The following is a 72,089-nucleotide window of genomic DNA, read 5'->3' on the forward strand; positions in this document are numbered from 1 at the left end:
AGGAATTACAGGAATTTCTAACTGTTTGGTACAGATTTATCAAAACCCCAGAGTTTTAAAAACATGAAAAATATTTATCATAGGAAAAGGAGGAATCAAAGACGTTTCAAAAGGCAAATTTTGAATTAAAGTTTTTTGCCAAGACAGTTTTTATTGGTACACTTAGATAAGCAATGGCATAACTATATATGAAAATGTAACACGTTCCTTTACATAAAGGAATAATAAAATATCTAGCCTGACTTCAACAAAGCAACCTTTTTCTAGTAAAGGCATCTACTAGCAGCAGTCTGGAGAAGTTATATCAAAATTCATCACTGATATTGCCAGTTTGGAAGCCTCCTTTCTCTACTCTCTCAGTGACAGTGCATCTGCATTGGTCTCCATCTTTTTCTTCATTCTCCCAAGGATATAATCGCCTTCTGGTGAAATGCCTATGTACAACACTGCCTACAGGCAAATCATCACCTACACTATTCTACAGAATTCTAAAAAGGTGGCATTTGGTTCCAGGGCCTGCACTTCTGTCCTGGGGTATGACTCCCCTTCAATAAAAGCTCCTTCCAGAAACATCAGTAGAACTGCATATCATTGTCCTGTCCCACTCAGGGGGCTAGAGGAAGGTGATCTTCTTAAATTCTCTGTGCAGTAATCCAGAATAACAACAGTTATTCCAGAGGCTCGTTTAAATTGCAACTTTACTTGCAATGAGGCATAATTGTAAGAAACAAAACAACTCGGCAAAATAGTTCTCCCGAACAAAACAAAAACAACTTTGGTGTTTGCTCAAAATAATTCCTATATATATACGTACAGTGCCTGAAAGTAAAAGGAGAGAGAGAGATCAATTGATCACCAGTCCAGGTTCCAGCATTGGTCCAGCCAACAGGGGGAAGGAGTGTGTGTCCCTGGTTCCTAAAACCGCTGTTCTGTGTATTTTGTTGTTGTTGTTGTTCATGTGTTTCTTCATCTATTCCGTATCACTTCTCTCCCCCTTTTACATTCACTGTACCAGTGTGACCCACCTCACTACTTAGTTTCATGTTTCCCCCTTTCCCAGGTGATGTGTAGCACGATGTGGGTGGAGGGAGAAGTGCTAATCTTCGTTAACATGTGCAGGGGCCATTCATCAGGTACAATGGTCCTGAGAACAAAACAAGTTGGCAGAACCGACCCATCTCCACAGGGCTTCCTCCTCCAGCCCCGCCCTTCCCACAAGAGATAAGCAAATGTCAGCCTTACCAGTTCATTGAGCATAAGGCCTACATTATCCAGACTCCACAACTTCCACCCCGTGATACAGTTTTTGTTTTCTGGGTACTTTGCAAGTATTTGAGACATTTTAAGGGGAAGGTCTTTGCCCCTCCCTTTCCCTTATCTTCTTCCCTCAGGCCACTTTTGTTTCAGGGAGTTACAAGCCTGCTCCTGCAATCATGTAATTCAAATGGAGTGAATTTAGTAACAGGTGCCCTCAGCTTTGAAAACAGGTGCCTCATAAATAGCATCCAGACGTTAGAAACCCGAGGACTCCTGAGGATTTTATGAAGAATAAAATGAAGCAACATTAATACATGGTTTGGAGGAGTCTAGTGCCAAAAAAAAAAAAAAAAAAAAAAAAAAAGGCAGATATTAAAAGCAAGCATCAAAAAGAAATAACAGTTGTTTTGAATAGTTGCTACAGTGTTAGGCATTGGGGAGCTGTAAAACTTCCTCAGCCATTCTTGTTGCTATCATTTTCCTACATTGTCACTAATACCCAAGCTACTGTAGTAATTTAATTTCATTTTATTGCACTGCTTTTCCAGCCCTTCTAATGAGACAAACATTTCTGACAGTGTTGAAACTTAAGGTGACAATAATTTGCAAGACAGACTAGACACAGAGTATGAACTGCACAAGCTACAAAGAAAAACGAGGGGGGGGGAGTATATTTTGCATTCCTTGGAGTCAAACCAGAGAAGAAGGACCCCAACTCTTACCGCTGAGAGGTATTTGAGATAGTAGGGAGCTGGCTCAGCACATGACTATCCATAAAGTTTGGCTCCAAGACAAAACTGGTTTTCTGATTATATTAAACAAGAGGATGGCTCCCTTTGTGCTCAGGAGGATGACCAATTTGAATCTCATGAGTGACCTTTTACAGAAGATGTAGAAAATGCCTACTTTGTGCAAGGAGGGTGTGCCATGAAAAGCTAGTTTATTTAGTAGTGTTATGTGCAGAAGCAACGCAGCTGTAGAAGTACAGAACTTTGCCAGGGCTGCTTTCCTTTCTAGAAGAGCTCCACACAGTATTGGCACACCTCCTTTGCCTGTTTTTAAAAGAAAAGAGAACTTATTTCCCATTCCTTTTTCTACCCCACTTCACCTTTGCTCCGAAATATTACCTAATTTCCTATTGTTTACTACAATACTTCCACTAATATTACTTTTTATCTTATTATATTTTACTAAATCATACTATTACCTCCTACTTCTCACTTTCATGCACTAAACCATCCTTGACTCCCTTGTTTGCCATTTGTTTTGTCAGCATATAATGTTTGTTGGTAACACCACATCCTTTGAGAGCATTTTAGGAAAGTAACAAGCAGCAGGTTATTTTTGGTAAAGCACATTTTGTCATGCCAAGGAAGAACAGGTTACATCACAAGGACAAATGCTTCATGATTTCCAGGGGATGCCACTCTGTTTAGAAGCTGTAACTGCAGGTGCGAGAGAGCTCATGGCATCACACTAATGTCCACAGCAGGATAGCAGAGTGCCTGTAGTGAATGATTATACAGTGAGAAACTTTGACGACTTAGGCTTGCGCCGAGAAAAGTAGTTGTGCTGAAGTCATGGAATAAAGTACAAAACAATACATCCTCCTACTCAATTGTTCTGTCTGGGTAGTTTTTAAGTATTCTGAACCCCAGGTCAGAATCTCTTATTTCCAACTGAGCTCTATTGTGTTAGATCAGTGGATAATTTGGACCTTTCTCTTTTGCACAGGGAAGGTTTATATTAAATTTAACACCTAATATCACTCTCAGTTACACAGTAATAAATCTGAAGTTACTCTACTCTTTTGAGCTCAAATTACCGAGCGCAAATCCAATAGTTTTATCCCAGTTTTGCACTAAGATAACAGAAAATAAGCTGTGCTTCTGGACATTAAGACCAGAAGTAACATACAGTAAAAGGATTAATCTTGGAAATAAATTATTAGGATTGTACAAATGCAAGAAATAAAAATCTCCATAGGCAAGGAGAGAGGAGTTAAGACACTCTGCCTGGAATTACAATCTATTTTCTTCTCCTGGTAGACGTTGTCCTGGACCTGATATGTCAGCTGCTATCTCTGATATATGTCTCCTGCCTCCCCATATGTTTCATGTATATGTTTGCATATCACTCTGCAGTCAGCCAGCAGCTTAAAAATGTCACACTGATAGCTCGCTTGATGACACTCCCTACCCTCTGTGCTCATGACTTAATTCGTAGGTTTCAAGTCTACTTATATACGCTTAAAGGCAGAACCAAGGAGGTGGTTTACAGTGAATTTCTTGAGCAGTCCTACAACAGTGAATGCTGGAGTGAGATAATATAGAGGTTTTATTGGCTTGTGGCCTGTAAGGACAGAAGAGACATCACGATCATGTCATTGGATACTCTATTCTTTACAGGCCATAGATTTTCATTGGCTGATTCACAGATTAATATCTTCAAGGCCTCTCAGGCCACAGAGTGATATTGAACTAATAACTTCTGTTTGACTCATAAATCTTCCAGCAAGGTGTCTGTAAGATTTCAAGAAATAGAAAAATTCATACTTTTTCTCAGTACTTTGTTTCAAATCTTGATTGTTAAAAAAATGTGGGTTTTTTTTCCCATTTGCATTGTTACAGAGTAAATGCACGATTGCTAACTCTCATTAAACTTTACTAGATTCAAAACCCTTTTAGTACCTGATTTTTCCTTCCCATGGAGATACTTGTGAGCAACAATCATATTACCTCTTGATCTTTCTGATAAGCTAAACAGATGTATTTCTGCAAGAAGGCCTTGACCTTGTATGAATCATAAACCAAATATACTTAAAGATATCTGTCTTCCATGCTTTCAAAATGGAAAAGAAAAAGCTCCTCCATGATGATGCCTCTTGTTTTCCAAAATGTTGACAAGATCACAGAAATTAGCTCAAGCCACCACAGCTTCCAGAAGAGGTGATGTCAGTCGTTGGTTGTTCATCTCAGACTTTTTACAAAGATCTGCAGCTGATGAGATTACTTTAGAAGTGAAAGGACACATTTAGTTTCAAGCAGTTAAATAGCCTTCCCAGGGAATTCAGTCTATGTAAGGGGGCAAAAGTCCCTCTATAGTCAACGGAGGAAAACTAAATGACACCAAAAGGCAAGTTAGCATGCCTAAGAGAGGTACTCCTCCTTCTCTGCTTCAATAGGTAACCTCTGTTTCATCATGGGGTGGTCAGACCCTCTCACACTGAGTGGGTTCCTACATATAAACAGTGGGGCACAGGGGAAGTGCAAATGTGAACCCAAATAACCCTGTATAGCAAATATTCTGCATTCACAATGACAAACGCACTATTCAAACCAGACACCTGATAGTGAAAAAGCAGGAAGAACCTCAATTATTTAGTGGCTAGGATGTCTATTCAGAAACCCGGAGTGCTCCTAGGGGCTTTTCACTCTGAGAGCATAAAATTAGTGATCTCACTTCTCCACAATGAGCTCTAACCACAGCGTTACGCCATGAGCCCAAAGGAAGAGAACTTGGCAGAGCCAAGAGGTAGAAAACCATCAGGAGTTATCAATGTTTATCTGCGTCAAAGACATTAGTTAAGAGTAAAGTGGACACGCAGTGAATTCTTATTGTGCTTGTGTATATTTTACAAGGATAGACTATGTTGGTATAATTTGTAGTCTGACAGATTTGTCTGCACTTTTACTTTCAGAATGTAAAAGACATAGATCTATACCTGATTTATGTTAAATTAATGTGACTTCTAAATAGATACAAGCCCTTCATATCTCAATATAATAGGCATATTTCTCTTTCTAGATAATATTTGCAGTGCAGGATGTTTTAAATCACTTTTTTCCCAATGATCAAGAACCTCAACATTTCTGAACTTTTCTGTCAGTACATTGTAGGTGATCTTCTGTTCCTCTAAGGATTCCCAATATTTTTAGCTCTTTGCCAGCAAACTGTAATTTTGCAGTATCAGCTCATTACAGAGTGTGGAGAATTGCTAGAAAGATTCAGTCTTCCTTCTGCTATTAGGATAAATCCATAAATAGAACTATTAAATGTCCCCAAACACCTTCCAAAACTTGAAAGACACTGACCTGACACTGTTAAAAAGCTGACTATAAGCATTTTTTGGGTGTGTCTGTGGAATTAATGTCTAGGTATTGCTTATAGCCATTCAATTTGCCATTGCATTGACTACTAATCAATGTTGACTTTAGTGGACAATACAAAAATGCTAACTGATATGATAACAACAGATTCAGGTTGCTCATATACATGCACAGCTAATTTGTTATGAGCTAACTGGATGCAGCTGTTAACATATTCTCTGTCTGGGCTGGACAGACAGCAAGGCAGTTGCGCTGGATCACCAGTGATTTAGGAGAAGTTAGATAGTTAGATTAACAGGTAAGGGCAGCAAAGGAAGTATATGGTAACACAAGAGAAAAACAACTTTATTTGGTAGACATGTTCCTGATTTTTTCGTGTGAATTACACATTTTTAATACCTTAGGAGGACAAAATACCATCATAACCACTGTGAACCACAATGACTTTATACATAGGTGATATCTGGATACTCTATTCAGTGAGATCAGACACCAGCAACACACTATTATTTTATTTTTCATTTTATATTTTATCTGAGATACTCTAAGCTAGATAATTTGCATGGGAATTGGGTCCAAATCCTCTAGATATATTAAGGTCCCTTTCTCTCCTTAGTTTCTCCACCTGCAAAAAGTACACAGGAATATTTGTACAGATATCAAATGTGTGATCTTTCAGCCCACAGATTAATTATTTTAGGATATTACATACATCAAAATACCAAAACTTTGAAGGTACTACAGAAAAAAAAGTATTGTTTAATGGTAGCTCGTGAAATTCAGTTTTTTAGAGGTTATTCCCAGTTCTAAACTTGAAAGAAGATGGTCTTAAAGCAATTATATAATAAAGAGAGGGATAACTTATTAATTATTTGCAATTACTTCTCTTTAACAGAAGTTAACTACTTCATTTGAAAAAAAAAATCACTTTTTTATCAGAACTTGTATATATTCATCTCATTATCAAAAACCATATCTAAATATTTGCTAACACAGTACTAATACAATGTTGCTGAGTAAATTTCTGAATGCGTTAAAGATGAGAGCAACCATTCTCAGTGACGCCGATATTAACAAGGACTACAGTGGCTATAAACCAGTAGATGTTTTCAAAGAAATATCAGGATTTGAATTAAAGTTCAAAAAATTAACCAACAGTAAAAGAAATAAAATAAGTTAAAGTTTATTTGGCTGTAATTAATGTATTTGTCAAGCAATTAAAGCACTTGTCAAGCAATCAAAGCTTTTATGGCATCATGTATAATATGCAACAATGCCACTTTATTTAAATTTATTTAAACTAAAAGCAGGTGTATTGGGTTTGTGTGGCAAGGTTTTGTTAGTGGGTGGGTCTACAGGGGTGGCTTCTGTGAGAACCTGCTAGAAGCTTCCCCTATGTCTGGTGGAGTCAATGCCAGCCAAGATGGATCCACTGCTGGCCAAAGCTGAGCCCATCATCAATGGTGGTAGCGCCTCTGGGATAACATATTTAAGAAAGGGGAAAAAGATACTGCACGAGATCAATTGCAGCCAGAGAGGGGAGTGAGAATATGTGAGAGAAACAACTCTGCAGGTATCAAGGTCAGTGAAGAAGGAGGGGGAGGAGGTGCTCCAGGCACCAGAACAGAGATTCCCCTGCAGCCCGTGGTGAAGACCGTGGTGAGACAGGCTGTCCCTTCACAGCCCATGGAGGTCCACGGTGGAGTAGCTATCCACCTGCAGCCTGTGGAGGACCACACTCTGGAGCAGGTGGATGCCTGAAGGAGGCTGTGACCCCATAGGAAACCCACACTGGAGCAGGTTTGCTGGCAGGACTTGTGAACCCATGGGGGACCCATGCTGAAGCAGTCTGTTCCTGAAGGACTGCACCCCATGGAAAGGAACCACACTGGAGCAGTTCATGAAGAACTCTAGACAATGGGAAGGATTCCTGTTGGAAAAATTTGTGGAGAACTGTCTCCCATGGGAGGGACACCACACTGGAGCAGGAGAAGAGTGTGATGAGTCCTCCCCCTGAGGAGGAAGGAGCAGCAGAAAAAACATGTGGTGAACTGACTGCAACCCCCATTCCCCATCCCCCTGTACTGCTGAGAGGAAGGATGTAGAGAACTCAGGAGCAAAGTTAAGCCCTGGAGGAAGGGAGGGGTGGGGAGAAGGAGTTTTAAGATTCGGTTTTATTTTCTCATTAGCCTACAGTGAGTGATCTCTCCTTGTCCTTATCTCAACCCATAAGCCTTTTGTTATATTTTCTCTCTCCTGTGCAGCTGAGGAGGGGAGTGATAGAGCAGCTTTGGTGGGCACCTGACATCCAGCCAGGATCAACCCACCACAGCAGGACATTTCAGAAGATAGCTGACAATTATTTTTTGAAGTTAAAAAAAGAAAGAAAACAACAGAAGATGATGATAGGTGAAATTTCAAATTATGGAATATTGACACAGAGTGTTAATTAACAGAGTGTTTATTCATGCTACATGGTGCATATAATCAGCTACACCTACTAAATGAGGATTTGATTGCCCACTATTCCAAAGCATACCAGCACTTTTACATGGTAAAGGCAGGGATTCTGTTCATTTGTATTTGCTAAGCACAGGAGGGATGGCCTCTGTGAGAAGCATGAAATGGCATCAGAATAGAAGTAGTGAATTTAAATATTCCTAGAAATGCTGCAACATCTTTCATGTCTGGATCTCAGCAAAGAAGAGTGTTGGGTTTTTTTCTTAAGAGGGAGACAAAAATTATTGGACGTGATGTAGTTCATCACGCCTAATTTTAGCCACAGAATGAATCACCTTCTAGAAACCTCTCTCTCCTCCTCTGACTCTGGAGGGAATGTAAAAGGCTAGAATAGATTATGTGACTAATATCTCAGTCATTGAAGTTGCATAAAACAACACTAAACCCTTATCTTTAAAAAGTTTCTTCAATAGACTGCCTCACTGTAGAGTATGAGTATAATTAGGAAATTTAATTTGAGTGATGTGGTAGTGGAAGTGTCCATATATGAATATTTATAGGAAGCCTTCAGTAATCAGGAAAATCTTTAAGCATGCTTTCAGCTTGGAAAGAAACCTAAGCATGTGCTTAAAGATAAGAGCATGCTTTGTGATTTCTTAAATCAAGGTAGCCAAAAGGGCATTCTTCAGTGCTTTCCTAATACGGGTTTGAGCTCCCACAAATCAGCAGTGTAGCTACCAGTGCTATTCAGAATTGCTCCAGCTCTTATTTCAGTGTTTGAAAAAACCTCACAATTTTTTGTCAGAAATTTTTTAACTAAGATCTTTCCCACAACTTTCTGATTGAAATCAATTTCATTTCTGAACTCTACCTGTCACATTCTTTCGACCTGACTTCACAAGCCAAAATTCATATTAATCTACCTGGTAGAGAAAAGATACGTTTAGATTATTCAGGTATCTGTCCCGTAGTTATCTTTATTGTCCTGACTTATAACTTCACAGGCAGCTCTTCTATGTAATGAGGAAGAAAACTATTTCCAAATAAAACATTGCAGATTTTGTGGTGAAATACATATACATCAGTAGAGTTTGCTTGCAGCTTACTACTAGGAAGGAGTAAACTCTACATACTCTCTTTCAGCATGTCCAACAGGAACACAGGGACAATAAAAAGTAGATCTGTGGGAGTGTTGCAGAATCGACAGCTGAAATTTTCAACCACATTCATACATGTCATTTAAATAAGCTCCAAGGAAGTCTGTGACGTTGTATCCAGAGTGAACCATTTGGACTCTGAATTAAAACAAAACAAAAGTCATTGTATAATTTAGTCAGCAAATGCATTCATTGTGTGTCCGAGTGCCTGATTAGTTGTGAGTGGGTCTGGTAAGCTGTTGCAGTTGGGCTTGTTGCCATTCCAGCATGTGCAGTTTGAGAGTTTTTTGCTTTGTTTTGGTTTTTGCAGCTGTATATTCTTCTCCTGCTGAACATCAAAAATTTTGAAGTAGTGCCAATCAGATACAGCTGAATTGCCTTTGCTGCAGTAAAAATATGATCAGCGTGCAATTTATTATTAGAATAGACCATTCTAAATTTTTATTCCCATCACAGCAGACAGCTATATCCATTTTTGTATAAAATCTTACTTAGCACAAATAAAAGGAACAGAAGATTGGCTGGTTTTAAGACCATATCCTATTTTAGCCGGACTCACTAGGGAGTGGACCTCAAGGATAGCCACATCCAGTGCATTTAGTCACACTTGGGGAATTCTTCCTCTCCCACTCCCTGTATAAATCTTGTAAAAAAAAATATTATCAGTGGCTTAGGAACCTCACTTCAGTGAGATGAATATTTTACTATTTGAGAGAACTACAAACTACCCATTAAGCAGAGGTGGGTGAATTTCCTTTAAATTTAAAAGGAAAAAAAGGCACCCACATCTCACTAAAGAGAGATGCTAATGCTTGGTTTTGGCTTTGAGAATCCTCCCTGGAGCTCTGGTTTTACAGTCACTTTCTCATCTGCTTAATTCCTGTGAATAGTCTTTTGAAAGCGATAGGAGGAACTGTCTGCAGGATATTAGTAAATGCAGTCACATGATGGCACTGGGAAGACATGTGTTCATATGGCAGGGACCAAAAAACATGTTTTTTTCCTTAAAGTACAACACTGAACAGATAAGGAAAAATTGTTTCAACTGTAGCTGTAAGTTTACACCAGGATTTTAGCCAGGGCTCACTGGATCCTATGCCTATTGATTTAGAAAATGTTTAGAATAAGATTTAAAACAGAACAAAACGAAACAAACAAACAAAAAGAAAAAAACCCAACAAATTACCAACCAAAAAAACCCCAAAACCAGCACTACCAGCATAAAAGTATTCATTGCTTTGGGAGCTCCCAAACTTCCAACTTTGTGGTCTTAAGGGATGCCCTGCCTGCAGGACATGGTAACCACTTGACCCTTCGGGAATGGTCTCCAAGAGCCTAAGGATTTGCAAACACCACAGCCAGGAATCAGAGGAGAACACACCCTGAGGGAGCATGAGAGGACCCAGATCTGTGTTAACTGCTTGTAAGCCCTTTATTCCCGCTGCAGTGCAATTATTGGTGCGATTCTAATGAACTCCATTAGGATTGCTGACTGCATCTTCTAGTTATTTAACTAATCACTTAACAAAGGAAGCTACTTGACTGAGTCAGTAAACACAAATATCTTCCGATTGCTCAGACAAGTTGCTGAATGAAAGAAAAAGCTATGCGAGTTTAAGGTTGTTTTAAAATAAAAAACATCTATGATCACATGACTCACAAGAAAAATGAAATTCAAGTCTCCCTTGGGCTAGGAATTCTGTGGAGTTATTTTTAAAGCAGTGATAGGTGCGGTGCTAAGCAACAGGGTCTCAAGGTCATCATGCATGTCCTCATGGTGTTGTAGTTTCATTCAGTGTAACTATGCCTTTATCACACGCCAGGCTTGTGCTCAGATAGAGGGTTAAAACACTAAACTCTGCACTGAAGTATCTCTGATTTTATAATTGATCCAAGGCTATGGAAGGCAGTCTGATAACTAAAGTGAAGGCTGTTAGAACATCAATACAATGAGGAAGATATCTTGCACAGTTATTATAAACTGTGCTTGTAAAAATTACCAGGACAGTATTAATTTGGTAGGATAAGTACCTTTGAGAAGATTTAGCCCACAATCCTGCATTGAGACTGCCAGTTGTGGACTGACCAGAGGGAGGGGAGGGGAGAGGAGAGGAGAGGAGAGGAGAGGAGAGGAGAGGAGAGGAGAGGAGAGGAGAGGAGAGGAGAGGAGAGGAGAGGAGAGGAGAGGAGAGGAGAGGAGAGGAGAGGAGAGGAGAGGAGAGGAGAGGAGAGGGGAGGAAGAGAGCAAGAGTTTTTACTTTTGCACTTATCAAAGAAAGTAATCTTAATCTGATGCCTTTTTCTCCAGAGAGGATAGTACGTGCAGCCAAAAATGAAAGCAAATACCTCAGTGTTATTATATTTTGGGAAATATCATCTGCCAATCTAACTGTGTCTGCTTGGCTCCGTGTTGCTGCAACATAGGAAGCAGACTCAGGAATGGATTTAAAGCACACACACTTACCCAGCACCTTTGTTGGACATACCCCAGCTACTGCTTCGGTCAAAGTATTCATACTATGATTAGAAAGATCTCAACTTTGGATGTGTCCCATACATACCTGATCCATCCAGACTAGAAAGGGTAAAAAAGAGGCTGAAGCCCTTGCTAAAGTATAAGTGAGCTTAGGATCCAACCTCCCAGATTGCTCAGGCTGAGACAAGCCTATTGTTCATGTTACACAAGGACAGTCCGGGTGATGGGCAAGCTACCTTTTAGAGGATTTTGACCTGCACTTAACTAGCAGTGAAAGCATGATTTAACACGTGTGTAACAAAACACATCAGGCTCCACAGGCACCAGGACTCTTGATTTTCAATTTTCCAGACATTTTGGGGTTATGCAGTGACCTAGAAAAAGCCAACTTACTGAAATTATGCTGCAGATAATAGGGTTCTAACTATGTAAACAAGAATGACAGTTTTCAATCAAAATGAAGGTCTAACTACACCAGACCCCCTAGGAATGATGACTTTCCGTATTTAATTCTGGTTTAAAGTTCAGCATGATTAACTTTATCTTTTAGTTCTTTTGTTATGAGAAATCCACCCACTACCAAAACCTTGACACACAAACCCAATACACCTGTTTTTAGTTTAGATAAATTTAAATAGAGTGGCGTTATTGCATGTACTAAAGCCTACTCTCAGATTTCTTGAACTCAGCAAGACTGGATAGTACAATTCACCCCCTCCAAGTCTACTCAGCTTGTTACCACTGTCCCAAACATGCGCTATCAAACAGCATGACAACATCCCGTTGGCTATTCTAGAATATGAGCAGATGATGTGTTTTTCAGTGGTGTTGCATATTAGATTGAAGAGGAGGCAGGAATCAGTGGCTCCAAGGCATTCTGTCAGATCTTTGGACATGACATTATAGATAGTCACAGAGAATCTGCAACACTGTCCACTGAGCTCTTGACCTTACCCATTTTTCCTCCATGGTGTCATTAAATGAACTACAGTTCATGGAAAGCCAAGCACAGGGCTATAGAGATGTAGAGTCTCCTTATATTTCCATTTCACAGAGTAATGGCATGTTTCAAGAAAGATTTGCATTGTAGTCACACTGGAGGTTCCCCTGAGAACACAGATACTTTACAGACACAAATCAAAAAGAACTTGCCCCAAATAAACTAACAGCCTAAGTAGGAATGCCTTTAACACAAACAAGCACACTGCATCCTTTAACTGCAAATAGTTGTGAGATAATGCAAAGCAAGGGGTACGCTGTGTTCCAGGGACATGAATATATCCCAAAGGTTCAAGTAGAAGTCAAAGGGGTGGTAAAAATAGAGATGTATATCTGAGACACAAAGTAGAAGGAGAGTTAATCTCTTATTTCCAGATTAAATTCTTCTCTTTTGGCGTTATGTAAGGGTCAATCTGTAACAATTACTGTTATGACTGCAGACAGAAAATTCCTGCTCTCTGCCCCAAGGATTTCACAAGCTAGTTGCACTTACAGTCACTGGCCACATAGGCACCACATAAAACAGGAGTTGTACTAGCATCATAGTCCATCGCAGGTAATAACTCTGCTTTGATCCCTTTCGCACGGTCACAAAGGTTTCATTCTCCATGACATTACACCAGACCTGAGTTGGCCCACACAGGGGATGGGTAGTCTATGGCCAGTAATGCCCACCCTCTTAGCACAAAAATAAATGGGTACAGGAAGGAAACATGAGGACTGAAGTCAGGGGGAGACACTGCTGCACAAGGTGACAAATAGACTATATTCCTTCCAGAGATGGAGAGGAAGGTAATCAGTAGAAAATGATATTTCACAGGGTGTCCAGAGCCAAATGCTTTCCTGAAGTAGCCTTCATACAATCCTTCGGGATTCAGCCTAGCTTCTGCTGCACCATAGCTGCATCTCTCCCTGACCTGCAAAAAGACTTCAAAATTTGAGATCCATCCCAACCCCACATAGCTCACCAGCCTTACATGTTTAAGACAGCCTGAAGTGTGTAGCCAGCAGAGGAAAGGAGAAAGCCAACACCATATCTCATGCCAGCTGGCTAGGTGACCACAGAATGCGTCCTGGTGGAACACACCACTGGTTCATGCAAATGATCCATTTCAGCCGCTGCTATATCCTCTCCTCAGTGGTCCAGGTGGTGAATTCAAATACTCTTTCTGAGGCTAGGAAGCTGAGCAGAGTGGGCAATGAAGGATACTACTAAGAGTTTTCCACTTAGCCTCTTTCAACCTTGCCACAGTTTCTACAGGCTGAGATTATGGATTTTGCATTATATTTTGTCATGAATATCCAGTGAAGACATGAATTTCTAGTTTGATGTCCTGTTGTTGTCAGGCGTAACTTCCTGAAGAGAGACTTTTTCCTTTGGCTTATTTATTTCTTTATTTTCCTTCAAGTGCAGCCTAAACTCTCCCTTCCTGTTGGGAACAACAGCTGCAGCACGCGGCATCAACTTGCCAAGCCTGAATGACTGTGAAATATCATTTATCTTGAAGCAAGATAATATCAAAGAGAACAACCACGTGGGCCTGACTATGAATTCATTACATAGCTGTGCTTAGGAGGAGTAGGATAAGTTGCAGTAGCAGAGGCAAAAGAGGTCCCACTTCTGAGCTAACACTCTTGGACCTGAAAGAACTGTCACATCTGAAAGCACTACTGAGACAAACAGGGAATTTTGGTTTCCTTGCTCAGAAAAACACTCTGAGTGTTCAAAGGTTGGAGTTACAAAAGTATTCACGAGGGCAGGAAAATGATACTTCTGTAGATTAATGGCAACACGGTAGCCCCAGAAGATCAAGTATTTGGCTGATGAAAGCCACACGGCTGACACACACATTTGCCAGCATACCTGCATTATCCCACAGATTCGGTGGTTCCTGTATGAATGACACAGCCCTTAGATACAAATTGGTTTCAGCTACCCTTCTGTTATCTTCCTTTCACCTTTTTGGGGTGCTTTGATGCCAGAAGCAATCACTGTATTTAAAGTGTAGGCGAGAGCTCAGCAAGCTGGAAATTAACAATTAATCACATATTTTCCCCACCACCACTCCACTCCCATCTTTTGCTCTGGGTTCTTTTGGTGCCTCCTGTGCCCCAGGGGCAGTCAGCTGAGGGTCGGGGCAACCAGACAGCACTGGGTTGCTCTTTGTTTTGTGCCCCAGTCTCAGGCTCCTCCGGAAGCATGCTGGGCTGCATAGAGCTGTAGTGCTTGCTTCCCTTTTCAACCTCACATATTTCCCATTAATGACGAGTGGGAAAGGTCAGGGAGGGTCTCTTTAATGGCCTGCTTGAGGGCAAGCAACTGCCTTGGGAAATGGCTCTCTGACTTCCTGGGAATCCCAGTCTATTCAATAAGCAAAGAAAGAAGTCCTAAGAAAAGTGAAGATATCAAGGTGTTGGAGAGGACTTTCCCGTGTGGGCTTGGATCTGCCAGAATCCTCTTATGTAAACTTGGGTATAACTCTCCCAGTGATTTTGGTGGTAGAAGAGTAGCCTTAACGAAGAAGACAGATGCATGAAGTGTTGCACAGATGCAAAGGGGTACACGCTAAGAGCTAACCAGGCTCAGTTTAGGGCAGCCCACTTTCATGCACCCATTTTGAGTAGTCTGCCACAAAGCTCCTGGGAAGGATCTAGACCACCGGCACTAACATAATGAAGGCATCAATACCTTCCATCCTTCAGCTCAGCTGCAGCGGCTGAGAAGTCTTTTCTCGACAGTAGTTCTGAAATTTCTCAGGGATCAGGATGATGAAAGCTTTAAATGCAGTAACTTTGCATGACAACAATTCTCGTGCCCCAGGACAGAAAGCCACAATTTTACTGTGTACATTGTGCTTCAAATATAGAAGTAGTAATAGATAACATGCCCATCAGTATTTTCATAAATAAGCTAGCCGGTGTAAATCAATGTTACACTATAGAGTTGAAGCCAGAGGAGCAACATCAGGAGATTTTGCTATTATTTTTTCCTCTTTGTTTTGTGCTTTGCTTTGCTCTGTCCATCACTAAATGTTCCAGAGCTCTCTACCACAAGCCCAGAGTGTGGAAAATGCTGACCAAAGTCATTTACTGTATCCACGCTCACAAACAAGCCGTTATTTGTCGTTGGCATGTAAATAAGTCACTGTTCTTTCCATCCTATAGCTGCTAAATAAATACTGTGAACAAACTTCGCATCATTGACTTCTTGTAGGAGGTCACTCAGATGATTTCACAGAAATATCCTGCAACAGTTTTGCAAAACAGGATGAGTCTCAGCCTGAACTTCGTGACTGTGTTTTTTTCCACTTCCATTCCAATGGTTACTGTGTTTTTGCTGTCACAGGCAAGCGCTTAATTTATCCTGACCCACAGAGACCAGGAAAATGGAAACTTTGTCCACTCTTCTTAGTGTCTAAGACCTATGGGTTATAAATTACTTGTATTTTGGTATGACCTAGAAGTCCTAGCCCATGTCAGCCGCAGACTGTGTATGCACACTTACAACAACTACATACCGCTGATTGCAGTACAGGGTGCAGACAGCCAAACAGATAGCTTTAAATAGTAGCAATATAAATGAGGGAACTGGTAGTCTAGACCAAGCTGAAAAACTTGCTGCAGAGTATGAGTAAATTAACCAATGCAGACCAATAAATATATCCTATTTATAAAAAACGCCTGCCTGTAGATTAAAATAAAAATACCAAGACTGGAAGGGAATCAGTTGTATCATCTTTATTCTACAGATGACAAACTGAGGCAGAGATTAAATGCTTTGCCCAAGGTGCCACAAGAAGCCTTTGTCAGAGCCAGGACTGGAGTTACCTGTCCCTCAGCCTGTGCCACAGTTATAGGTTTCTCCTTGCCCTGAGCAGTGTAGATTCATGCTACGTGCTAACATAACTACTCTGACCCAGTAAATGTCATTCTGAATTTTCACCCGTTAAAAGGACAGAATCAGTTAGACTGTGAGCGTTCAGGATACTGCTGGGCAATAAACACTGAAAGTTCTACTTTTGGGAAGGGAGTCAGCAGCAAGTTTTGCACTTAAAAGAAATAATATCAACAGTGGCGGGTAGGGGTTTGGGAGGCGAATCTAATAGGTGTGTCTAGATTTGGCTAAGGACAAAAAAGAGCGTTTTCTTTCCACTGGTTGCTAGCTAGTAAAAGCAAAGGGGTGGAATACATCCAACTTGCAAAACTTGAATACAGTTACTGCTATCTGCAAATGGGTGCCCCTCCCCGCTCATGTGAGCTACACAGGCAAAAGAGAATGACACATGTGCTGTTTCCTTTTCCAGTTCTAAAGGGGTCAGGAGCCAGGCAAGGAGAGCCCGAACAAGAGCAGCATTTTCCTGGGCTCTTCCAGCTGTTCTGTTCAATCCTGCCGTCGGTTCTGAGCAGGGAAGAGAGACTGTCAACACAAATAAGGCACTTTTCAAAGGCGTAAATTATGAGTTACCAAAACAATGCGACATCTCAACCACGTGAGTACCATTATCCTCCCCCTCTTTACAGTAAGGGTGGATTTATCAGTCTGCCGCTTAAGGAAAAGGTTGTTTAATGCGCTTCATATGCAAAAAAAAAAAAAAAAAAAAAAAAGCCTGAGACTAATCCTGGAGAAAAAAAAGTTGTGATGAAACTGGTTTCCTTTTTTTATTCTTTCTGCTTGTGCACGCGTGTGTGTGTGAAGAATTGAAACGGGCTCTGCAAACTGGCTCCTGAATAGGACGAAGCAAAGTTAGTAACGCTTCCGCCTAAACCGTGGCTTAGAAAAAGTTTCAGTCGAATGTTTTTCCCTCCCCCCGCCTGCAGGAATGAAAATATAGAGCATTTCGAAAGTGTACTGACTCTTTTCTAAGATATTAATGGTGCTGCCCGACTTGTGTTTAGAGCTCAAGCTGTCTGTGTGTAATATGAGACGCAAGCCACAAACTGACATTCTATATTTAAAGCCACAATGCGTTTCTGCTCTTGAAAATTTAGAAACATGGTCTTAAGGACAAGCAAATTAGTTTCTCAGCAAGAGAGGGTACAGGAGGGCAAGTTCTCTGCTGGCGTAACTTGGCATATTTCAGTAAATTTGAACAGACAGAATTCGGCCCAAACAGTCAAGTGAGCACAGAGGCTCAGCTGCAGCATGGTAGTGTTCATTTTGGGATAGTATTAAAAAGAAAGCAGAGTGGAAGGGGGTGGATTCTAACTTGATAAGCTAAGAAAAGTCAATAGGGAAACTGAGGTTTTGGTGTTGCAATAGCTCCATATCTCTTTTATGGCTTTAGTATAATCTTTCCTGTTTTAATTCAAGACAGTAGTTTTGTATTATTTTTAATAAAAGAACTGCCAATAGCAGAATTGTTTATCATACTGTGGTATCAGTAACAAAGGCAGAAAGTACAGACGGCACTGCTGAGAACTGCCTGAGATTCAGGATTTGATCCAGAGGTTGCTGTAAGATTATTTCTTCTATATGGTTGAATATTTGTTCTGTATGGTTGTTGACACTGACAATATTTCCCAAGCTCTGAATGAGGCAGGCTGATCCAGCAGAAATGACACAGTGAGCAGCATCTCTGGAATCCCGACTAGCATTTTCTATTTACCCTTTAGTCCTTTTTGCAAGTTCTAACCAACAAGAAAGATCAGATCCTAGCTTTATATTATATTTTATTTTATTCAGCAGTTTAGAATATTATGTCTTGTTTTCTACTGTTTCTATTACAGCTTGCTTTCTGTTATTGATAGGAAACAAACATGCAGACTAATTCAGGATTCTGAGACTTTGTGTTTGGAAAAGCTTGAGTAAATTACTGCCATTGGTGCTCTCCAAGCATGTGCAGGAGGGTGGTCGTGACTCATTGAGGTGCATTTTGCTCATTGCACAAAACCAACAATGGTTCAGACCCAGTCTTGTATCTTTAGTGACAGACTTGGCCATGTGACAAGTCCAGGACCAGCTCTACAGTCCTGAATATATTACAAATCACTTCTCAGAGAGACTCACATTGTCAAGGACCCCACAGAAAGCCCTAGGGTGGGTCTGGATGAGGAGTTAGTACCCCATGGGGCCTTTTGTCTATTCATAGTGAGAAAAAGCTGATGCATCAAGTTCTCCCATTTTTTTCCAAAACCTAGGCAGGAATTCTCAGCTTGAATCATTTTAAGATCATATGATTGCCAGTGAAAATAAACGGCTTGCAATCTAGCCAGAAGAAGTATTATGACTAAAAAATAGTGACTATCTAACTGTCGATTCTTTAATCTGACTATCTATTCTTTACCTGCCCTTATAATTTCCCTCACTGATGCAGACAGGATGTTCCTATATTTTTCTTCAGTCTGTATTTGGTTTTGGTTTGTTTTTTTTTTTCAATTACATTGATCAAATTTACAGATTAAGAAAAAAATTAAATTAAAGGTAAGTCTGATAGTACTATATTCCTGTGTAATGCAAGTTTTGTGCATTGTTTATATAATGGTTGAGGTTTTGGGGGTTGCTCTTGGGGAAAACGTTCTTATTTCCTAGTAAAATTCCAGCAATTTTTGCAAGAAACAAGAAATTGAAAGATCAGTGTATTGACAGGCACTGCACAGCATGGACAGCAGATGTTTGCCAGAGAGGCAGAATAATTGGGAAAACAAATTTGCTTCATAACCACAGCGAAAATCTTTGAAATGGGTGTGGAAATGCATGAAGAATCAGCAAAAACCTTTTACTATAAAAAACATAATAATTCTTCACTGAGTACCTGCAGGTGAGACCACAGAGCAGCTGCCTACTGATGTAAACTGAACAGTGTTAAGTTACCTAATTGCTCATGTTCTTTGCTTATCTCCTTGTATTCGCTCGTGGCTGATAAGGAATTTTTATTCATTTTATAAATGCAGTATTATCCTGGTAATCCAGGTGGGAGCAGACTACTGTTTCAGATTTAAAATATTCACCTCTGTGAACTCTGCAAATGTATTCTGCCTCTATATGGGCATGCCACATCATCTAACCTTGGGCACTTCCCATGCCCAGCTCAGATATCCCATCGCTCTGAGTGGGCTCTGTATACACTCAACAGAGAGGCAAGGGAGTCAGCCCGCTGATGTTAGGCAGTGTGTGTATGTTTACTCCATCATTAATTGTTAATGGACATTTGTGTGTGGCTGGAATAAAATGGAAAACCTAAGTAAAGAAGTCTGCTACCAAAGCCAAAAAACGGAGTTGGGCTTGAATTTCATTGGCTGTCCTCTGAACATATCTCCAGTTTATTTTCTTCTTCTTCTGATATAAAAGGGTCCTAGCTTGACTGCTAGGAATGTGAACATTCTGATTCTTAAATGCATAATTTTCAAATGCATCGCCTTCTGGTGATGCATTTGCTTCCTCCCACCTCTGCTGCATTTGTTTCCTCCCACCTCTGCTCAGATGTACAGGCCGTAGCTGCCTGACTTATTACAAAATCTGAGGAATTCCACAGGTTCGGCAACCTCTGTTCAGACTGCAGCTATTGACCTCTTCCTTTTAGACTGCAGTGACCCAGTTCTGAGGCAATTGGACAGCTGAAACGAGGTGAAGGACCCACGTAAATAAACGTCACCAGGTCAAAGGTTCAGTCTGGGGAGGCAGTGATCTATGCAAAGCCATCTTTGAGGGTCAAGGGTGTTCATCCCCTTGGAGAAGGGCTCTGCACCTTACATGATTTAATCTGTACTCAGCATGCTGGGAATGTTTTATTTGGGGCCTCTTATACTCCAAATGCCAGCTTTCAAAGGAATGAGTGGTTAAGGAGAGCAGTTTGTGGAGGCTTCTCTTCCTCATCACCTACCAGCAGAAAAGGTCTTCTTTCTGGGTGGGTAGGGAAGCAGTGAGGTCTGTGCTATATAGGTTCAAAAGGAAACTGGGAGGTAAGCCTGGACCTCAGGTCATACCTCAGCTGCAGAGAGAGGAAGAGGGTCAGGAAGGCAGTGAAGCAAAGCAAGCCTTGTGAGCTGTATGCGTTCCATCTGCATTGCCAGCTGTAGTTCAGCAGTAGCCCAGGTGCAAGCCCTGCCCTGAATAGGGGGAGCAGACCCTGCTGCTGCCTCTGTCCTGCAAGCAGAAGGACTCGGCTCCATCATGCCCAGCTTCTCCACCTGCCACAATGACATCTAGGGCTTCTGGCAAAAACAGTGGGCTGTCCCCTCCAGAGAGGCTGAGAGCTTGGCAAAGGTGGCCCCCCATAAAGGCAAAGTGACAGCTATGAATGGTGAGTCTCATTCTGAGAACAGTCTTGTCCTATCGTTAACTAATTATGAGATATATTTTGGGGATGCAAACTGGTTCTTTAAATGTTCCTGGAGCAATACCACTTACCCTTTCCACAGGGCCTATGAAAAGCTGAAAATTATCCCCATAGACTTTTAATCATGTTATTCAACTGCCTTGGCAATAGATTTGATTTCATTGCCCTTAATCAACAGAAGCACTTGTCGGTGACAGTAACTAATAAACCAAAATGGAGGCTATTGATTATGAAAATTTTGGTCTTCACTAGTAAACTTGTGAGCATTTATAAGCAAGGAAACATACAGATTATAATAACCTCTCATTTTTAGCACAGAACTGTCAAAACGTATCCCACAAGCATTTATGTAAATTGAATGCCTCTGCTTGTATATTTGTCTCCTACTACTGTGTATATGAATTGGAAAATTTGGCTTTATACCCCAGGGCTCTATTTGACACCCTCATTGCCTGACATGTTGATGTGGAAGTCTGCAAATTGAAAGGCTCAGAATGCACCTGAAATTTCAGTAATTAACAGCAGAAATGTTGGCAAACTGCTAAGCTGGAGGGAATAGGGGGGATGTCCACCCAAACAAGAGTTTGCTTTTTTTAAAATACACAGTTCTCAGCATTTCTGGGCACTGCTTTTCACACACACACACACACACACACACAGGTGGGGAATAAAAAGGGGAAAAAAAAGCCAATGATTTACACAGTAGATGTTAAAGATTCAGGTTATGGCTAATTATATACTTAAGCCTATCAGTATTACAGAATCGTGCAGTGTCTGCATCTCATTGTTGTTACTGCTGCACCTTCCTTTCTAGACTCTTGTGGAATATACCCTGTACCCATCACTGTTCAAATGACTGAGTCCAATCAGCAAAGCCTTTTGTAAAACAGGCTTTAGGGACTGCATTCTCTAATGAAAGTCTGTTTGTGTGTCTGCTCTGTGGAGTGCCTGTCTCTATTGTTGGGGAGGGATTAGTATTCCTATAGCATAGAGAAATTCAAGCCAACAGAGGGATCTGATTGTGCTAAGTGCTGTACAGGCACCCCTTCTTCAAAACATCAGTAGACAACAGAGAGAGGACAGATTACAGGTAGGAGAGAAATTACTGCTTTCCAGGGGCAGTGCTGGAGAGGCAGCTGTTGGCTATGGGAAGGCATTTATAGCAGCCAGGATGTAGGAGTTAGTATTGATTGCAGCAGATCCACTGGGGCAACAGCTCTTTGCTTCCCACTCTCTAATTTTGTAATTCATGCTTAGGAAAAAGCGTAGCTCAGAAGTATTTTGGCAACTGGCCTATTTGTTTCCAACAGAAAGATCAGAAAACTTTTAAACATGACATTTGGCACTAGTAGGATCTTTGTTTACGTATTTTTTGCTTCACATCCAAGTCGTGATAGGAAACACATGAAAAACTGGGGGACATCCAGATGCCACAGTGGCAAGAATACCTGAACACCTTAGTTGGGCAAGTACTTGGACAGCAGACAGACTGTGTTTTACTTATTCCTGAAAGACTTAAGTTTCTAAGTCAAATGAATTTGACAGTATTACCCCAGTAATGAGCTGATGAAAAATTCACCAGCTGCTAAGCATTCTGAAAAACTACTTGGCGAATGAATAAATCTGGCACTTGGAGAAATCAGGTTTGGTTCACTAACAATTTATGAACACAAATGGAGAAAAGGACTGTCTTCTCTGGATAATTTATTTGTAACCCATAACTCAATGGCACCAAGTAACGATACTGCAATGTTGTAACAACAAGACATGCAGCTCATAATTTGCAGCTGAAATAAAATCTGTACTCCTCCATTTCTCCAGGAGTCAGCATGATGTGATTCACACCAGATTCCTATCTGTTCAATGTTAGCATGGAAATCAAATGCACTCTGTGGTATGCTGCTCACTTATTGCAGATCTACCTTGCACGTGTAGTTTCACCAATGAGACATCTGGCTAAGTGATTTTCCTCTTAATTAATCTTCTCATCTGCAAAGGAGGCCAGTTTCTCATATCTTCTTCTCTTCTGACATATGTTTCACCACAGGGTTCTTCCTGATGATGCAGAAAACTTCACTTAAAATCTCAACGGGTTAAACTTGTTCTACTGCATTGAAGTTTTAAAGTGGGTTTTTTTTTTCCTTCCCTCTCCCTCTCTTTTTCATCTTAGAAAAAAAATAAATTCAGTTATTTCACAAGAGTCTACCTCTTTCTTCTTCAGATAAGCCCTGAAATGGAGTTAAGCTCTTTATCAGTAAGTTGCAGGGGGGCTTTTGAACACACCCTGAGACAGCTCCATGTTATCATGAGTGATAAATGCCTATTTTACTGGGGACTGCATGTTTAAAATGTCTAGTTTTATGAGGCGGTTCACATTATAAAGCACATGTGTGACAAGGTCACAGGAATGTAGAATCAGACATCAAGTTTTTACATTTGTGTAGGTGTTTAGATTTGCAGAGACTATTTTAGTAACAACAAACCTAGAAAATGGATTTGAACTCTTTATATACATACATGTATACACACACAAAGTGTATGTATATATAATATACTGTATATCTGTGTGTATACATATACAAAGACATACATATATATGTACACCACCTTTTTCACTACTTATATGGCTGTTCACTAGCCAGGCTTCTGGGTATGGAGAGTTTTATTTCCCTGACCACATCTCTATTCACAGACCAATACCCACAAGCTCATGCTTCCCTTTTTACATAATAGATACCTTCAAAAGTTCCAGAAAAAATTACTATATTTTTGAAGGCTTAGCAGAAGCATGAATTCAGGAACAACAAAGAAAGCAAGAAGATGATCTGGGCTATCTATAAGAAGGTGGAAAACATGACAACATATTCATTTTATACAATACAGTGAAATGGCCTTATGCAAACTATCCTTTGCAGATGCCAGATTCAGGTGTCTCTCTGCTGACTGTATATACAGTCCAAGCCTAGCAGCTCACGAAGGTATAGACACTGAATGACTCCATCTTTTGAATTTAAACATCTACAGTATTTGCCTGAATCCATCTTGGAAACTATTACAGGACCCATGTCCACATAAGCAAATATCCAGAGACAAGCAATGATAATGACTTAAGAAACAAGGGGGAAGTAAATGTTCCATATGGATCAAGCTATTTAAAAGGGGAGAACCAGATTAGGAGAGGCCAAGTCTGCGCTATTCTTCAGGCTGCAAGTTTAAACATCAAGCAGGCAGGAGACTTGGTCAGGTTTGTGTTCCTCTAGTAGCTCATCTGTGCTGGAAGAATTTGGTAGTTGCATCTTCAGGACTGTTTTCTAGAAAAACGGATCATTTTAGCATATTCATGCTGAAATAAAAGTTATTCTTTAAAGCACAACTATCCTCCTTTGGAAGCAGAAAACTTACTCAAGAATCAATTTGATCATATTATGTAATTCTGTGTACGCCTCAAACACTTATGAGAAAATTAATTTATACTGGAGTAGCTTTCACAGAATTGTTACTCCAGGTTAACTTGATCCTTTTGTGTAGGCAAATTTGTTCTATGCACACAAGAAAAATAAGATTGTTTCTTTGAAAAAGCATTCTTACTAAGACAAAAGCAAGATGCTTCTCATGTGCTAATTGGATGTTTCAAAAATTTCAATCATTTAACAAGGGGTGAAAAAGCAGCTCTTGATGACCAACTTTATCTAAATCAAATAATCCTTAGTTAAACAAATAGCTCACAAATCACTTAAACACAGGTGATTAATGAGTTACGTGTATGAACAAGGATAGGGAAAAAATATTTCCAGTGGATTGTGAAGAGTTGCCATAAAAATGTAGTCATCCAATAATTCAAGAAACTTGTGCATGTTTTCAAAAATTCTGAAGTATGTTTAAAATGGCAATCTGGATTTCTATGTTTTATTCCTATCTTCTGGGATCTATATGGGTATATTGTTGAATTCTGCTTTAAAGGTTTTCTTAGCAAGTGTTAGGGCTAGAAATTGACCAATTTATTATGAAATTACATTTTCAGTAGAGTCTGTAATTTCTTGTGGCTTTAATAACCAGCACTTATAAGCCAGCAGAGGTTGTTCTTCTAACTATTGATGGTTCATTCAAGTGTCATGAGCACAGTCCCTGTCCTATCCAATACAGAGAGCAGAAAATTAAATTCTTGATGTACCTGTGATGCAAGGATGCTCTCAGAGAGCGGACCAGTCTCTATCATTACCTTTTTCTCATACCTTGCCTCTCAAGCTGCCTAGTTCAGATATCCTCTGCACCTCCTAATACTTCCTGTGTGTCCTTTTCTCAGCCCACAGGTAAGTGTTCATATCTCAACATAGGTGAGACACACAGGTCCCCATTGTTAAATGTCATTTCCTCCCTTCTTTCAAGGACCTTCCACAGTCCTGGCAGTGGGAAGGAAGAAAAGTACAGGCAAGGAAGACATAAATCTTGCCCTGTCATCCTCTGGGCTGAGGCCTTCTTTCCTTTGGGAGTCACCCCTTCTTCCATCTCCCTTCCTCATCTCCTCTCCATTGGTTTCTCTTTGCTCTCTTATCTTCATAACTTGCTACGAAACAACACCTCCCCCCTCCAGATCTTTCCTTTCATCACATAAGAATTTTTATTTACAACCTGGGACATGCTTTTTACATCCTGAATCACACAATTAGGAGAGTTTATTACTGTGTGGGTCTCTTGAATTTCCATAATTACATCAGTGGACTTTGATTTTTGGACTCTGTTGCATAGAAATCCAGTTTTCCCCTCACTGAAGTCATTGGGATTTTTTTAGTTTAAAGAAGCATACACTACCAGTTACTAATGGCTATTAAGCCCTTGGTGGAAATAGGGGGATGTACATAGGATTAGGCTGCAGCTCTGCAGAAAACCCTGCATAAGGTGTTGAGCAGAGCAGACCAGAAAACAAAACTGCCATTGAGAGCCATGATTCCATTCCAACTTCCCCTTAGCTTTGGAAAAAAGGGAAGTCATGGTTTTCTCACTCTTTTTCAAAACACACTCAGTGTGCTCTGCACACTCTGTTGCTGCTCCTATTACTCATCCCATCCCTGCTCCAGCCATGAAGAAGAGTGGAATGAATGGCTTCTGCTAACATCAACATGGGCAAGAACAGCACCAGGTCAGGGAGGAGAGAGGTGTTTTGTAGGTCCTTCTTGTTCAGGCTGTGTCTGTCTAATGGAAAGGGAACAATCCTTTTGAAATCTTGTTGATTGCCTTTGGCACTTTCCCATCTCCCACTGCGAGATGTCTTCTCCTGCATACCTAGAGCTCATCAATGATAAGTGTTAGGACCCTTGATTATTCTTTAAAAAACGAAAAATCACCTTCTATCTCACCTTTTGCAGAGCTGGATGGATCTGGTCCCTCCAAACACCTCTCCTATGCTGCTTACTTGCCCACCCACCTCACCATATCTCCCTAGTTTATGCTTCCTTCTTCTCAAGTCAATAATCCCACACCTTGACCTAAGAACACAGGTCTCATTTCTACTTGCTTGCCGTACAGGGAACAACTTGAAATTACTTTAAGTCCAAGCTGTTACCACAAAGGCAATGATGCATGGTGACTTTGTGTGGCAAGAGATGGAGAAGATGGTGTTGTACAGCCCCAGAAAGAATCTGGTTTGCTCACAGCCTGGGTTAGCCAAGTTCTTCCTCTGTTTCCATCTCTCTAGTCAATGTCACTTTCCTATTCATGATTAATAACAAGCTGTTACCATCTTTCCTCTCACATCCTTCCCATTCTTTCTTAATACATGTATCGTTTTTGCTTTACTTGGTCTGTAAATTCCTCTGGAGAGAAATCATCTCTCTTTCCATTTCCTTTCTAAACAAAAATCACGAAACAATTATTTGCAACTTCAGTGCTCATGATTAGGGGCACTGACCACATTCGCCTTCCCAAGTTACCTCATCAAGTTGCTCGTTCTGGGCAGAGATTTAGGCCTCCTGAAGTATAAAGATAAAATGCAAAAAACAACCTTAGGTATGACATCAACTGGCAAAGCATACCAAGTTGGAAGGACTTTAGGTTTTTCTCCTTGAAAATATTTTCCCCCTAAACATATTTATTTGTATTCTCTGAGATAGTCTCTATACTGCGGAGATCAAAGCAAGCTGGAAATCCAGCAGAGTTTTTATGTGCATTAAAGGTAGCGTGTTTCAAAGCCACATGCTTGAACATTTAAGCACCATAGAAGAAATGAAGTAGCGGGTGGTAATACATGTAAACATGATTGTTTAATCTTCATACTTTTCAACTTGTCAAAGCCTAACTGTGACACGTTTGACAAAGAGCAAAAATAAAGTATGCTGTGTGCACACACAGACCCACAGGAGAGCACAAAACCCAAGGACACCAGCCAGCTTTAGGTTTTCTCTTTCAGCTACATTCCTGATCTTGTAAGTCATTTATAGCAATAAGAATGTGGATTTACCAGATTTATGTGGAACCTGGCAAATTTGAGCATAGAGTGAGTGCTTCTTGGGAGATTTGAATACAGAAATGGAGTTCTTTGTGCACATTTTTTCACCAAGATAAAGAGTATAAAATGCCATCCACTACAGACTAGTGGCATTTTGTAAATGTCTGTGTACTGTGAACAGATACAACCAGTCTTTAATGTTCCTCACTTAGCAACTGAAATATTTTCAGGTGGTTTCAGAGAGTTGAAGTGAGACAAAATTAGACTATTTTTCTTTTTATTACTGCTAAAGAAACGAGAACACAGAAACAAGAATTGTCCACCAGATCTAACCCCTTTCCTACCATAACTTTTGGTGCATGTTTTCTGATCAGCTCTAGCTGCAAACAGAAAGCTTCATCACCTGAGGTCCTGGCATGTAGACAAATAGTTGACCATTTCTGTCTCCTTCACATTTCTGCAGAGCTTCTCAGGAAATGCCTTACTCACTGCAAGTTATCATTGCGTTGCCAGAGTCAGTGGTGTTGAGATACTTGTACCTTGGAACTTGAGATTGTTTATACTGATTTCATTGGAATTAGATCAGAATTTGCTGACTTTAGATCTTCAGTTTTTAATATTACTCTGCTTCAAATTCCTTGATTTAGCTCACGGCAGCCTCAGCTACTATCACCACAGATTTTAATGAAAGCAAAGTGATTTATCAGTGGTAACTAGTGTTATTGTAGGAACTGCTATTGAAGGCAGGGGGTAGTGGGCAGCAAATAAAGACAAACCAATCCTGTATTCTCCCAAAGAAGAATACTTCCTGCTGATTCAAGGTTCTTGCACATTAAGAAAAGATGTCTATGGCTCCTGAGCTCATTCTCCCTGTGGATTAATGGTCCATAAGGGAGCCCTTGTTCCAAGGAGTAAATCACCCCTCCCACTTTTGGCAGGCAGGAATGCGACTGGCGAGATAAATGCTTTTGCATTTCTCTGAACTTTGCTGCTACTCCTCTGTAAAAGATTTCTCCTTCTGGAATCCATTAAAATCTGTGAATTTCGGACAAAGACTCTTCTTCCTCCTCCCACATTCTGTGTGAGATGCTTAATCTCTGCATCCTGGGGACATAAGCATTTATGAGCTGGAAACAGAACATGAGCCAAGCCCTTCTCCTCTTGGGGTACCTCCTCTGATTTCCTTTGCTTGCAATGAATGAAACCTTTCATTTCAACAGCATCTGACTTGTGTCAGAAGGTTCATCACTGAGTGGAGTAACAATGGGGTAGAAGAGACAGAGGAAACTGTTAAAAATGTGTCATTGTTAAATAAGTAAGGATCAGCTTTAAACACAGGGGGAGAAAGCAAGGGGAGGTACAACTGCATGACACTGTTTTTAAGATAAAATGCAGCCTGGACTTTTTCCTCCTACTCCTCTCCATGACTTGCATTTCCTTTAAGGAAAAGGTCATGCCTTCTCTCCTGGGCTGCTACAAGCCTTCCCCAGGCAGGAAGCGTATCCTGTGTCCTGTTTTCTCCAGAGGCCAGGAGTGGAGCAGATGGGAGCATGACTTCCATGTTGCTGCTTCCACTGTGCTGTTTTTAAGTGACCTGAGTACCAAATCACTGGGTAAATCTCCCTCCCTTTCAAACGCAGTGCAGCCTAGCCCTAGGACATTGCAGTGCCTGTCAGCTGCCGGAGGCGGCCAGAGGGGGAAATACAAGCTACTCCCTTCGGAGGTCTGGATGCCTATTTTTGTCAGATATGAAACTGCAGCAGTCATTGGGAGGAGGGGAGCACATGTCCTGTAATTAAAGATTGTGTCTGTGATTCATTGCAGAGGACAGGGTTATATTCCTCATTGAATGAGGAAAATAAGCTTGGAAATTGGAACATCTGGCACATGCCATTTTCTACCTAAATTATTTCCTTCACAGCTCACACCTGAGAAAAGGCTCTCAAACCCTAAGGGGTCAACCCTTGCACACAGCAAGGTACAGGACTTGTGGGTGGTTGAAGGAGGTCTGCCAGGGAGATACTGATAAATGTGGGTGTCCAGCTTTGCAACCGATTTTATTTGCCACTGTATGGCACATTAAGGTAATAGCTTACTGTCTATGGGCATGAACATCCATGTCCCTAAGAGGATAATTCTCCCCACAGTGAACATAATCCTTGGAGAGGGATCCTCATTGCTAATCCTGTAGAAAGGAATGCAAAATCAGTCCCTTGACAGGCACAAAGCCATAGCATGCCAGCTGTGGCTGAGGGCCAGACTCCCAGGGCAGAGATTTGTCTTTCCCATTCCCCATCCTTGCTGGGATATTTCCAATCCATCTTCTAGCTAATGGGATTTGGTACTGATTTGTCCCACCCTTTGTTTCACTGCCATTGCACAACAAAGTGATGTTGTGGCATCACCAGAGCTGTCTGTGTGTTCCCCTTGGTCCTCACCAGCTGGCTGTTAAGTTATACCAGTATTAAGAAAAAGTGACATTCTTTCCCAGGGACACTGGCACCTCTGCTACAGTATCCATGACAAGTGATTGCCAACGTAGGTTTGATCCTGATGGTGCTGGGTGCTCTTTCCTAACCAGGACTTAAATGGGTTTTCAGCTCTGCCCATGAAAATGCTATAGTGAGCACGGAGCTGATGGTCCATCTTCCCCGTTAGAGCCAGTAGCAGATGCTTAATGGAGAGTTAAAGTACAGGGCAACCATCTAGGGATCTGAGGCACAGGAAATTCTTGAGCTAGAGTTAGTATTTCAGTATTTAAAGAGTTGCCTTGGGGTATAAAAGCTTTTGCATTTACCAGAGTTTTTCATATGAAATGCTTTAATCTTCTGCTCACATCCAGGCTCAGCGCTTGGCAGGGCTGAGTCTTACCTCCCCCTCTTCCCTCTCCTTCAATGAGCTCTTTTAACTTGTAGTTGAAGGAACTCAACCTTGGGAGCTCAGCGTTACTGAAGGCACAGCTCATGTCAGGGAGCAAGGCCCTCCTCTGTCTTTTCCCCCCGGGTAATCAGAGTGCCTCCAGAAGCCAGGCAGAAATGCATGTGGCCATGACCTTACCCTTTTGTCCCCTCTAACAGCCAGCTGTGCAGCAGGAGCCAGTCCCAGCGACGATAAAGGCTGTTGCCTGAAGCTATCCATGCAACCCAGCACAGCGCAAGCTGCCGACATGCCCAGCCCCTGTCTGGGAGTGCAAGTTAGGTTAGGAAAAGTCTCTGCCAGTCCTTCTTCCCTCCTCATTCAGCAGAGCTCTACTTGTCAGACAAGTGGAAGGCTTTAAGGAAGTAAAGCCAGACTGCTGTGTATGTCCCTTCTTCATAAAGCATGTGCATTTCCTAGGGAACACTTCCTGTTGACTGTCTCCCAAAGGGATTGCCAAGAGTAAAGAAGCTAGAAAGACAAGCCTTAGAGCTTCTGCTTGTGTGTTTAAGTCTCATGGGGGTAGTAGGGGCATGGGGAAAGACTACCACATCTCATAAAAGTAGCTTAATAGATTTAGAAACACAGGCATTCAGCTCTTGTGTAAGAAGGAATTAAATTTGACAGACAGGTCCTGTAAAACTATAGGCTGTTTTGTCCACTTCTTTCAGTTTTCTATCCCATCTGTGCCAATGGCACCAAAAAATGCTAAAGGGAAATGGGCTTTACTCCTCTCAGACTCATAACAGATACATACTTGTGTCTAAGCCTTGCCCTTACATAAAGTACAGCAGAGCTCCCCCTGAAATAAATTGCAGCTCACACATATCTAAGGGTGGAACTTGGCTCTTAAACAAAGTTTAATGGGAGACTGCTCTGGCTGAACTCTACTTATGACTTCATATTTTCCAGAGCTGTGCTATTGCTGTTGGTTTATTCATTTTTCTTTTTCTTTTTCTTTTTTTTTTTTTTTTTTTTTTTTTTTAATTCTCTTTCTGCTAATAGATGTTTCAGTGGGATAAATTGATCTTACGATACTGTTCCAAAGCAGACTTCTCTGGAGGCAATGGTAAATAGTTTGGGTATGTTATGAAAGGACTTTGATAAATTTACAGGCCGTCTCATAACTGCTTGAGAAAGCAGATTTTTGCAGCCTGTTAGGCAGCATCAATTGGTGGATTAAACGGGGAAGCTGGAAAACAGAGAGGATTGACAGAGGCTATTTATGATGACCTTGACAATGAATCCTTGGTTCTATCATGTTTCTAATATTTGTAAAATAGAGTTTTTAAAAGCTTTCACTATTGGCCCAACTGAGCAATTGGAATGTGTTACCAACTTCAAAGGGAACAGAAGCGGTTTAACAGAGAGAGCTTTTGCAAATCCCACCTTGTATGTATACCACTTGGTATTGCACTTGGTGTGTTGGAATGGTGCCCTGCTTTCATACAAGTGTAAATGGGACAGCAGTGACTGCTGCTGCCTGGCTGCAGATCCTTATTGCTGCTGACTCAGCTGTGGAAGAGCCGCATCCCTCCAGGCAATGTGGGATGTACAGAGTAACAGCTCTGCCCCAGGGTCCCTATTTTGACAGCTGAGAGAGGGCCCTTACTTCTTAGCACATTCCAATATATTCTTACAGATGGAATACCGAGGCCAACTTTTTCCACGGCCTTCTAGAGCTACTGTATTTCAAAGAAGTTGCTTGGCTATGAAAACTGGATTTTTCTGTTCTGTTCAGAGCAACCTAGCAAGAAAATCTCCAGCTTTATCCAGCTGGTTTTCTCCTTATGGTTCTCTTTTGGGGCACTTGTTTTTTCTCAGTGCAGATTTATAATGTATTTCACCTGCCCAAAAGAGCATTCCTGCTTTTCGCCCTCTCTGCCTGCACCTAGGAAACCCCTCCATGTTAATAGATCGGTGGACAGTCAGACCACATGGCAGCTTGGATCAGTTTGTCAGTAAATATCCCGCCTCTTTCCTTTTGGTGGGTTGGTTTTCTGCTTGATCAGCATGAAAGGAAAAGAGTTAGGAACAAGAATGCCCTTTTTTGCAAGAATGTAGCAGCCAGCTCAAATCACAACAATTCACTCTCAGCTTTCCTGCATGTATATTTCATACATTTAAGAAAGGAGCAGCCCAAAGGCTTTACAGTAAGTAAAAAATATGTTGATCAGAGGAGTGCCATAGCAGCATTTGCTGCTATTGAAAAGTACTAGACCATATTTCTCTCCTTAATGACACACATTAATCCTGCATAGAAATTGCCAGGACTCTCCAAGCTGAATCTGGCCTTAAAGGTTTAAAATATAGTCCAAACTATAAAAATCTAGCATACTGACCAAAAAAGGAGCTGAAAAAATTCAGCAATATCCTGTTGGTTTTTCCTTTGCTGTTTAAACCACTAAGGACATCATCTACAAGCTTTGAAATGATCACAAAAACATGGCATTTTTTAAATTAGTGACCAAAATACGATTATTATCCAAGTACCCACTGCTACTTCTGTTTTCATTCCAGTTTCCTAATGAAATGGGTCTTATGTGTTCCTGCTGTCTATCTGTCTGTTTATTCATCTGTTCATCCATCTGTGACTTCCCATCAAGAACTTTTAGATCCACTGACCAGTTTCAAACAGATTTGAAAGAGAAGCAGAAGCCTCAGAAATTATCATTCTCCAAGTTGTGTAAAAGTCAACGTTTGTCTACAGAGAGCCATTCAAGTGAACAGTAACCCAAAAAGGACTCTTATTAGGAGACTAAAGTAAATTGACTTCTTTTCTATGTAGGAATGTAGTAGCATCAAATTTTGGCACAATAAGATTGCTTCCATAAACATGACTGCAACTTAACAGGCAAAAGCAGAGTGTAAGACACTATTTAAGCACCTGAAGGAGAGATCTAGCCCTTCTGACCAGTGCATGTTGGAAGATCTGAAAAAAAGGCTCTCACTACCTTCTAGAAAGGCTAAGCCCTCAGCACAGGCTTTGGAAAGGGATACTTAAGCAATGCTAACAGTAATGGTTGGGATTTATTTTCCCTGATTATAGACTCCAGAAAGCTAGTCTTCTAATCCAAGCTAGTCTTCTAGGTTTGCTGCTTGGTTGATGGGAAGAGAAATTCCCATCCCCTAGGATTCACCACAGCTCTGTTGGAGCTGAATGGATCTCCTTGCAAGAAGGCATGTCAGAATAGAATAGAATAGAATAGAATAGAATAGAATAGAATAGAATAGAATAGAATAGAATAGAATAGAATAGAATAGAATAGAAACAGAACAGTTCCAGTTGGAAGGGACCTACAACAATTATCTAGGCCAACTGCCAACTAGTAACATAGAATAGTTTTGGTTGGAAGGGACCTTAAAGATCATCTAGTTCCAACCCCACTCCCATGGGCAGGGACACCTTCCACTACATCAGGTTGCTCCAAGTTTTGTCCTCTCTGCAGCACCTGTGGACACAGTTTAGAGCACATAGACTCCTTTCCAGTAGTCAAAAATCTTGCCAGGCTGGTTATTAGCTCTCCACCTACATGGTACTTGCCGTTCATGTTTCATTAGGAGAGAAGAACACTGGTAATGAGTTTTTAATGAATCTCACATTCACTCACACAATATAAGTCCCACGCTGAAAAACATTCTGTATATGGCTTCAATGAAGGTTTTTTTCATGCTCAGCTCTGTTAATGAGTTCAATATGCTATTTGTCAAACAATGCCAGACAACTGTCCAAAAATAATAGACAAGCAAGACTTTTTTCTCCCCCCCCCCCTCCTTTTTAACAATTATTGCACAATCTGTCTAGAATTGCTCAGATTAATGATAGACGGTAAAGAAGTTTTGCTAAAATTGCTCAACTCAATTCAGACAGCTTGGACTGATATGTAAATGGTTTTCAGATAATAAAATGGGCTTTGTCTTTTTAAATGGAGCAAAAGAAATCTGCATATTCATTGCAGAATCCTTGGAAAATGAGAAATGTTGTTGCCCCAAGCTACTATTTGCCTTGCAAGTTTCTAAGGTGCTTCAATATGTTTTATTTTCTTTGTTTAATATGCTCAATATTTAAAGCATTTGGAAGATTGTTTCCACTACAGATATCTCCATTAATAATATTAACCTCGTCAGCGCTCCAGGAAAGATCTCTGTGTCCCTGAAGAGCATATGCTAAACATCCTGACATTTCCACTTGCAATGCTTAGTAGACAGTGCCTTAGGCAAGCACTGGTGTATGAGTTGCATGTAGCTGAATACAATTCATATCAAATAAGCTAGGGGACGGAGCACAGAGCGCTCCAGTTTCCAAGAATTGTCACCTGTCGGACTGCTTTGCTCCAAAACATTGGTGGTGGGAATGAGACATAAAGGAAGAAACCTGCCCAAGTTGGGAAAATGTGTACACTTTTCTAAGGATAGTAGCCTGGCACTACGTTCTTTGAATTGTCAGAATATCTTTGTGCATAATTGCAGGCTTTTACCAGGTTGCAGGCGCTTTCTAGATGACATCACCTGTAATTTAAGCACAAGGTCAAGCTTTTTCATCTCAAAATGAGAAACAGACATTTGTGAGCCTTAATAGAATAATGGCCATGTTTCTTTCCTTGAATGTCATTAAAACATTAAAAGTTTTCTGCCAGCAACAGAACCAGTGAAATGCTCCTGCTTTTGGATGTATGCCTCTGCCCCTATATCCCTCCCTCAGCATATACTGGCTCCCTTCCACAGCAGCTCCCCATGGCAAGGTGAAGCACCTTGCTGCAGCTCCTCTGGACCTATGTGCATAACGACTAGAAAGCACGTGGTGACTGCAGAACTGGCTGCTGATGAACAGAGCTTAAAATTGCTGAGTCCTCACTGCCTTTCCTTCACTGCTGGATTTCTCTAGTCTCCCTTTTCTCTCCAGCCTACAGTTTTCATGAAAACTGAGGCGAAGTGCTTATCTTTGCCTGCTCTTCCTTCAAAAAGAACCAGTTGGAGTTGAATAATGGAGTCAAAACTTGTAAATGTTACAAGGACAGTCAGGCACACAGCAGGAACAGAGAAAATCAGTGCAAAAATGTTGCCAAATGTATTCGATGGAAATATTTCAAATACTGACAAACAGTTCAGTCTGTCTTAATTAGGGGGACTAATTTTAACTAATGTTTGACTTGAATAGTGCCACATCCATAAGAAGGATATGTTTCAAATATAAACTAAAACTTAATCTTAAGAAGTTATTAAAGACATAAAATCAAGCACGGCAACATTAAGAAACACCAAGATCACCTTATCCTCTGATGACATGGTCAAAAGGCCTGAGTGTAAGGACTGAGGCTGGTAGACCTGTTAGGTACAAATTAAAAGCACATCTTGGTAAATAATTACAAGCAGTTTAGCAGTTAAATTGTCTTACTGCATCATATAACCATTTACACAAGGGGTTAGGAAGGAATTATCATGTCGTCCAAGACTTCTTGGCCTCTGACTTTGCACTGAAAGGTTCTGGCTCAAATTTTTATGCTTATGTTTCTAACATGCAAAGTTTAAGTCAGTGAGGTGTGCCTCTTTCATGCACTATTTTCTCAAGAATTACAAGTTTAGTATCTGTTAGAGGTTGCCAGCCATGTCCATAGTCAGCTCTTTTTATTACCTATGACCATTTGCAATATTTGCAATGGTTAATCAATGAAGCCAGCAACTCCTTTTCATTCAGCTTTGATCTCAGTGAATAAACAAACAGCTGTTTTGTTCCCATTTTGATTCAGCAAAAAATGACTAGAGCTTGAAAATGTTGAATTTGGAAGAAAGTCAGGCAGAAATTATTTGGCAGATTCACTGGATATTTAGTGTTTGTTTCAAAGCCTTCCCGATTAAAAAGCCCTCAAAAGGAGAACCGAGTTCTAATGAAGAGGGGGGAGGTAGGAGGAGGAGGGATACATGCAGAAAAACATGGATTGATTCATACTCCATTTGTCACTCCTCCTTTAATGAAGCAATACCAGGTCAATTTATCTTCCTCAGCAAGATGTTGTAGACTTGGAGCATGTGCCGGCTTTGATGGTTGTGGAGGAAAAACATAAATGATGGCCTGCTTACATTAACATACTTCCATGGAAAAGTAAGGAATTTTTTGCAGTGATATGACTATAAACACGAGGCAGACAAAACAGGGCACAACTTGCAACTTGCCACATGTAGCATTTTTTGAAGAACATGAGACCTTCTTCCAGGTCCACTCACTTCATGCACCCTTTGTATGATAAGAAGGCAGTGTTCGCCCTTCAGACATCAAGCAGCTTTCCCGTAGGAGCACAGCAAAGACCAGCCACTATACATGAGCAGCAAGACTACCACTGAGCGGACCTTGGTGGCTTGCCGCATCACATCTCTAAAGACAAGATTTCTGCTGCATCCTTTTGTGAGCTTCATTGTCTGCTTGCTAAAGAGATCCAGTGCCAAGGAGACAGTTCCTTTTTTTAACTTCTCCTCTGCTCTGGGTTTCTTCTGCTGACCCTGAAACTTTCTCATCCTTCCTGATGCTATAGGAAGACAGATCCACCTGAATTTCTCTGTCGATTTTCTACTGTATATATACGTCGCAATACATGGGATACATTAAATAACTGTTACCAGAGGGGACAGCTCTCTCTCAAGTACCGTGCTGTATGGGAGCTTTAAGGATGAAACATTTATAGTACTTCTAAGGAGGGATTGCCATTTTAATGCTCTTACTGGATGCAATTCACTTAATTGCCATCAGAATCAGTGGTTGGTATTCAGCCACCCTGAGCTAAGGAACTAAAGTATTTTAATGTGTGTCTCTAGTAAGTGCAAATAAAATAAATAAATAAATAAATAAATAAAAGAGTATGTGGTTCGAACTGAAAGGGGAAGGGTGGGGGGTGTCAGTTCTTTTGGGGGATAAACAAAAAAATATTATTTAACTAAAAAACTCTGCATTTTTTTTAGATTATGTAACCCTTTAAAACACAATTTCCTTCTCTTTTTCAATTTTATTTAAATCTTTTTATTCAAAAATATAGAATATCTGTTCAGTTTTAAAAGATCCTTACTATTTTTCACCTAAAATAATTTCCCAAATTTCATGAACATTTTCTCCTTGTCTTTCTTATCATTAAGGGATAATTATGATTATCTTTTGACAAGTGCTTTTTAGTGTATCTCTCCATCTCTGATTTTCCCCAAGACCCCAGTGCAATTCAGCTTCACAAAACAAGGAGAAACTGTGCAACTGAAGCCATTACTTCCTCAAACATTGAAAAACATATTTTCTCTTACTTGCTTTAAAACATTCTAGGATAGTACAAAAATATTTTGCTGACACTGTATACAGAATCAAATGAGAACTGCTAAAATTATGTGGCAATCCTAATCTAATTAAACTAATTTGATAATGCCTTTTTAACCTTACTATATTACAAAGTGTGAAAAGTCTTGAACAGACATTTATTTTAATTGAATGAGACTGGATTTTGTCTTCTCAGAATTAATGACAAAGTACTTGCTAGCTAGCATAGCAAGAGGATTGGGTCCAGTGCATTTTAATTTTGTAGATATTTTTAATTGCATGGTTTACCTTACATTTGGAGCCCAGTCCATTTACCTATCCAAAAGATCATGTGGTTGTTGGTTTTGTATGTCACATTATTGTCCTTATAATAATTTAGTATATAAATGGAAGCCAAATTATTCTGTCTCTTTTCCAGATTGACAGATGAGAAACTATTCTTTAATTTTGAAAGAACAGCCTTGATGTGTTTCATTATCTAATGGGAGACGGTGATGGCTTTTTCAGCAGAGTGTCAAACTGATGGGCTCAGACTGATGACCCTTCGGGATAAGAGATGCCAACTCTGGCAGGGCATTACACACTTACTGGCAAATATTAAAATAGGTAATGACATTTTTTTTGTAATCCGGAAAGGCCTCAGTGTGCAATGCATCTGATATTGTAACACAGGCCAGAGAGCAGCTTGAGCAATTAACATATTTTTAACATGAAGTTTGCAGAAGTTGGTTCAACTCGTTTTCACACGAGCAGCTGCAGTGAACCAGTTCTAACTATAGCTTGTAAATTAAATCGGTGTGCTAAGGTTAATAGATTAATGATTTTCTCATGAATGTAATGTGTTGGCAAGGCACAAACATAAACCAAAGGGCAAGGAGGACACACCACAGTTGCATAAACAATGGAGATGTTAAGACTTCATTAGTTCTTCCATACTAAATGTGTGGTAAGAAACATCTTGCATCAGTGATGACAATAGGGACACATTAAGACCTGCTTTTACAGTCAAGAGAAATGATAACTGTAGAAGTGCATACAAAGGACAAAAACAGCCCCTGGGAAAGTAACTATAATAAATATATTTTTATATACATAATATTAAAAAAATAAAAAATTTAGTAAGGGTTTTAAACAAATGCAAAAGCTTCCTGGTAGACTCTGTATATTCCTTAATACTTTCAGAAGTTTATAATGTTTTACTGAGCCCAATAAAATACCTTAATACCAACCCAAAAATAGACAGTAATTTACTAGACTGAGTATTACTGAGTAAACCGTATTTTATTAGTCTCCAGTTATACTTAAAGCTCTCTTTCAAATGTATGAATATATGAAAGAACAATTAATACAGAGGCAAAATCCTGCTCTGAATTCCATTTATATCTGGCCGGAATCATGAACCGGATGTTATTTGGTTTGCACATCTCCCTTGTTTACTGGAAGTGCACAGATAGATAGTACTAATATTTAAGACAAAACCATTAAATATTTAGTAATTGAATTCTAAAGACATATTTCAGCCTACAGACTGCTTACACACCACTTCCTGCAACAAAATGGTCAATATTTTGCAAATCACGTTCATGGATGTACCAAGATAAGATTGAGTTGTTCCTCACCTGGAAAAGTCGCACTAGCGGCAGTGTTTTTCATACGGTGATTAGGTGAGCTGATTAAAGATGAAATCTTACAGTGCATTTCCTAGTCTGTACACCTAGGAAAGCCCTAAGAAGGAAATGTCTGCCCTAAGGAGCTCAGCTCATCATTCACAGGGATTGACTGACTTTGAAGCAGCTCTTATGCAATGAACAGGCACATCAAGAGAGAAAATGGGTTGCCCAAGAAAGCACTTAGAGATCCACTTGAGCGTAAGTTAGCAAGCCAAGGCTTCATCTGAGATTGTAACCACAAACAGGCAGCGATGGAGCATCATGATACGAGATGGCTTAAGTTGCTGAGAATCAAAAGCACAAGCTTGTGGGCAGGAAAATCCTGAAAGGCAGGAGCAGGAGCAGTGCTGTCTGACTGGTGTTGAGTAGCTTTGAAAATTGTGTTGCAAAAGCTGCTTATCACATAGATATCTGTATACTCAGCTTGACTCATTACTCCAAAATAGCAGTATCACCCACAGCTGAAAGGAAATAGTAACAACATGAGCTGTAATCTTGGGCCTTTCCTTCTATATTCAACACTACTTAGCAGTAAGCCCTTGTCAACCTTTAGTTTGGATCTTTATCTTAGGAAATGAGAGAGACACTGAGAAGTTTGGAGTAAGCTCTATGTTATCCCATCAAATTTCCCTTGTGGACTACACAGTAGAATTTGGTAGATCACACCAGTAGATGAGATCTATCCTGTTGGATAATTCTCATGCATTCATATCAAATATGCCAAATGGGGATCCCCTTGCAGGTACAGTTTTCCTTTCATGCCTTTTCCATGTGTAACTCCATAACAAGTAAACATGTAGGTACCTAAATTGCTAACTACAGTGCTGACTGCGAAACCACTAAGGGTGCAAGTACCGAATTTTTTATGGAAACTCCTTTAGCAGATCAAAACAGTGCCTGAAAAATCAGAAAGCTTGGACCTCTCTGCAAATTTATGCCATGCGTCACTGACAGTAGCCACAGAAGCAGATTAAAGTATTGTTTTCTGCAAGTAGCAGGATCTAAAAATGGTGCTTTCTATGCTGGATGGGAGTAAGTATTTTGGGAATGAGTATGCCCCTTTCCATCATGGTGTAAGTTGAATGGCTTGACAGTTTGGACATCTTAACATGGTTGTGTTTCTAAAGTAGCTCACTGATATCTTGCATCTTTATCAGGATTCTCATAATACTTTGTGTTTTCCTGTTTCCTGGTGTCACAAAATCATGCCAAAACCTCAGCATTCATCTACAAAGTGCATTTTATCTTTGGTGTGGTAGAGAAAAGCTGGCAAGTAAGACTTGAACGAAGCTCATGTATAAAAGAAAGGGCAAATAAAAGAAGTTTTAAATTATTTTAAAGGCAGTGTCATAATTTTTGAGCAGGAAGTGACTTATGGCTTTTAGTAGCTCAGATTTGTAATTTAAGGAACAAAAGAAAGCATTACAACTGCCAGGAGAGGTGCACAGCAAAACATGGAGAGTGTTGAACCTCAAACAAACATTTTCACTGCTGGGGTTGCCTCCTTTAAATAAGTGCTCCTCAGTCAAAATGGAATGGGATCAGTTTAAACTAGAAAAAAATATCAAAATCAATAAAAGTCAAGTTTTACTGGAAAATCACACCTGGAGGAGATGGTTTAACAAATTTACTGCCAAATTTAGCAGGAAAAACTCATCACTGGCTACATTAATATAAAAGCTAATTGTATTGGATTTTCACCTTTGAAGCACATAGCCAAAGATCTGCTTGTAGTATTTCAGTCAGGAATATTCCTGAGGCTTTCAGAGGCTGCTGCCTTCTCAGCATGATTTGATTGATGAGAATGACACAGGTAGCAGTTGTCGTTCTATTGCAAAATTCCTTAACTGTACATTTATGGGCAGAATCAGAATTTGATGAATTTCAGGTCATGGCACAAAAGCATTTCTTTCCCTTCATTCTGGCTTTTAGAAACACACCTTCCAACAACAGGCAGTTTGATTTGTATGTTCTATTCTTGATTTAGCCAACTCATTCTGATGGCCAGAGATTTTATGAAAAACAAGCTTTCCCACAATCTTTTGATTTCTGCATGTCATGGTAACCAGTGGCACTAAATAACAACAGTGTCTAAACATTTTCGGAACCAGATAGTAGCTACGGACAAAGGCCGATATCACAGTGAGAGGAAGTTTTGCAAGGACAATTTAGGAGCAGATTGAACAAAGACACCCTTGAAACAAAGGAAAATAACCAAAACAGGTGCAACAGTAGTTATTGAAACACAGAACTCTGAATGCTCTGCATGCGAAGAAAAGCAGAACAAAGAAGATACAAGGCCAAAGCCTACAGCCATTCCTCAGCTAAAAATTCCTCCAGGAAGTTGGATATCTTTTCTGCCTCAGAAAGTGAAGATTCAGTCCTACAGTAATGCAGTGTATTTCTCATATAGACTTGAGTTTATGTTTATAGAGACCATGCAAGGGTTCCTGGCCAAGCAAGGATTCCCATCTGGATAGTGGCTGTTATCTCACCCCTGCTCTGGGAAGACGGCCTCATTTCACGAGCACACACCTTGCGTTTTCTTCGGTCATGTTTCATGAAGGGAGATACTGCTTGATTCTTGAATGACATTGATACCTTCCCCATCTGCCCAGCAATATTGTGATATTGCCATGAATCACATAGCTCGTTTTGGACAAAGTGACATTTCAGAGACAGCGAGACAGGCGTTGAGGGTCTCTCTCTCCCCGTCATAAACATTGCTCCAAACTGATCCAGGGAGCAGACCCTGGAAAATTCTTGTCAGTGGTGGTAGCTGCAATGTCCTGGCACCCCGGAATGCAGCAAAAGGCCGTCTGGGAGGACAGCAAGCCCGTTCCATATTCAAAAGTTAACACACAAAGGAGAAGTCAGCTGTTCATTCTTGCAGTAAAACGGAACCGTGGTGAGTGAAGCCACATCATGGTGTTAGCTGGTTGCTGAACAGCACAGCATCATCAGCTTAACAGATCAGTGCTGACTACACCATAGCTCAAGATGGGTCCAGCATTCTTCTGAAAACTTAGAAAGTACAGTATGGAAATGAAAACTTTTCTGCAAAGTGGTGGTACTGTAATCCATTATCAAAAAGCACTGTGATGGCAAGTACTACAGATAAGGCACCTGCTTGTTATCAGAATCTGAGAGTCACCTGGGAATGACAAGAAAGAGCAGAGAGTTACTCGCATACTTTTTTATAATTAAAGGGATAATGATTTGATCTGGAATTAATGTTTGGAAGCAAGCTGTGTGGCTAGGGAAGCACAGAATTCACACCTTCAAGTATTTGATTGCTGTAAAGGAGCCTCCTTTTTTGGCATGCAGCATATATTTGCTGTATAAAGAAATACAGAACAGTTTGTCCTTGAAGCAATTAATCTCTTCTGAGACACACAGGTTTTGAATGGACGTAGACATAATTAGAGTTTTTAAATTACACAAGGCATGCTCAATCTCTCCATCAGTGTATAGCTGGAAGAAAATGTGGGAAGGATCTCTGGGGTAGAGCAAAGTACTCCTACTTCAAGAAAAATCATGTCCCATGTTTGGGGAGAGGGGGATCATATTGCAATTTGATATAAGAGACTGGATGTGAGTAAGGAGAAAGATGCTAATAGTCTTATCCTTGCATCATATAGCACAGATTTAGCAAAAGGAGAGCCAGATATCAGCCACAGTGCCACTGTTGAATTTATGGAAGGATCTGGAATTAGCATTTTTACCTTTTCCAGAGAACTTTTCTAGCCACAGATTTTACCAAAGGGAAATAAAAAAAGACCTCACATAAAGCTATTTGTCTCATTCAGAAACCAGTACCATTTAGAATTGTATAAATAGTACAATAATAAATAAAGGAGTGTCCTGTCATAAACGTAGCACGAAAAAACGCCAGGAGATCATCACCTTCTCAGACATCCACATGATTCAGGACTAAGTGGGCTGATGCCAATGGCATGAAATAAGGAGCAGAAAACAAGATCAGAACTGTACCCTGATCAACTAAGGGGAAGCCGGTGAAGAAATGCTTGTCTATGTGCATTTATTTTCATTTAAGGTCTATATGAAATAATAATGAGAGAAAAATCCTCACCGTTTTTTAGGATATTTTTTCCTTTCCACTTTAAAACACTTTGGCTATTCATTAGTTGTTTTGGATATTCTTAGTAAGTGCTATAATTAAGATAAAAATGTAATTCAAATTCTGACTGCTCTTTCAGCAGCTTACAACTTTTCAGACCGATTTCGTACTTCTTAAAAAGACATGGTCAGGTACTTCTCTTTTGCATTTAAATTGCAAAGTTATCTTTTTTATATAAATTGTAATCCAGTAAAAAACGTAATTTGATTTATCAGCACTGAATTCAGACTTACTCTAAGTGGGGACTGTGTTTTTTATACCACACATATAACAGGCTTGCCTTGATTCCAAATGTAGTTTTAAAAGAAAACAAATGCTAAGATTAAAAACAGGATATTGCAGATAAATAAATACTAATTGAAATCAATACAGGCAGATTAATTTGCATCAAATCAAGATCCAGACCATACCCTGAAGAGCCATAATTGGGAAAATAAATAGGCATCAACATTTTTTCCCCAAAACTACCTTTCTGAGAGTAATCAAGGTACCTAAATGCTCTTAATTTAATCATTCACTGGAGGATGTTACAGGTAAGTGCTCATAATAAACAGTAGGTGTTTCCCTGAGGGCCATGATCGTTTGCATAATGTGCTAGCTATTTATTTTCCAGTGTTATGGTGACAGAAAACTGTTACAGTACAGCTAACTCTAATGAGAAGTTTCAGAAATGTCTTTTGCTAATGAGAGATCTTGTTTAAATTCTGAGTTTCAGAGGTTAAAATAATATGGCACCACCAGTACAGTCACTGCTGTTACATATGATCCAATTCCTTTTTCTTTAATTAACTTTTGTATGTTCTAATCTATTTATAGATGGAGACATCGAGGGCCCCACAGCTGGAGCAGATGTGGCTGTTATTGGAGGTAAATAGCAAACTGTACTAAGCAGCACCATTAGAATTAAAACAGCAGGTCGGTTGATTTCTTGCATTTTGCAAAACCCCTACTTTGCTGACAAGACAACAGGAGCAACACAATTAGAGTTAATTAGGCCAGTGGGAAATCTGCTCCCAGAGGGGCTATTGGCAAGATAACGAGATGAGATAATGAGCATAAACCATATAGGGAGCAGTACCATCCCCATCCATTCCTCATTTTAGGACAAAGTACCTAACAGTCCAGCAGCAAAGTCAATCTCTGATATTCTTCATTATTCACAGGGCCAAGATTGTCATTTAGTACAGAACTGTTGTAGCACCTTTGATTTGAGCCACGCTAGCTTATACCAGCTGACCCTTTATTTTTACAGAAAATACCACAGTGCATTTCCTGGTGTTGCATTAAAGCTCTCTCATGCATTTAAACTAAATACAATTGTCAGAATAAATGAGCAAAGCTATGTTCACGGAAAGTACCTGTCTTTTTATTTTGTGTTTGTTCATTTCCATGCTAACGCGCTAATTTCAGTCATTCACAAGGGGGTATACCAATCATTAGTGCAAATTGGTGAGGTTCTGCTATATTTCCCTCAGGTCCCATCTCTTGTAACTTTAATTTCAGCTTTCTATGAACAACTAGCAGGTAAATTGATTTGTACTTACTCCCTTAGGCTTATTAATATTGTGCTACATCCAAAGCCTATTAAAGCCTCTTGTGTCGAGGGATATCAGTGAGGTCCTAAAAATTGATGAGGTCCCCACTGCAACTATGATATTACTGTAAACCTAAAGTTCCTTGTATAAGCAATGTCATTTCTGCTAGCAGTAACTTCACTTTCCAGAATCAGGCACTTTATAATCTGTGGGATAACATTGCAGGCATATTTTTTAAGATGGAGTTACCATTTTTATTTACCCTCATAATATTCTGCCCATTCTGCTGTTTTCATGCCAACAGGGTATCCCTACTCAGTTTTCTGATTCTGATAAATTTAAAGCTTTGGAGAAACCCACACCTGTCACATATCTCAAACACAGGGGACAGAAGAGATACCATCTACATATCCCTCTGTTTCTGCAGAATAGTAGGCATTTCCAGGGAGCAATTTATCTGACCAAATTCCTTCCAGAAGAGGAATCACCCCACACACACACACTGTCCACTGACAGCAGAGGAAGTCCAAGGGCAGTAACTCAGACAGAGCCTCCTGAACTGTAGATACCTCCAATAAGTCAGATGAGTTCCTACCTATTGCATTCTTCACACAGCAGCTTCACACTCCACATATGGATTTTCCTAGGAATATCATGTTCTGGTGCTTTTTATTGTGTATTTCTTTAATGTTTGGTTTACTCCTGGAGTCATGTGACTATAGAATCAGCACAGTATCATGTACTTGTACCAAACCACAGCTAAAGTGTTTCTAAGCACTTCCCAGTTGTACGGAAAAAGTGTTAAAAAAAATAAAAATCACACCAGTTGAATAAACATCAAAATACTTCATTCATTTTCAGGATTCTTAAGTGAACAATTTGATTGGGGAGGAAGGGGATACAGCTTGTAATTTTTTAACAATGGACTTGTCAGGAGTGCCTCTCTTTCATGGACTTCTAAATTTCACATTAGTAAATGAAAAAAAAAAAAAAAAAAAAAGGGCTAAGGGCTAAGGGCTCCGGGAAGCAAGGACACACAGTGTTCTCTGCACAACCACTCCTGGAACTTGAATTTACTTTCCTTCACTACGAGTTTTTCCATTTACCATTTAGTCCTACATACATTCGGGTTACCTATGGAAATTTTTGTCCAGTCAACACATTACGAGTAATTAGCCTTAGTCCAGGAGACAGGAATGATCTACCTAGAAAACCTTCCTCTTCCCAGGTGTCACTTCCACATTCATTACAATCAGACTTTCTTAATTAGAGCACAGCACGAAATGGCAGCTTGCAAATACAGAGCAGTACTGCAGTCGCACGGCTCCTGCTATTTGTTGAATGTCTCCTAAGAAATACTCAGTACCTCGTACCTCTCCTGAAATTCAGTATACTTGCGGAGGTAGGATCAGGTTGCCTGCAAACTCCCCTGGGTATATCTTACCAGAAGAATGAAATAAACCTATTGGTTTTCCTTTCCTTTATGTTCTCTTACTTCTCCTCATTTTGTAATGAACTTTTAGCTCCAATGAATCCAACCAAATCAAGCCGTTGATTTGAAAGAAAGCTAGTGAGAACTTGACCTGCATTCCTGCACTATTTCTATCCCATCTTGTCTTTTGCAGTGTCAGACTCTGTTCTGACTCTGGCCCCTGCAACATGCAAACGTCTTACTAAACATGGGCTTTTCCCTATCAAGTAACTCAAGTTGTGATGTCTGGCTGTCAGATACTGCTTGTATTTTATCACTCGCAATACATTTAACTCTTTCCTCTAGGTGTGATTGCTGCAGTTGTATTTGTCCTCATTTGCCTGCTGGTCGTGATGGTCCGGTACCTGTACAGGCATAAGGGCACCTACCACACCAATGAGGCAAAAGGAACTGAGTTTGCTGAAAGCGCAGATGCAGCTTTGAAAAATGACCCCGCTCTGCAGGAAGCAGTGGATGAGAGCAAAAAGGAATATTTCATCTGAGAAGCAAGGATTTCCATGGAGACTTCCCCAAGGGAATCAATCAGAAATGCTACATCAACAGAAGTGCTAAGAGATGGATAATATGAGGATACAGGCAAGCATCCTAACTGAAAAGTATTTCTTCACTTTTTTGTCACTGAGTTGTTTCTTTTCTGCTACTGGTGAAGAACTAAATGCCAGATACTTGCCTGTTGATTTTATTAGCAACACAGCTGGTCACAGTTGAAAACAATATCAGATAAGAAGAAACAAAATCTCACTGAGTGATACACCAAAACCAGATAAAGATAGCAAATGTCAAGCCTTGACATTTGGTGAAAATAGCAGATGTCAATGGAAAACATCCTCTTAGAGTTAATGATGCATCTTATGCTGATATGATCCAGAACTACCTGAAACAGAATTTCAAATGGTCACAGAACAAACATTAAACTAGATAAAGCTGATGTAGCAGGAACAAACATAGTTTTGTAGCCCAGATATCTCCCCCCCTCCCTGTAAACATGCAATTTTATTGGCACAGAGGAGTTTGTTTTGTTTGTTGGGGATTTAGATTGTTGAGATTTTTTTTTAAAAAAATTGAATTTTATATGTATAAAAATCAAAGACACTTCAAAGAAATAAAACTGTTGGAAAACATGGAAAATGTAAGAATGAAGGATTTATTTCTAACTTGCTCTGCATGGCAGCTTGAGAACTGCAAAACGTTGGAATTTACAATGTAGTACATAATAGTCAGTAGACTTACAAACATGATTCCGATTAGTTGGTAGTTTCCCTGCATGCATACACAAATAGACAGATATTAAAAGGTAAAGCATCTTGGTTTGAGCAAGCCTTTTGAAACAATGAAGCTCAGCTAGATTTTTTCATGTAAAATATTTTTGTCTGAGTATTTATTTATTTATTTTGCATAGGAAAAATCTCTTGAACACCCATCAGCAGGATTTAGCACTTTTGCAGGGAGAGGAATTCGGTTCTGGTGCAGATACTGATACATCTTTTACAAATGCAATCATAGGACTGCCACTGTAAAGAAGCTTTTTCATCTGCATCCCACAGGCTTGTACTGATGTCTCCCCTCTGTATGGCCTCTGTATATCCTCTGCGTTGTGCTACATAAGAGAATTACACTGACCACCGATGCTTTATTATAAATAAATAAATAGATTAGTCATGGTGGGTCAGATGAAAAAATCTTATTCCTCGCCTACGAATCAACAGTGATGAGTTTCTTTACCCCAATAAGTTGGCTTCCTAATTGAAGCCCACAATTAGCTCCGGAAATAGGATAATTGTTTTCTGCTCATCCCCAGCTGCGATGGTGTCCTGGACTACTGAAAATAGAGGGGGAGAAATACGTGATAACAAATAAGACACAGATGAGCTCTGCTCAACTCAATGTTTTTTCCTGTGTTTTGATCTATAGATGTGCTCATGTATCTATAAGTCATCTACAACTGTGCTTTCAAGATATTGTTGCTGATCACTTGTGCTCACTTCTTGGCACCAAAGCTTGGAAAGCTCCTGGAATCCAGCATCTATTATCAACATGGGCCACACAAATGCAGTAAGAGAAGACAGATCTGAACAAGGCTTGACTCTGATCACCCCAGTGAAGAAATGGGATATTTTTATCTTTCAATCACAGTCTCTATCTTTTCTCAGTATCTAAAGAAGACGGACACCGAATTATTCTTGGAATCCTGATACCTCTGATTTTTAATCTTAAATCCCTATGTTTGCATTTTAACCAAAGAATATCAAAATCATGTCAAATTTACTAAATGCTTAAGGTATTTTTTGTAACTTACCATTGCACAACCACATTGTATTCTGTGGCTAGTGCAGTATAAAATGCACAAAACCCAGCACCAGCAGAGCTCAAATATTTTGATATTATGCACCTGACTGTTTCCTTCTAAGATACATTACAATTTTAAGGTTTCTACTACTTTTGAAAAAGGAATCTGGTTTTATTTTTCTAGGACAAGTGTTGGAGAAATTCACTAATCTCAGTTGTAAGATCGAGTTTGTAAAACTGAAGACCACTGACCTCCACTTCAATAAAAATGTGAATATTTCCTCTGTGGAGAGGGTAAATGGGGTGCCTTCAGCTCTGCTGCACCTCCCGCACAAAGCATGGGAACACCAACAAACTTTCTTCCAGTGCCAGCAGGACCTATAAAGGACTACCAGCCTTTCGTCTCCTTTCATATACTCACAACCATGTACTGTTAGTTTGGCTGTTAAAGAAAATTTACTTTAGAGGAAGGTGAGAGGGACACACCTCCCTCCCCAGTCATGAAATTCTTTTTTTTGCAACTTGAGCCTGCCAATTATAATTAGACAACTGTGTCATACCTGATACACAGAAGACCTGAATTAATGTCTCTTTTGGGGTGTGTGTGAGTTTTCTTAATTATGAGGTGGACTGAGACAGACTAATTGTCCACACTGGAACTACAGAGGCCAGATTTTCTGGTGATACAACAAGAGTTCAGTGGAGCTCAGCCAATTCTTACCAGATCAGTCAACACCAGACTTTGTGTCATTGCTTCCCCTAAATCTGAACTGAATGCAACTACTGGTCTTTGACTTTATCCCTTCTTAGTAGCTTAATTAAATCTCTTTATCCCATTTTCCCTATTCATCTAGGCTGACAAACAGTCCAAGCACACAGCAACAGCTTCCCTATTCGTAATGAGCCACTTTGAATATTTGCAGAGCAGCGACTCTGGCAAGAGTAATGGTTTCGGTTAGGTTTTTTTTTTTTACAGTGTCCTTCTGGGTTCCAGGGCTTTGCGTATAGAAATGACTCAAGCACACCGAACAAAGAGAAGAGATTGTTTGTGGATATTTTCTGTTTATTTGGATTTTTCAGGACAAATTTTGCTTTGTAAAGAAGAAAGCTCATGACATCTGACAAGTGGCAGACTCTAACAGCCTCATCCTACTATTTTTTTTTACTCATACAGTAACTCTGCTGTCTTGAGTCATTCAATTCAGTTGTAAAAAGAGTGCATTACAAACTTCCTATAACTTTCAGGACTAATTAGCAAAACATCCTTCTGCAAGCCACATGCTGTGCTAAAACAAACATTATGTACAACACCAAGACATCTCAGCTGGCAGCCATAGCTTTTCATCACTGATGATTAAATGATTTTTACAACTTGCTTTCTGAAAAGGAGAATTAAGGAAACAGGGTTTTTTCCCCCCATGTACTTTTATCCCAGGTCCCTCCACTGCTGTGTCCTGTTGTCCTGCGGCTCTCTGGTGCCACACTTCCCTAACCATGACTGCTATTCTTGCTTGCAGACCCCCAGGCTCCCATCTGGATCTCTACTGCCTTCCCTATAGCAAAGGATTGGCCATTTACTTATGTATTTATTTATTTATTTTTACCAATGAAGATAAGATCTTTCTCTGCCAGCCAAGAACCAATTTTCAAAAAAGTTTTAGCTTCAGATTGCAAGTCCTGTGTCAAATTTGATCAAACCTGACCTGAGACTGATTTACAAAGTGATAACATATGCTACATTTTCACAGACAACAGGGCTAAAAATAGCACAGTAAGCTCTGTAGTTAGTTAAACTTGGTGCTATAAATCTCCAGTGTTCCACCAAACAAGTGAGCAGTATGATCTCTCAAGCAACTTGGTTTTGTCCTTGTGCCTTAATGCCCTGTGAAAGCTTGTTGAATCCCACTTTGTATAGAAAGCCATAGGTCCACATTTAGAGATATAAGTCATTTTTCAATGATATACAGGAAAGCTATGCATCAAAATGACCAGTATTTGCTGGAGTTGGAAGAGAGAAGATAAATATGATCTTGTAGGAACACAAGACATTTTTAAAGATATATGGAAATTGCAATAGTTAAACATAGTATTTCTGATGACATTGGTGAGCTTTAAGAGTGGGTCCACAGAGCTTTCAGATACCGTCACTGAAAAAAATCATTGTTTGCAACAGGAAATGAATCTCCTTTTAAACCACCTCTTCTCATCAAGCTTTGAAAACAGTCTTCACAGATTCAATATTCTACCATTCTGCCTTAACATTTGGAACTCAATTTCTTCTAATATTGTACAGTCCCCCTCTGAACAAAAATGACTGCTTGCCAGTGTCATCCCCTGTAGCAGCATTATAGCTCAGCAGAGTAATTCTGTCCAAAAGCAGTCAGTCCCAACTGTGCATTTGGCCACCCATTACTGGACCTGGTACACATTTTTTTTTCTGGGGCTTGGATTCTGTCATTCCAGGTTTTCCTGAGGTCCGGTGTGTCATTGCACATTAATGCAGTTCTGAGGAGGATTTAATCAGCCACTAGTCAAGGTAACTATATATATGTATTTTTCTTTATAGAACAGGACCAAATCACTTCGGGGGACTATTAAAAATAGTACCATAGGGTCCCTCAGAACATTGACATTGATTTTTTTCTTAAATCAAATCTAGGGAGCATTGGGGGAACACCAGGACAGGAAAATAAAAAGGACGGTTCCCTTTCAGCAAGAAATGCAAGGTGCTGAAACATTTATAGCTGCAGGATAAGTACAATAGCACCACTAGTTACAGCCTGCAAGGACTCCTCATAGAATATAGGAAGCCCTGAGACAAGATGTAAATCAGCAAAAAGATACAGAGTAGGAGAAGGTAATTAGATGCCAATAGAGACGGAGAGCAGCTTTTCATCAAACAAAATGGATATTGCTGTTTGGAGAAATCAAAGTGTATTTGCTGAAGGTAACTGCTGACAACAAATTTCTTTGAATTATATAAGGTGTTTGAATTCCTTGCATGCACAAGTCCAACCAAAAAATGCTGGTAAATACACACCAAAAGAACATATTAAATGTATTAAGAGCTGTTTATTGCATTTTCTAACATTTCTCAGTTCTTCACATAACAAAGCTTTGTATGTTTAGAAAATGCAGAAGCTTCACAGCAGCATTTCATATAAGATGTAAAACTAAAGAACCCCTGAACAAGCAGTGAACACACATCTGATGTCTGGAAATTCAGGTAGTTAATAAACAAAGTTAACTATATCAAACAAAAATACATGTTGAGTACAAATTCCAAACATATTACAAAGAAATTAAATATCTGTAGTAGTAGAGTTCCTTCTCTAGTTCAAGATGGTAATATTGTCAGTGACCGGAAACAAGGAAACCTTATTCTACACAACTGTTCCCTGTGTGGTTGGGATAAAATCTGACTGAATTCATTGTGACAAGAATTTCACTGACTATATTTATCCTTCCTGCAAAAAAAATTATTCCAACCCATGTCAGAAGGAAACACACTAAATTAAGGTAGAAATCTCTACAAGTGCTGATCTTTCAGCACAACCTCTTGTCTTCACACTGCTTCTCCTGTTGTTTCAAACTGTATGTATGATGGAAACTATCTGATATGTTGTATTAAAGTCTATTTAAATTGCAGCATTGCTACGACAAGAACAGAGAACACAGAGCATTCAAAGCTTACTGCTGATTGTATGTTAAAGCTGACTATAATGTTTGTATTTACCAAAGCTATTAATACACTGCCGGTGTAAATCTATTATATTTTGAATTGGGAAAAAAAAAAAAGCTAAAACATGAAAAAACAAATAACTTTATAATTAAAGTTGTCATTTTCAGCATTTAAGATACTGGTCTCATATTTTTGTTCTTTTAAAATACCATGAACTTTTAGAATTGCCAATTATGTTGTTTTCATAAGAACGTAGATCAAAAAGGAAGAGTAGGCTAGAATTTTTCTTAATAGAGCATGCAAACCCTAAAAGATATACTGTTGGTGTTTGCATTAAAAAAGCAAGAGAAGCTTTTCATAGATCTAAGGAGCAGTCAAACTTCAAATAAGAAATCAAGCAATAATTCTCTCTGAAGGAACATTACCCTGCAGATGCTGGTGTGGACCTGTACACTGGTCTATTATGTAAGGCACAGTTTTCGTAAAAAATCTAGGCAGGCTTATAAACATCTAACGGGTATTTACTGATGGATGGCCTACCTTACACCCAACAGCTACCAAATATGAATAATTCTGCTTTGTTCTTCATGCTTTCCCCACAACTTCTCTTTTCTCTTAATATATCCCTACTTAAAGATTATTCAGAGGCTATGCCTAGTATAGTATGTATTGTAATCTTGCCACTGACACCTCTTTTTTCAAAGATCATTGCTGTCAGTGGAAAAAAAAAAAACAGTAGGTCTTTAAGTGATATGGTATCAAGTCACATGGTGAAAACTCAAGAGGGTTGCAGAAGGACAGTGGATCATCTAAGTTTTAATATCCTTAAGTGGAGAAGTTGTGGTAAAAACTGCTCTTTCAATGGGCCTTTCATATGCCATAGGACTTTGATGCATAGGACTGTGTGAAGGCCAGCAATAGCCAAATAGTTCATTAGCAATGTTCTCGCTGGGATGACAAACAGAGAGGTAAGACTATGCACTGGATCCTCCATTATTAGCCAGCACATTATGGAAATTTGACCTTGACTTCATACCACATCTGACAATGGGATTCAGTGTTATTGGAGGTACTTCAGCAGTCCAAATCTCTGATGGCTTCTACTGTTACCAGTGGCACTGCATGGCATGTAATTCCATGGAGATTGGCCATATGCTGCTGGCCAAGAAACAAGCGTGTGTCAGGACTAAATTCATCCTTTACAGATGACCAGTAGTTGACAAGCTTACAGCAGAAAGAGCTGAGTTAAAGTGAAAAAAAAAAGAAAAATGAAAGGGAAGTACATGAAAACAAGAGCTTTCAGCAATATGTGCCATCACATAGCAACATCTTACACATACAGATGATTTGCTTCACACCTCCTCTATCATCAGTGCCAAACCTAAAGCCCCAGTACAGGATATTTTGACTACACTGAGAAACAGGTCCAGACCTTGCCATAATAAACCTGCTTCCCAGCAAAGGTTTTGAGTAACATTTCTATTTCAGCTTAAAGAAAAAAAAAAAAAAAAAAAAGAGTGTGACACCTAAGCCTTTTGCTAGGACTACACATAGCAAAATTTCCTAATTTCTGATATTTGCTTAATAACTAGGAAGACCTGAGTGGTCATTCAGTTTCCAGTATCTTGGAAAGAAAGCATTTAATCATCTCCCTGAGGGATTGCTAGCAAATTCACTTGAAAGCCTTTCCCAGTGTGACATATGGATATGCTGATAAAATGCAACTCAACACCACATTCTTGGTAACTGGGAACAATCATCTTTATTCATTCTAACACCTAATGAAGTGATCAATAGTATTTTAATAAAGACTGCTGTAAGTCATATTTAACTCAAATAAGATTTTATATTGTATTTCAATGAAATTACACTTTCTGCCATTCTTTACTGTCAATTTCTGCTTTCTTCTCCATTCATAAATTTTTGTTTCACAAATGCATGTGTGACCCTCAGGGCTCTCCATACCTTTCCTAATATTCCTGTAATGTTATGCATAAATACAGCCTTGTGCTCAGAAATTCTGTAGAGTTGAAATATCTCTATTCCCTTCTGTTCAGCAGCAGCACAACTTAACAGAACAGAACAGAAGTTGAAGAATCAGAAAGATTATTACATCTCTCAGTTTTCTGGTAAAGGGATAAAGACTGTTGTTCCATGAAGAGATCTCAGGACTCTCTCAGTCTTTCTTATAGTATGACATGAGAGATGCTTCTGACATCAGGACATAAGAGAGCAGAATGAAAAATGAAAGACACGGAGCAGAATCAGGAACAAGCTGATTCCCCTGAACAGCAAGGTGCTGAACACTTGCCAAAAATTAAGCCACAAGAATTACTCAGAGACCTGTGCCCAGCCCCCAAAGAATTATTTTTCTTAATCTTCGCATTCAATACCTCTCTCCCCTTCTTAACCCCAAAACACATCTGGCAGCTGTGTTAAAGTTTAAACAGATCTCATCTTTGCAGCTACAGTGACTGCAATGAAAATGAATTACAGACCCAAGGAGAAGAGCAAATAGTTCAGGATTAGATTACCTCAAGCCTCATCTGGTCTACCAAATCAGCTTAGTTGCTGCCCCACTCGGAGGCGTAAGTAACATGAACTTTAAAAGCCTGTGCCAATTTTCTTCATTTTGCCCCAGCCCTCCAGTCCAGTTTTTGACCTCTCCGCTGGAGGATCAGGAAGTTTCTTATTAGGTTCTGTCTGACCTTTGCATAAATCCAGTGTTCAGGGGAGGGAGGGGATTGTTGGTGGTCTGGTTGTGGTTGGGTTTTTTTCCTCCCCATCCAAAACTTGCAACTTGACAAAAAGTTTTGTCAAACTCCATTCAGTAAGGAAGTGGCTACATTCAGCTCATATCCAGGGCTAAACTATAACAGTTGCTCTATCACTCTCACTAGTCAGGAAAGGGAATCAGGAAAACGAGAGCAGACCCACAGGCTGAAGTGAAAATCGATTTAATGAAACAGCACTAACACCAACAAACATGTACAAGTTACACTCAGCCAAATGAATATACAGCCATCACAATCAACAGGAGAGCAGCCATCAGGACTAGGGAGGAGCCAGATGAGGAACAGGAAGATGAGAAACCTCAGCAGGAGCCCAGACAAAGCCCCAGCAGGAGCCCCAGAGAAGCTCCCTTCCTCAGCAAACCTTCCCCCTTTATAATGACCATGACATTATGGTATGGGCTACCCCTGTAGCTCACTCAGGTCAGCTGCCCTGGCTGACTCAAAACTTCTAAGAGCCCACCTAGCATGGCTGGGCTATGATTCTGTCCCAGTCAAATCAGAACAGGAATGTAATAGCATAGTTGTGAGCGAAGGTCATGTTCCCAAAGGTCAGCATCACTACCCAAAGAAAGGGGACATTGAAGATTAAAAAGAAAACATTACCAGAATATTGTTCTGACATGAATGAAACAATACCTTTCCTATAAATCAATTTCTGCCCAAAGTTGAATTGGTTTTGAAAAAAATTCACCTCAACTCCTCGTAATTTTCTCCTCTCTGCAATAAAGAGCGAATAAATAATTAGTCTGAGGAAAAAGCATTTTTAATCGCACTGATGAATAAGAGGTCATTATTCACAAAGCTATTTATTTTCCAGCAGTTCCACTCTGTATAGTAGAGTTTTCTAATGTTGCAAAAAGGCAAGGTAATATTTTTGTTTCATCTTCCCTCTGCAGTAACTTTCATGGGATGTGTTTCTCTCATTTTAGCTAATAATCATTTTTCTTGTGTAGTCTCTTCCCAGGTCTTGCCCTCTTTCTCTACATGCGTTGGGTTAAGGCGGGGCTGGGAAAATACATATAATCATTCATTGCCTAACTCTGAGTTCAGGCAGGAGTCCACACCTTCCAAGGGCTCTGTTTTGTTTTATTGGTATTATTATGGAAAATTAAACCACTGAGAAAATGCTATACAGTTTCCTAAAAGTGTATATTTAACATGTATCTCTGTAGTCACTATCCAGACTACCTGCAAGAACATATCTTTGTGGTTTTTTCTTGGTAACAATCTTCCACCGTTTTCCAACATTGTCTTCTCCACCCTGTTGCTGTGAGTGCAAGTTTAAGACTGTATTTCTTCAGTCCTAACTCTGAGCCAATATTCTCTAAACTTTCAGCCAATATTCTTCCAGAAAGCCTGAGAAAATTACAGCATCATCTATCAGTGCAAGGCTGCATAAGGATTTAGTTGGGTCACAATACATTCTGTTGCTAGTAGTCAGTTTGTGGGATGTTAATTTTGTTTTAGTTGGCATCATCAAAGTTGACTTTGGCTTTCCTAACTAAAGTTGGTTCTGAAGTAAACCAGAAAACCCTTTGGATTCTGCAAGTAAACCAACAATCTCCCATATTTCAGGTAAAGCATAATGATTCCTAACAATAACAAGTTTGGTGCTCTGTTGTCTTCCACAAAGGTGAAGACATCTTCTGCGGTCGTACATGCTGGTACCTTAAAAGGCATTGGTCATAAAGAGAACTTAAACTGTGACTGTTACAGATAAAAGCAGAAGCTTCTCCAGATTTAGCTAAGCAACTAAAAGCTTCCAGCTGAGACTGATGCCTCTCTCACTTCCTTAGCTGGTCAGGAACATCTAATACACAAGAGGTATATTGGAATAAGCATGAAGTGAGATACTATATAAGAAATACAAGTGACTTCCTGCACATCTCTGTCCAGTAGATCATGATATATATTCAGCAAGTATCCATTTTCAATAAAACACAAATTTTAGTTCTCTCTGCCCCAACAACAAATTGGCATGAATTGTTTGTCCCACTGCAGCTAGAAAACAACTTTTTATGAGGCTCTCTTCAGCTGTACAATATCTTATAGACAATACAGGGGCACCACAAGACTTCCATCAGTTAAGGAGCAGAAAAACAACTTCCCCAGAAAAGCAGTTACATTTACCTGTTACAGTTTATTTGCTTAACAAAGCCTATCAGAATGAAAATGATGCATTTCTTGAAAATTATAAAGAAAAGAATGAGTATTTGAAACATCCATTTGCAGCAAATTAACAATGAAATAGTTTAAGTGTTGGCTTATTTTTCTAGTGGTTTCTGGAGCAGTAAGGAGCCAGTACTCCTATTAAAAATATTTCCTATATGAAAAAATCCCCTATTAGTTAAAAGCAGTTGACATGTATTGTCAGTACTGCAGAGCTCAGAAGACTGACTTTCAAGCAAATTGGGATTGTTGTGATTTCCCATGTCCTTCCAGTTAAGGACACTGGAATGGGGGAAGTCTGTAAAGAAATCAAGGACAAAAGCAAGTAGCCAGACCAAGAAGTCTGAGGTGAGTTATCCAGTGACCTGGCTGAGTTGGCATTCCCAGCCAAAAAGGCTGAGTCTACAAAGAACTGGGAAAGCAGGAATGAGGGACTCCGTTAATCCTACAAGCAAGGCCTCCGACTGTGCCTTGATTTACCCTGGGACTTTAATACAGTGGGGTTTACATGGTTTTTTTAAACAGCAGTATGGCTTAGCTGGTGAAATTCCTGACAGGAGTAAAATAAAATAGTCCCTCCAAAGATACATAGCCTTCTGCTCCAGAAGTGTACACACAGCTTCTGGGATGCAAAACATTTACATGACCATTCTGTTGTCATGTCAGTGGCTGCTGTGGCTGCTAAACTAGTCTACCTACAGGCAATATCTGAATGTAAAAAAGTGCAAATAAAAAGATCTCCATACCTTGGGAAAAAGCCAGTCTATGCCTGTATTTCTGCCTGTGTCTTCTAGGTTCTTGTTAATGGTGAGTGAAACAGCAATACATCTCAAATGATGTATTTACCCTGAACGACATACCCTGGCTACACAGCACCTCACTGAAACAACTTTGCAAACCACAGAATTTCATATTCCAGCAACAGGACAGAAGAGCAATACAAATCATATTTCTTAACTTCTTTTGCTAAGCCTGTAAAAAGAACATTAAGCTTTGCACCACTGTAGCCATTAACACCAGTGGGAACAAGATCAAGGAACTACTTGTATTCCCAGGTGTGTATGTCCTAATTTTGGATGGATCATTTGATAGAGATACAAGGAAATGCCTCACTTAGCTTCATAAAGAGGAGAAGCACCTAGAGTCACTCCAGCCACCCCAGACTTGTGCAGATTCTTGTGGCTGTGGCTGTTTCAGAGCAGCTGCTTCATCCCACCATTACCCCAAGGAGTTCTGCTGTCTCATGTCTCTCAGATCTGCGTGCAACCTCAATAAACCCCACATCAACATCTGCTGCCAGCTTGTGAGGGCCGTCAGCTACAGACGAAATGCTTTCCAGGGGGTCTTATCACCTCTGACTGAACTAGCAAAAATGGACTTTGCAATAACTTTAACAATGGCTGAAAGAGGATACAGATGCTGGACAGAGTCCATAACTTGCAACAGCAGCTGGATCAGATGCTGTAAAACCAGAGCAACCAGTGGGCTCAAAATGCTGTGTTGGTGAGTGAACACACAAACACATGGACCTGGGAAGGCAGATGAGCTCTACCATGGTACCTTGGGAACCGTGGAAAGTGAACTCATATTGCCTAGCACCTGCACTGTGTAAATAGAGCTATATACTTGTGATTCAAGAGCAGCCTGGTCACAAAGACAGGCTGAATTAACCCAGCACCTGTCCATGGTTGTTCAAACTCAGTTACAACATAGTCTGAGAGAAATCTCTTCTGACAGCTGAGTCAGATAGGAGTAGGAATTGATGTTAGTCACTCGCTATGAAGATCAATCTGTGGATCTCACAAATATTTTATCACCATATAGAACAGAAAACCTCTCCTTGAAATGCTCTGCAGCTGCACACTGATAGGCAAAGTCCAGGCAGGATCCCCCAGTAAAAGGCTGTTTTCTTGTTGTTCAGATTCAGGGTTTCAGCTCAGTCCACAGGCAGCTGGTATAAATTAACATATATTCCTTGACTTCACTGTAGCTACTTTGACATTAAAAAACCCTAAGCAATGTAAATTGGTCAAGGATCTGATACATGAACATGTTGAAAATTGAGATCTGGATGAAGAATAGTTATGAAAATGTTTGAATGCCAGACTTAAGACAGAGTATATTTTTTTTTTTTAGGTTTCCAACAGCAATTCATGTTGTAATAGGTAAATTGGAGAATTAAAATGACCACAAACACAGCAAACAAACAGTATCTTTGAAAGCAGAGGGATCTGATCCTTTCTGAATTATATTAGCAGAGTCTTAATTTTGCAGAACTGATGGCTTTTGTTTTATCTCCTCAGCACAGCTAATCTGACAATGTGCTACTGTAATTATAAGCCAAGACAAACTTGCATAAATTCTAGGGAGAGTATTTTTTTAACGGAAAAAAAAAAGAAGAAATACACTATTGTGCAATAATGACTTCATTAAACAAATTTTTCAGGATTTTGGGAGGGGGACTGAAATGATGGCCAAGAATTATCTTCTTCAAACATCTGGGAGCAGAGCACAGCTGGCTCTCTATTGGAGCTTGGCACTCAGCATGCTATGAGACATACTTCAGTGCACAAGAGAGGCTCTTATAAAGCTGAATCATTTGGGCAATTAACACTCAAAGCAATTTTCACACAAGCCCTTGATATATGAAATTTGAGTTTTCCATAAGTGACAGGCAGGCTTCTGTATGCAGACAGCTCCAGCTTTGCTGTAGCACTTCAAGGTTTATGAAGGGGAAAATGCTTTCAAAGATGGAAGGTGCTTTAAACAAGTTTTTCTGCTCATTTGAAAAGGAACAATTACTGACAATGTTTTACTATTATGGGCCTGTCCAAAGTTTGTTACCTCACAGGAATACTCAGATCAAGGAGAAACTTCGGAAGTTCTACATTGCCAGCATATAATGTCTTAGAGGACTAAAAAAAATAAATTTTAATTTATTTTCACCTCTTGCACAAGATCTTGCATTGGGTGTAAGATGGAGAGTTTCTTAAGAAGGCACAGAGCTCTGCTCACATTTTCTGCAGACAGCAACAACTTAAGATAACGGCAAGAAATTGAAACAGATGAGGACAAAATATGGATTTGATAAGCGTAATCACTTTTGATCAAAATTCCTGGAAAGTCATTGATTTTTTAAAAACATATATTAAAAAAACCAACAAAATTTAAGTTGCCTCTTAATGTTAAAAAAACGCATACAATTTAGTTCACTGATTCAGAATTCCCAGAGATCTGGACATTGACTTCTGGATCTATAATGCTTAGAATGAGTAATCCTGTTCATATGGCAGCCAGAAATTATCACAGGCAGGTAAGGAGGGTAAAATTTGGAGTTAGTCACAGACAAGAAGATTAGGAATAGAAAAATAGAATTTGTTCTACTATCATCCATAACCCCAGCACTTTGCAAAATAAAGACATCACCCTTAAACCTAAAGCATAAAATAAGAGGAAGAACAACTTTCTTCTCCCACCCCTTCAGTCTGTGAACTGCAAGTGAAAGTTCAAGATTCACTAAATTAGTTTCATTTACTTTTGAATATTTAGGCTATTTTTCCTATTTTTTTAATTGTGTAGAACTGAGTAAAATAGAAAACAGAAGAATACTCTAAATACTTCTGCTCCTTTGGTTCTGCAGGGAAGTGATTTCAGATACTCTTTGAAAAGGAATATTGTGATTTAGTAGCACCACAAGGAAGGTTATTTAGAAGACGAAGTTACACAGAGCATAAGATGCCCACTGCTCTGCTCTTATATTATCCGCTGGTTTTGATAAAGCTACTCAATTTCCACAGAGATAACTGAGAACAGGATCTGCCTGAAGACCCCTGGCTTGATTAGAGTTTTTAAGACAGAGTTGAACCCTATCTTCAGAAGCAGCCTTCCTATCAGTAAGAGCTTCATAGTAAGAAATAGAGATACAAAGTCTGATCCTTTAGACCTAGCAGAAAATTGAGCAGAGATGCCTTTGAGAGGTAGACCTATGCATTTGAGGTATCTCAGAAAGCCTATATTTACTCCCTAGTAAGGTCAATAATAAAGACTTTAGTTATGCATTGCTACCAAGACTGACAATAGCACTTCACTATTAAGTGCCTCAAACTCATTTCAGCCTAAACTCATATTGTACCAAAGTTATTTTAGGCTTCAATGACCAGAAGCTTTTTATCAATGATTCAGAACTCCTAGCATACCTTGCTTCTTGACACTGACTCAATCTCTGCACATCTGGATTTCATGCTCCAAAATACTGCTATTATCCAAGAATCATGAATCCTGCCAGTCACCTAGGGTTTGCAATCTAACACAGCAACTAGGTGTAATTAACTTTCTGTGTCAGCTTTCACTGAGAATATAATTCTCTCTTATTTAGCAAATATCCACAGCTGGGGAGAAGTTTTTATAAGGAAGCTTTTCAGTCAATCCTCTGATTTGGCTAGAAGGGTGCAAAACAGAGCGTTTTTCATTGGGGTTTCAGAATGCATTTGTAGCCAAAGATGAAACACAGAGAAAAGTTTGAAGGAGGAAAAACTGCAGTGTGAAAATACAGTGATGTTTAGTGAACAGCACCTAAAAATAGCTCTTCTTGGAGAACAGGATACTCTGAATTAGAAGAGCAGGTCCATATTTCTGTAGAATTCTATATGCCTATTCCATGTAAGGCTGATATTCTGGCAGAGCAGAATACTTAGATGAGGTGCAATTTCTTCCATGCTCCTTCTCTCTCTCTGCACACTTCAGCCAGTGTGGTGTGGGCATTGCACCATTCCAACTGTGACATGAGCTACAACTAGTCACACAATCTGGTCTGTTGTAGGGGCAAGTACACTGCTGAGCAACACCTCTCTACCCTGCTCTCCTGTTGTTACTCTGCTATCAAGCTTTTGACTGCATCTAGCCCTTATTTCTTTGCTACCAGAGCAGTTGCTTTTCACCAATGAATACTAAGTCTGGTTCCCTGTGTAGTGAGCTTTCCTTTCAGCTTACTTTGTCTCTAACTGATTCAGGCCAAAAAATTGCTCTCACTTTCCTCGTACTCATATCCCAATAAACTGCAGCAGTTAGAGGCTGACTCTGCTATCATAGGGAATGTGTGTAGCTCTGTAAAAAGGTAAGCATAACATAAAAGAGCTTTACTGGGACAGAAAAAAGGTCCACATAACCTAGTACCTCATCTCCAAATCTTTACCAATTGCAGATACATAAGGGAAGAATACAAGAACAAAGGAAGCTTATGGTGCAATTTCTCTAAAATATACTCCGAACATCTATGATTTAGAGATTTCCTGTATCAGAGGAAGGTGGTTGTGTTCTCAGATTGTAAAGCTTTTTCTTCCATTAACTTACAGTGTAATGTTTTGAAATCACATTCTTTTTGTATCTCAGACATGCTGAAGTAAGAAACTATGCAGCTCAAAAGCACATTTAATAAAGCAGTACTTTCTTTTTTTTGTTCTGAATCTGCCCCTGATGGTTTCTCAGCAGAGTCCTAATAGTCCTTGCATCAGAAGAGATGACCAACAATTATTTCCATTTACTTCCTCAGTGGTCCTCATGTAACCTGGAAGCCCTGTCCACTTTCTGAGTGGCTATTTAAAACAGCTACAGTAACATGACCTATCCTGTATGAGGGAAACTAGAGCAGCACTTTCAAAAAATGTGAGAGTAAATTAGCTAGAAAGTTACATTCTTTAGATGTTTTTCTTATTGTTCTCAACTTCTGTTAAATGACACTTTTAAAGCTTGATACCTATTCTCTGCATAATACAGTCAGCAAGAGACTACCTTTGTGGCAGCAGCTTTATTCCAGAAGATAACACTCGGCAATCCATGGCTTCCACGCAACAGAGAGCATTTTAATCTTCATATTATTATAGAGCACTAGAGGGTTTTCAGGACTGTTTTCAAGTGTAGCTTTGATATTAAGAAAATAGATATTTGGCTTCCATTTTGTGAAAAGCTGTTCTCTTCCCCAGATAATGAATTGTTGTGTCAGAACTCATTGGACTGAACTAAGATAATTTGCAAGGCAAAGTCCTGATGGGTACCTAACAGACTTGAGCCCAAGTTTCGTCTTATTTAGGGTGGACTTGCTTATAGAATCCACATAAATTGGTGGTAGAAATCTCTGCTAACACAAAGCAGCTGCAGCCTGCAGACAGGACGAGGTCTACTCATGGAGGTGGCATATTTCACACTAGCTGATAGCATAGGAACATTACCAGAATGTTTCACCTACACGTCACCCTCCAGTTACTTTTCACAATCATAATGCTATGCTTTACCAAGGTTAAATAGGACTTCTCGTGTCTTTCATGAAACAACTCTGCATTAGAACAATGGAAATACAACAAATACAAGCCTGAGCAGTAAAGTTCCTAGTCCATCTTCCTATAGGGTATCCCATTCTTGAGAGAGAGGTAAATATAGAATTGCTCCTCATCAGAGAGGGTGACATGATGAATAAAGGTCTGTAAGGGTAGTTACAGATTTTGCTTTGAAAGTTCAGTCTATCCAAACAAAGTGCATTTTACCTAGGTGAAATGCAACATTATTGATCTAAAGATAAGAAGTGAGGAACCAAACCCTAGTAACCAGTGAATCATATTTATAGTTCATAACGAAGAAACAACTCAACATACTTTGCAAGAGTGATATAATGGGTGCACAAACTCATTCCTTGGATGCACTGGTAGGCAAGTACTGCAATAATTTTTGCTCCCCATCTGGCACAGCTCACTTGATGCTGGCACATTTCCTGCATAATAGAGTGGCATGTCCAGTTCTGGTGTTGACATTTTAAAGAGGATGTTGAAAAACTACAGGGTGTGTAGGGAGGAGACACAAACATAGCTCAAGAGATGGAGAAAAATATTTATGGGGAGCTAATTTGATCTTATCTCAAAGAGGGCTTGAGACAGCCATGATTAGTGCATTAGTAACCTTCCTGGGGAGAAAACAGCATATACAAAATGGTCCTTTAATCTTGCAGAGAAAGCATAACAGACAACTTATGGAAATTGAAATTGAACAAATTCATATTAAACATTTTTTAATGAGTGTGATTAACCATTGAAATACACTGAATCAGAGCATAACAGGTTCTTGTTCTCTGCAGCTGTGTCTGTGCTAATACTTAAAAGAAGCCAAAGATCTCATGAACAAAGCTAGAATCTTTCTACCTAAACTTGGGCTAAACGGATCACACTCACACTTCTATGGTTTCAGGTCAAGACTAGCTGTGTTTTCTGATATAGTATGTTAGCCAAAGGACAGCACAAGCTATTGGACTCCATCCAGGAGTAACAATGTGAGACCAACTGGCCAAGCACTTGGACTGTTTCATCCAAGGGTCACATTTCAGTTAGCAGATCTACAAATCTACACAGCCTTACTCGTTCGCAAAATGTCTTGAATATCCATACTTGCCCAAAGCAAGCTTGCTTGCAAAAATCATTTACCTGCATAGAGGGCAAGTACTGCAAGAGGTAATAACACCAGCATTACAACTGTGCCTCACGCATGAATGAAGCCAGTAGATACTGCCTCCAGGAAATAACAGTGCAGGAGGCCTATCAGCTGCTCAGGTACTGTTTAACCTGCAGGCATTGTTGTTTGTGTTGCTTAACACAAAAATGTGTTACAGTGGTATTGCTCACTCCAGCAGATATTGCTCTGCTAATTATCCCATCATGTAGTCACTTCGCAGAGATATAAATAGCCTAGTTAGTGTCATTTTACATTATTCAGCAGAGAACCTCCAAAGCCTGGGTAGGGCATAGAAGTTGCTTAAAAAGAAAAGCAGGTCACTTTAAAGACAGATGCTGTAATTTCTCCCCACACGCTTCAGATGCTGCTGTTTGCTTGAATCAAGTCAGTAGAGAAGGAAAATGAGAATGATGAATAGGGTGATGAAAGAGATGAATTAGTAAATAGTCCTGTTGCTGAGAATTCACCAAAAGCAAAGATGTAGAGGCTGATGTGAATAATATTTGCCTCAACCTCTCCTCAATACTACACTTCACAGTTCTCCTCTCCAAATTAGCTCCATAATTTGCATCCCTTTTTCCTCCCTGCTAATGGTAATGTCTCCTTGTTGCCAACGGAAGGGCTTCTTCTAGAGCCCTGCCTTAAGGATCTCTTACACTTTCCCTTGGGGTTCACTCCACAGCTGAGAAATTCTATTGTATCTGAGCCAGACTGCTTACTCAGGTAAGAGGTTCAACGCAACGGCAGACTATATATGGGAGATTATGCCTGATGAATGGGACTCCCAAATTTCGAACTGAGATTTCCAAGCTATAAATAGATAAAACCAGGAAGGAACTGTGAAACACAAGCTGGTTTGGACCATTTGTGCACATGCATATGTCTGGAACAGCCAGAAATTCTGAAAAAAATGTCCTACATCCTCAAACTCTGCCTAGATAAGATTTCCAGGCAGTAAATAGATCTAAATGAGAAAAAATGTTTAAAGCAGTATTATTATTCTTCTAAGCATCTGTAAGAAAAGATTAGAAAAATTGGGAAGAGTAGATCTAACTATTGGAGAGGGAATTGACAAGGAAGATGAAAGCTGAAGAAAGGAAAATTTAGCCAGTCTTAATGCAAATTTGCTGACAGCGAGATATTGTGCTACATGGTAGAATCACTGAAAGGAGGCAGTATGGGCCCCATTTCACAGCTGAAGAATGAAGAGAATAATCCCAGTAAGATATTTGGAAAAGTAGGTGACACAGGGGTCTGAAATTTGTTTCATCTTTTTCCAAGTTCTACAATCATTGTTGGCACCATGGTCCTTTCATCTGCAGTACATCTTGCTTGTGCTGTCTCTCTGATATGCAAGTAAGATCCATTTACTGGGAAGCACACAGATTATTACCATAGCCAGCCTGGCTCCAGAACAGCATTTGGCTTCCCTGTGGCTGAAGGCTGGAAATTCTTCCAGCAACAGGTTGTCATACATCAGCATAGGTAGCACAAGTTAGTAAAATGAGGTCTAAGATCTTCCAAGGATACTTCATTCTGAGAGACTGGCTTGTTCTTCTTGTTTTCAGGCAGCTGAAGACACTATTATTCTTTAAGCTTTAAGACATTTTATTCTTTAAGCTTTAAGACATGTAAAGAATAAATGTTTTCCCAGTGTTTCTTTTCCAGTTGAGTAGTCATATAGGTTGCCACAGGGACAGTAGTTGATTGACAGCAGGAGAGAAGACAGTCCAGCTCAGAGTGCATCAAAGGGTGGTTCCCTTCCTTCAGGATGTGGTCCATACTCCGGAAATCTAAGACCTTCTCTCCAACTACAACCATGGGAAAGGAATTAGACAGACAGAATGTAATAAGGGGGTCTTGATAAGGAAGTGGGGAGTCCCTAATTAAGTTAATTAAGGGGAATCTGGATGAACACCTCTTCAAATGTCTTCATGGAAAGGACAGCATCTCCATAGAAATATGTCCATCCCTCCAGATTTCATTTATTCACATAGCACGGTCATCTAACAACTGTAAAGCCAGAAGAATATGGTCTGGGACACTAAGGAAATTATTCTTTGCAAGCAGAGGGCTGTGCAGCCTCAGTGGAAAGAGGAATAAAACTTCTACAGCATTGGACATGAAGTTTTTCCCCAAATTTGCACTGAACTCACACACATTTTATGTCATAAATCCTTTAAGGTGAGGAAGTGATTTGCAAGCTCCAAAACAACCTGAGGATATTATTTTCTGAGCAAACACCTCTAAAATGAATGTTGTAAATCTCATCCATTCCTTCAGATGACACTTAGCCACCTGCATGTCTCAAGGCAGAACCAAAGTTTTAAAAAACTTGCATCAGTTGTCCAGGGAATTTTTCATGCACATCTCAGAGTCTATTTGCTATGCAAATTGGATAGCAGCATGCCCAAAATAACTTACATGTGTGTCTGCCTATTTGCAAATCGAACAATGTAAATTAATAGGCAGAAGACTGAGTCCCCACAGCAAAGTACACAGATTTACAATTTATAATCAGCAGCTCTCTGCTGCTGCCTCATAACTCAGTTGCCCAATGAAATTACCTCCCATCTTGTATACCTCTAGCAAATTCGTTTTTCTTCTGCCCATCTTTTTAACACCACTTTTCGCAAGTATGCCACCCCTCTAGAGGCCAGCTCCAGAGCCCACTGAAGTCAACAGAAAACCTCTCATTAGTTTCAGCAGTCTTTGGAGTAGGCAGGAAGCAAACAGGTGTATTGCATGCACTGTTCTTTAGAGGCTTTTCTTCATGCCAAATTACTCAAGGTACAGTTGTGAAGTGGTTTGATGGAAATGAACATGTGTCTCACAAAGTCTAGAGAGCTGGAGCTGAAGCCCAGGAACTCAGAACATAGCATGTACTGTGTGGTTTTACTGACATTTCAACATTTTTCCAAAGATTAATTCATGGCACTTCTCAGGGGACTCAGCATAAGTAGTTGCGACAGACCAGACAGGACAACACTTTTATGCACATTACCTCCACTCTTGCATTTCACCTCTAGCAACACTGCTGTGATGCTCACCTCCTTAAGCTTCCTGGTGTTTTTATTAAAGACGGCTGGAAATTCTATTAACCAAACATTTTTCCCTTTCAAAATAAATGCTGCTTTCTTTGGAAAAAATACTTTTAGCAGGAATGAGTCCATCTGATGAATCTTCTATATGAAAATAATTTTCAGGTAAAAAAAAGAGAAAAAATGTTGAAATTACCTTTTTTGATGTGCCTGACAAAAAGTTGTATCTTCCATTCCATCGAAGTTCTATTTGCAGATTGGTTTTTAGCAAAATAAATAACACTGAGCTCACTATTAATGCTTTGAAAATATCATAGTGACTTTTTTTCTTGCACCAACTCATTATCATAATTGTTTCTATTAACGCATTTCCAGACTTCGCGCCTCTCACCTGATTTGTCTACTGAAAATACGACAAACTTGTGCCCTCCTCCCCACTTCCTGCCCAGCTTCCTGGGGCTAGGAGAACTGGGATTTTACCCTTTGTGTAGCAGCTCATCACCAACACCTTATTTGGTTTGTGTCCATGCAGGCCACTGCACTTTTAAATCCTTTAGCCAAGCAGCTTTCTTATACATACTAGATCAATGTTGCTTAGAGCAATATTACAATCGATCCCTGCCCTTTTCTTGAATGAAGCGCTCACTGCAGCACCAGTAACTCTGCTCTAAATATGCACTGTGCCTTGGACACAAAGCACTCTAAGCATTTTGCACCCTAAATTTAGCATTTGCTGGGCTATGAACTCAGTCTGATGGGCAGCACATGCCAAAAGCTCAGGCATGTTTCCTTTGCAAGGTAACACTACAGTATAGGTAAGTGAAGAAGAGATTTCTATACATCCTCTGGGTACCTGTGCAGGGACTTTTGTTCAGTGTGAGCACAGACAGAAGGACACAGACTCTGGGGTGATTTTTGCAGCCATCCTTCCCCATAACATAAATAAGTTTCTATTTATCTCAGTGTGGCTTTGTGAATATTGGACTATTAAGAGTCTGAATGACCAAAGGGTCATAGGAAAAGACTAGGCCATGTACAGCAACACAATCACATTTTAAAATTGCAGACCTCAGAGACAGCTGCATTTGAAGTCATACATAATTGCAAGGAAAATAAACACAATTCTCTGATACCTGATCATGAGGTTTGGTCAAGGACAGAAGCATTGTGTCCATTTATTATGCATAAAGTACTGGGATGCTTAGTAAAATACACATGAACTGTTCTGCAGTAGGCACCTACAAACAGCTGGATTTTGGGAAGGCCCAGAAGGTCTTACCTCTCTCCCTGAAAACTTATTCCTTCATTTCAATGGGATTTGGAAAGAAGAATAAAAGAAGTGAGCTTTCAGCCGCCCCCAGCCTAAATCAGCATCTTTCCCATTGCTGCTGGGAGCTCATGTTCTGACAGGTCATTGCAAGATCCATAAATGCAAAGATGAAAGAAATTGAACCTCTTGAGGGAAAGGCAGAGGAGATAAAACTGGAAAGAAACCTTGAGATTTGCCTTTCCCTGCCTGACAGGATTTGAGTTGTTCTTGCCTACCCTAAGAATGCTTGCTGTTTCTCTAATGGGGTTGTTATTGTTTGAAGGCTAATTAACCTTCCCAGAAAAACAGACAAAACCAGAGATGTTGGGAGAGGGTGAAGTTCTAACAAAGTGAAACCTAGCAGAGGCATATGATAAGGCCTCTCCCCATCCTGTCCAAACCCACAAATCTGAAGAGACACTCCTGTTCCATCAGAGAAGAGAGATGCCACTATCATCTCTTACCCTACCTTATCATGTGAATTACTGTTTCCTAACTCTTGGTGTTCTCTAAGTAAGCAGCTCTCTAAGCTGTTTGTAGGTGAGCCCAGAATGAGCATGCACTGAGCTGGTCGTTACTCTCTGACTTTCAGACTTCGAGCTTTTTTAAGAGTTAAAGCAGTGTGGGCTTAGGAAAGGGGAGACTAATTTTGATTCTTTCATCTGGGATGATTCATAACTAATACAAGGAAAATATAAATTCAAAAATCTTTCAGAAGTAAAATAATGGTTTTGCTTAAACATAACATTGACTTTTTGACTTAAACAAAACTAAATATCCCAAACACCAATACTGTCCTTTTCCATAAAAAACGGTTTCCATAACAATTGTGGTGCTTGTGGAGGATAATAATTCTTGTGTGTCATGCCCCATCTTCTCATCTAATGCAGAGTGTCATAGCATAATTTCATCTCCAACACTGCACTATGGTAGCACCCCATGTCACTCCCCCCCCATGATACACATCTCTGTAGGCACAGGAGTTGCTGCTATTGAATTTTCCAGGCTATTTTTAGCCTTTACCATTTGCTCTGCATTAGAATTGAATAAATCTGGCTGAAACAGAAAAGTTTAGTAATTTGGCCCCCAATAACTACAATGTATGGGTACAAGCCAGTATTGGGAACTCTGAAAATTGTGCTATTATTTCTTTGGAGTACTCCCTCAGCTGCCATGAATAGGGCCTCTAAGTCTGGCAGGCAAACTCTGTCAAACACAGAGAGACTATACCCTTAGCTTTTTGATCTATAATATTCATTAGTATCCTGCACGTTCCCAAGAAATTGTTGCTTTGATTTTCATCTGTTTTGGTTTAAGTGTGTTTGAGTTCATGGGATGTTTTGATTGTCTCTTCAATATTTTTACACACAAAGTCTCTGCTATAAAGCTGCCATCTGTGCCTGAAATATACACCAGGCATGCTAGGGTTTTCCTCCCTAGAGAACTCCTGTTCTCTATGAAACACTGAATAAAATTCATACGGGTGTTTCAAAGCCAAATAATAAAAAATAAAAAAAAAAAAAAATAGGTTTTGCAGTGTTGAGGGAGTCAGATTTAACCACCTTTACCAGCATTATGTCATCCAAGCAATGTTCTCACTACAACAATAAAAATGTTGTTGCAGTTAGCCTGTACAATTCATCCTCACATTACACCACAAATATTAGGAAGCTTGTGCTACATAGGAGGTTTACACCCTCTAGACCAGAAACGTGTAGAGGAGGATTTGCCTTGTACAACAAAATGGCAGCAAACACTGAATAAAGCTCATGGGCACCATTCATTGAGTAATGAAGAACATTTTTGCTGGCTGTAATTACTGTCCTTTCATTGTCACTGGACCAGCACTAACCCTGATGCTGCATGGGGGACCAGTGCCATTGCTTTACTATCACTTATGTAGCCTGTCCACTAAGGGCACATTAGGATCATCTTAAAAGATAAGCCTCATCACCAGTTTGGGTGGCAAAACTTTTGATCAGAAACTCTGGTAGGGTCAGCAGCTGCCCAATGGAGTATGGGACATCCTGACTTTTCCAGTGTCCTTAGCAGGTCACTTAGAGCTATAGCTAGCAGATGACCATGTCAAACTGCCAGCAGGACTTTATCTTAACCTGGGTAGTCAGTGTCACATGAGCAATGCAGGCAAAGGCCATTTATGCTGATTCAGCCCTCTGCTTTGATCCACAGCCTGGGACACTCCCATGTGGGATTACTCTTCTTTCCATGAGCAATTTACATTATAATAATGCTCAGAAACTCATTCAGGAGCCAGCTGCCATACTGATGTTATTACAATAACCCCTCATTATGGGCTGGACTGGCTGCCATCTTCTTTAAATTCCATTATGAAAAGAATTGGGCTCCACTGTGGATTTCTTTGCCCCTCTCAACAGGAAAGTCTGGATAGTTAAGGCTAACTCTGGTCACATGCACTAAAGGCAATCTCTGTCACAGGAACTTCCAAAGGTTTATATCAGAGAGCAGTAAGCTGCAGTGCTATGAAACGACTTGCTCCTCTCTTCTGCTGATGGATGAAATGAAAGGTTCAGCTCTAGCTCAAGAAAGATTGTAGGTGCACAATGCTATCTTCAGCAGCTACACTGGAAAGATTTTCTGATGCACTTCTTGGGACCTGCTGTAAAGTGCCACATCAAGCAGCTCATTCACTATGCTGTATCAAACCTACAGATCTCAGGCATTATGCTGTGTGTGTGCTTGGTCAAAGCCTCTGACACTTATTTGTTAATTAAGAATACAGCTGCTGTTGTCATGACATAGCAGTTACTCAGAGTTATCCGAGTTCCCTGCAAAATGAGAACAAATGCTCCAGCTTTGGAAGACATGCCATCATTATTTAGTTTGTAACACAAAGAGGAAGAGTTAGCTCTTCATCATAGGCTTTGGCAGAATAAAATCTAGGTAAGGAATTGCCCATAGGGAGCAGACAGATGCAGGATTTCTCAGAAGGAATCCCTGAGAGACAACATTAAAACAGTGTATTTGTTGACTTCATCTGTCCCAGGCCTGCCTCATAACGTTAAAACTTGTGTGACCTGGAGAAAAAAAAACAAAAACAAAAACAATGGATGTTC

At 39.9% G+C, this 72,089-nt stretch overlaps 1 protein-coding gene across 1 annotated transcript; it reads left to right on the plus strand.

Moving 5' to 3' along the window:
* Nucleotides 1-16,914: 16,914 nt before the first annotated feature.
* GYPC (glycophorin C (Gerbich blood group)) lies at nt 16,915-46,703 on the plus strand. Its single transcript, XM_009961841.2, has 3 exons — nt 16,915-16,948; nt 44,011-44,061; nt 46,507-46,703. Exons 1-3 carry the CDS (start codon nt 16,915-16,917, stop codon nt 46,701-46,703), a joined length of 282 nt encoding a protein of 93 aa, XP_009960143.1.
* The last annotated feature ends 25,386 nt before the right edge of the window (nt 46,704-72,089 follow it).

The sequence above is a fragment of the Leptosomus discolor genome, chromosome 5 (genome assembly GCF_034619465.1).
Source record: "Leptosomus discolor isolate bLepDis1 chromosome 5, bLepDis1.hap2, whole genome shotgun sequence".
Lineage (NCBI taxonomy): Eukaryota > Metazoa > Chordata > Aves > Leptosomiformes > Leptosomidae > Leptosomus > Leptosomus discolor.

Coding starts and splice junctions, on each gene's coding strand:
- GYPC (XM_009961841.2), top strand. CDS start 16,915: ATGAGTTACCAAAACAATGCGACATCTCAACCAC. Junction 16,949..44,010: donor CAATGCGACATCTCAACCAC/GTGAGTACCATT, acceptor ATCTATTTATAG/ATGGAGACATCGAGGGCCCC. Junction 44,062..46,506: donor AGATGTGGCTGTTATTGGAG/GTAAATAGCAAA, acceptor TCTTTCCTCTAG/GTGTGATTGCTGCAGTTGTA.